The following is a 72089-nucleotide window of genomic DNA, read 5'->3' on the forward strand; positions in this document are numbered from 1 at the left end:
TTTGGAACATGGAACATGGAGCATGGAACATTGAAGATAGAACATGGAACATGGAACATAGAGAATGGAACATAGAACATGTAACATGGAACATGGAACATGGAACATGGAACATGGAACATGGAACATGGAACATAGAGAATGGAACATAGAACATGGAACATAGAACATGGAACATGGAAAATGGAACATAGTACATGAAACATGGAACATAGAACATGGAACATGGAACATGGAACGTGGAACAAGGAACATGAAACATGGAACATTGAACATGGCACATGGAACATGGAAAAAGGAACATGGAACATGGAACATGGAACATGGAACGAAGAGCATGGAACATTGAACATGGAACATGGAACGTGGAACAAGGAACATGAAACATGGAACATGGAACATAAAAACATAGAGCATGGAACATAGAACATGGTAAATAGAACATAGAGCATGGAACATAGGACATGGAACATGAAACATGGAACATGGAACATGGAACATGGAACATGGAACATGGAACATGGAACATGGAGCATGGAACATGCAACAAGGAACATAGAACATGGAACATAGAACATGGAACATGGAACATAAAACATGGACCATGGAACATGAAACATGGAACAAGGAACATGGAACATGGAACATGGAAAATGGAACAAGGAACATGGAACATGGAACATAGAGCATGGAACATATGACATGGAACATAGACCATGGAACATAGAACATAGAGCATGGAACATAGGACATGGAACATGGAACATAAAACATGGACCATGGAACATGAAACATGGAACAAGGAACATAGAACATGGAACATAGAACATGGAACATGGAACATAGAGAATGGAACATAGAACATGGAACATAGAACATGGAACATGGAACATGGAACATGGAACATAGTACATGAAACATGGAACATAGAACATGGAACATGGAACGTGGAACAAGGAACATGAAACATGTGACCATTTTATATTTTATAAAACTATTTTAAAAAATTTCACATTTCAGCTCTTCAATATTTCAGTTTAAAAGGAAGTGAATTTCCGAGCATCTATTGTCTACAGTTGGACTGTGTACTCAACCATCCTTATCTCTACATTCCATTCCTGAATTCCTAAAATTTCCTGTCTGCCAACTTGAACTAACCATTACAGAGCGTCACTTGGGAATTGACTACTGCTGAAGCAGGATTTAATGTGTTCTATGTTGAGTTAAATAATTTTTGTAGCCTTTTGTTGGGATATTAAAACTCAAGAATACATACCTATTTCTCAAGTGAAAATGAAATGTTAACTACCTGTAAATATGTGCAAATAAGGAAATTTTGTCTATTTATGATTAATGTATTTAAGGAATTTTTATCTGTGAAAACTTGTCTTCAAAAGCCCATAGGGTGAGTACATTTGTCTATGTTTAATTTAATTTCATTTCAAACTGTATTACTATGAAGGAAACCTGATGAAAAAAATCCATTCTCTTGTAAATATTGGGAAAAATGTATTGTGTTTTAAATAATCAATTTTTATCCAGAAAGTAATATCATTCAACTCAGGATTTCACATGTGTATCTCAAAACTTTTCCTGCAAGTCTTATGTAACTAAATATGGAATCTTATGGTAATTTTTTGAATATTTTATCCTCTCATTACAGGTAATAGTTGTTTGTATAAATTAATTGTTTCACCTTCTTTAATTTGTAAATGTATTGACATGTTAGTTTTGTAGTAAAGAAATAATTTCTTATTTACAATCGTTTACCGTTGCAGTAACGGTAATGCCAATAATTTATGAAAATTAAAGTTACATGTTAAAATTTGTTCAGTTTTGTGATTAATCAATTATTATGTGAATCTCACTGTTTAACCTTGCAAAAATAATTTTATTTCATATACAAAGATTATTATTAATGTTGATTTATGAGTACAATAATTGAGATATTTTACTACAGTAGTATATGATTGCTGAAGGAAAGGTACTTATTGAATTTGTAATATTAACTCTTTTAATTTGTTCTACTTACAAATAATTAATATTATTAATGATGTTGCAATTTAATGTTTGATGAATTACCAAGATAAATTTATATTGTTTCTGTTCCATACACATTGTATATGTAAATGAATATTTCCTGAATATGTATGAATATGAATCAGTATCCTGATTCACAGAACTATACTTTTATGACACTGTTTAATGCTAGGTATACTACATTTTCAGGCTTTTTTGAGTATACCCTGTTGAGATTATCACTTATTGAGGAAACTTCTAGAAGGTTGTAATTTGAGACCAACAATAATCTACCTGGACCTTAGGATATATTATTGATAACTTGTGGTGACTACGCTTCAACACTTAAGGTCAGACACTTATGTTTTTCCAATTTTCTTGTGCTGTGATTCTCTGGGACAGTTTTTCCAGCTGAGTAACCGATCATCGAACCTATGAACTGTGTCGTGCTACTGCACAGTTATTTAATGGCTTTAAGCCTAAGTAATTCTTGACTTTTATTCTTAACTTGTTCTATATTGGTGTATTGTGTATATATAATAATTATTTGTTCTCTTATCTACTTAAAACAAAAAAAAAAGGGTTTCTGATCTAAATATATAGTAGACGGACGTCCGAAATATTTTGTAATTTAGGTATTTACTTGGAATTGTATTATAATTGTTGTATTCTGAAGCAAGTCATAAGCTTAGGGGTTTGGAAATATTTTTGAGTAACAAAATACTTTGTAACTTTTATGAGCTCTGAATTAACGGTTCACATTTATAAAAAAATTGTGTTTTGTGATTTATTGATTGAGTAAATTGATATGTATTCGAATTTAAAAGGGGGTTTCTTGTTTTCACCTTAATCTTTAAAAAAACAAGTGGCGCTTTTTCCTGACCTAGTCTTAGAAATTCAACTCCTAACCTAACCCACTCACCCACTGAGTATAGCTGAGGTATAAATATAATTTTGGAAGGTAACAATAAAATGGCGCGGCCAACGTGGTAGGCCTAGGTTGGATTTCTACTCAACATATAGGTTGGTTTTATGGACTTGATTTTTTTAAGAATTTTTATCGATACAGTCAACTTATACAAAACTCTTGATTGAACTTGGAGATTTTAGGGCACACATTATCGAAGTTTTGTTACAATGTGTTGTGTCTACACTTAGAAGAATAACAAACTTATATGAACCCTGATTATTATTGAACTTATTTGAATATTTTGGTCCAGTTTTTGTAGCTTGGAGAAATATTGTACAGTTCTTTGTAGAGGTTATTTGTTGTTTATCACCTCTAAAATTGTTGATTATTGATTGTGTCGTACATTATACCTTGAATAATTTGTTGCGTTGAATTTATTCTGAATCTTTGGGTTTATCTTTGGATATTAGCCTTGAAACTTTGAATTTATTTTGGGAGGAAAATGATGTACAAGTCGTCACACATTAACCATCTAGACAGGAATGAACTTGAACATGAGTTAGATGTTCGGAGCTTTAAGGACTATTCCTCGATTAGGATGGAAGATTTAAGGAAGAAGTTGAGAAAGTTTTTGAGGCAAGAACAGTCTGGGTCAATACCAATACCTATTGCGTACGATGACGAAAATGAGGTTGACATCTGCAAAGATAAAATAAGTAAACTCTTGGAAATGTTTAATCTCGTCGTTTTACCTTTGGAAACCACTGACGTACCAAAATTGAAGCGGAGAGTGGAAGCATTGATCTTTCATACTTATCAGAGAATTGGAAGATTAGGTGGCCGTTATGAAGCTGATAGACAAAAACTTGGTCAAGAAATAAAAGATATCGTGGGACGCTATGAGAAACTGATTGGTCAATCACTCCGTGATATGAATGGTGACTCTGATAAGATGGATTCTCCCAGCGACAGTGAAGATAAGGAACTTATGGGCCAAAATAAAGTAGATGAATCTACAAAAACAGTTAATGCTCAACCTCCTACTTCGTCTAGTGAAGAACATGGGGCAGGTCTCCCTAAGCAACTAGCATCAAAAGTAATAAGGCCAAATGAGAGAAGAAATAAAGACTTTCTGGATGACTTGAAGATGAGAAGAAAGAATATGGACCAGCTGATTTTGTCAGATTCTGAGACCAGCGCTGAAGAGGGTGTAGATAGGAAGCTGCGGAAGGAAAAAAATAAGAAGAGTAAGAAGAAGAAGAAGACTCGTCATTTTAAAGAAGAATTGTCTATGTCGTCATCTTCTACTCTATCTTCAGATGAAAACCACGGACGTAACTCCAGAAGGATTATGCTGAAGAGGACCCCGGTGAGATTATGGAACTTGAAATTTTCTGGAGATGACAACACAAGTGTTGGGGCATTCCTAGCCGACGTTGAAGATAGACGTGTCGCAAATCATATGACCTTCCGAGAGTTATTCCATGCTGCTGGTGAACTCTTCACTGGCTCCGCCTTAGTAGTTTACAGGTCCTGCCGTGGAAGAATAAAGGACTGGCAAGGACTCGAGACAAAATTGCTCTACGCCTTTCAAGATCCCGACTACGATCGAAGACTTATGAGAGAAATTGAGAACCGAAAACAAGGTGCCGAAGAAACCGTCACAGTGTATATTGCAAAAATGAGGAGTTTATTTAGTCGCTTGACTAGGCCAAAATCTGAAGAAGATATGCTCGATATCATTGAGGAAAATGTACTTCCGGAATACCAGTCAGCACTCTGCCTCCAAGATTTCAGGAATGTTGATGAGCTTGAAGTAATCTTACGTAGCCTAGAGAAAGGTCGTCTCAGAGCTCAACGTTATGACACAAAACCCCAAAGAAGCCTTCTCGAGCCTGATCTCGCTTATAAACCTCGTATTAAGAAGGACAACATTAAAATATCAACTGTAGAGTCTTCTAACACATCACTTAACAGAAGTAATCATCAAAGATCCAAAAATTCATTTACCTGTTGGAATTGTCACAAACCCGGTCATGTTTTCTCAGATTGTTTTAAGCCTAAGACAATGTTCTGCTATGGGTGTGGCAAGGAAAACACAACCAAGTTAAAATGTCCCTCGTGCAGTTCCAAGACTACTAATAATTTGGGAAACTCTCCGGCGGAACGCCAGACATCCGGCTCCCGTTCCGCTCCAGTCAAAACCAAAATGGATTAAGTCCGGATAGCTTTGTTGTAAATAATTCTGTAAATATTACCTCTTTGTTAACCTTCAAGGAAGGAGATGTTAGGCCATATCTTAATGTAAATATTGGTGGCTCTGAAATTACAGGTTTATTAGATTCTGGAGCAAATAGAACAATAATAGGAGACAAGACTCGAAGAATGCTAGAGCTTTTAGGACATCGAATCAGGTCTTCAAACATAACCCAAGCTACTACTGCAGATGGATCAAAATGTTCTATTGGAGGGGCGGTGGACGTTCCAATTGAAGTATCTGGGAGAACTATTGTAATGGAAGTTTTGTATTTACCTCACACTACAGTGTCATTGATTCTTGGTGCCGACTTTCAAAGACTTTTCGGCATTATGCTGGATTTATCTAGGGGTAGGTGGTATTTTTCTGACCAACTCCACTTCAAGGAACCAATTGATTGTACTATAGCTAGCTGTGCTACGGGTGGATTTCAAAGTAATTCCCGAGCAATATGTGCTAGAGAACACTTAACTACAGAGCAGAAGGAGCAATTAACTGAGCTAACTAACAAATATTACCCGCAAATGACAACAAAATATGGTTGTACTTCTCTTGTAGAGCATCGGATTGACACAGGTGATGCTGCACCAGTCAAGCAACGCTACTATCCTGTCTCGCCAAATGTTCAACGACACATAGACAAGGAATTGGATGAAATGCTACAGCATGACATAATAGAAACTAGTACCAGTGCGTGGTCGTCACCCGTGGTTTTAGTCAGAAAACCTGATAATACTTATCGCTTCTGCGTTGACTACCGGCGCTTGAACGCATTAACCAAAAAGGATGCATATCCCATCCCATATGTCAACCAAATATTAAATCAGCTGCGTGATGCAAGATATTTGAGCAGTATTGATATTAAATCAGCATACTGGCAAATTAAGATAGCTGAAGAATCAAGAGAGAAGACTGCATTCACCATACCAGGCCGTGGACTTTTTCAATTTAAACGGATGCCATTTGGTCTCACCAATGCTCCGGCTACCTGGCAAAGGTTAATCGATCAGATCTTAGGACCAAAATTAGAGCCTTCAGTTTTCGTCTTTCTGGATGATATCATCATTGTCACTTCAACTTTTCCTGAACATGTCAAAGTTCTTTCTGAAGTTTTTGAACGTCTCATCTCAGCTGGCTTAACCATAAACAAAGAGAAAACCCAACTATGTCGATCAGAATTAAAATATTTAGGATACAAGGTCAACTTCAGAGGTCTTCATGTTGACCCGGATAAAGTTTCAGCCTTAGAGAACATTCCGTCACCTACTTCAAAAAAGGCTGTTAGGAGTTTTATCGGAGCAACATCTTGGTATAGGAGATTTATACCTGATTATGCTACAAAGATAGCCCCATTGACTAAACTTTTACACAAGAATACTGTGTTCAAATGGAGTGAAGAAGCTGAACAATCGTTTCAGAAAATCAAGCAACTTCTTATTGATGCCCCAATTTTATCTTGTCCCAAATTTGACTTACCCTTTGAACTACACTGTGATGCCTCTGACGAAGGAATTGGTTGCGTACTTACACAGAACTATGAAGATGGCGAACATGTTATTTCTTATGCAAGTCGCACACTCAACCGAGCTGAAAAACATTACAGCACAACTGAAAAGGAATGCTTGGCTGTAATTTGGGGAATTGAGCATTACAGATCCTATCTTGAGGGAGCCAAATTCACCGTCTATACCGACCACCATAGCCTTATATGGTTAGCAAACCTTAAAGATCCTAGAGGACGTTTAGCAAGGTGGGCAGTTCGTCTCCAAGCCTTTAACTTCGAATTGAAGCACCGCAAAGGGAAGGATAATGCGGTAGCAGACCTACTTTCAAGAACAGCAACAAAAGAAGCACAGCAAGAAGAAATTGATTTGGCTTTGATTGAAGTGAAACAAGGTGTCAAAGATGGTTGGTTTCAGGCAGTGTATGATAATGTTCTAAACCATCCAGAGAATTATCCTTCGTGGCAGATTAAAGGAAATACTCTGTACAAATATATTAGGCCAAGACAACCAGAAATTGACCACCGCTTTGAATGGAAACTTGTAGTTCCTAAAGATTATAGAGAGCAAGTTTATCGTGAATGTCATGATGATCCTAAGTCAGGCCATTTAGGATTTTACAAGACCTACCATAGAATTCTTCAACTGTATTATTGGCCCAAAATGAAATTTGATATCGCTAACTATGTTCGAAGATGCACCATTTGTCAAGCGGCAAAGCCAGAACAGAAGTGTCCCGCAGGAATGATGGGTGAAAATCGCTCTGTATCGCAACCTTTTGAAATAATAGCAGCTGATGTGATTGGTCCACTTCCTAGGATTCCTAGGGGATTCAAGTATATTCTGGTCGTCACTGACCTGTTTTCTAAATACACTTTGCTTTTTCCTCTCCGGTCTCTATCATCAAAGCTCATTGCTCAACACTTGGAAGAGAGAGTTTTCCTTATATACGGTTCACCACGTGCTCTTATTTCCGATAATGGACCAGAATTCATAGGAAAGGAAACAAGAAATCTGTGTGCCTCTTATGGAATCAAAATGTTTTTCAACGCTCGCAGACATGCGCAAGCTAATCCAACCGAGAGGTATAATCGTACAATAATAACTATGATTAGGTCTTATGTTGGTGATTATCATCATAAGTGGGATGAATGCCTTCCTAAACTTGGTTTTGCCTTGCGGACTGCAAAGAGTGAGGTGACTGGATACACCCCTGCAAGTCTAGTGTTTGGAAGAGAGATAACCCGGATGGAGAATATTGACGGAAACTGCAATTCAGGAATTGGTCGAGAGGTCTCTCCTTACCGCTCTCACAATTCCAAGCTTAAGAAGATCTATGAAGATGTTGAAAAGCGTCTGGCTCTTGCTCACATCAGAAGCGCACGGCAATACAACCTCAGGAGAAGAAACATGGAATTCTATGAAGGAGATCATGTATGGAAGAGGAACTTCGTCCAGTCTAGCAAGGAGAAGAATGTGATCTCAAAATTTGCACCTGCTTTTGTTGGACCTTACACAATTTCAAGAAAGGTGTCACCCCTCATTTACGAACTTGAAGACAATGTTGGTCGAATGGTTGGAAGATGGCACATTGAGGACTTGAAACCATACACATCGTCACACGAGGAACTGATTCCAGACTAAGAAGATTTCTGAAGATCACAAGCACTTCAAGTGAATGGATTTTTTTCTTTTGAAGAAAGGGTGGAGTGTGACCATTTTATATTTTATAAAACTATTTTAAAAAATTTCACATTTCAGCTCTTCAATATTTCAGTTTAAAAGGAAGTGAATTTCCGAGCATCTATTGTCTACAGTTGGACTGTGTACTCAACCATCCTTATCTCTACATTCCATTCCTGAATTCCTAAAATTTCCTGTCTGCCAACTTGAACTAACCATTACAGAGCGTCACTTGGGAATTGACTACTGCTGAAGCAGGATTTAATGTGTTCTATGTTGAGTTAAATAATTTTTGTAGCCTTTTGTTGGGATATTAAAACTCAAGAATACATACCTATTTCTCAAGTGAAAATGAAATGTTAACTACCTGTAAATATGTGCAAATAAGGAAATTTTGTCTATTTATGATTAATGTATTTAAGGAATTTTTATCTGTGAAAACTTGTCTTCAAAAGCCCATAGGGTGAGTACATTTGTCTATGTTTAATTTAATTTCATTTCAAACTGTATTACTATGAAGGAAACCTGATGAAAAAAATCCATTCTCTTGTAAATATTGGGAAAAATGTATTGTGTTTTAAATAATCAATTTTTATCCAGAAAGTAATATCATTCAACTCAGGATTTCACATGTGTATCTCAAAACTTTTCCTGCAAGTCTTATGTAACTAAATATGGAATCTTATGGTAATTTTTTGAATATTTTATCCTCTCATTACAGGTAATAGTTGTTTGTATAAATTAATTGTTTCACCTTCTTTAATTTGTAAATGTATTGACATGTTAGTTTTGTAGTAAAGAAATAATTTCTTATTTACAATCGTTTACCGTTGCAGTAACGGTAATGCCAATAATTTATGAAAATTAAAGTTACATGTTAAAATTTGTTCAGTTTTGTGATTAATCAATTATTATGTGAATCTCACTGTTTAACCTTGCAAAAATAATTTTATTTCATATACAAAGATTATTATTAATGTTGATTTATGAGTACAATAATTGAGATATTTTACTACAGTAGTATATGATTGCTGAAGGAAAGGTACTTATTGAATTTGTAATATTAACTCTTTTAATTTGTTCTACTTACAAATAATTAATATTATTAATGATGTTGCAATTTAATGTTTGATGAATTACCAAGATAAATTTATATTGTTTCTGTTCCATACACATTGTATATGTAAATGAATATTTCCTGAATATGTATGAATATGAATCAGTATCCTGATTCACAGAACTATACTTTTATGACACTGTTTAATGCTAGGTATACTACATTTTCAGGCTTTTTTGAGTATACCCTGTTGAGATTATCACTTATTGAGGAAACTTCTAGAAGGTTGTAATTTGAGACCAACAATAATCTACCTGGACCTTAGGATATATTATTGATAACTTGTGGTGACTACGCTTCAACACTTAAGGTCAGACACTTATGTTTTTCCAATTTTCTTGTGCTGTGATTCTCTGGGACAGTTTTTCCAGCTGAGTAACCGATCATCGAACCTATGAACTGTGTCGTGCTACTGCACAGTTATTTAATGGCTTTAAGCCTAAGTAATTCTTGACTTTTATTCTTAACTTGTTCTATATTGGTGTATTGTGTATATATAATAATTATTTGTTCTCTTATCTACTTAAAACAAAAAAAAAAGGGTTTCTGATCTAAATATATAGTAGACGGACGTCCGAAATATTTTGTAATTTAGGTATTTACTTGGAATTGTATTATAATTGTTGTATTCTGAAGCAAGTCATAAGCTTAGGGGTTTGGAAATATTTTTGAGTAACAAAATACTTTGTAACTTTTATGAGCTCTGAATTAACGGTTCACATTTATAAAAAAATTGTGTTTTGTGATTTATTGATTGAGTAAATTGATATGTATTCGAATTTAAAAGGGGGTTTCTTGTTTTCACCTTAATCTTTAAAAAAACAAGTGGCGCTTTTTCCTGACCTAGTCTTAGAAATTCAACTCCTAACCTAACCCACTCACCCACTGAGTATAGCTGAGGTATAAATATAATTTTGGAAGGTAACAATAAAATGGCGCGGCCAACGTGGTAGGCCTAGGTTGGATTTCTACTCAACATATAGGTTGGTTTTATGGACTTGATTTTTTTAAGAATTTTTATCGATACAGTCAACTTATACAAAACTCTTGATTGAACTTGGAGATTTTAGGGCACACATTATCGAAGTTTTGTTACAATGTGTTGTGTCTACACTTAGAAGAATAACAAACTTATATGAACCCTGATTATTATTGAACTTATTTGAATATTTTGGTCCAGTTTTTGTAGCTTGGAGAAATATTGTACAGTTCTTTGTAGAGGTTATTTGTTGTTTATCACCTCTAAAATTGTTGATTATTGATTGTGTCGTACATTATACCTTGAATAATTTGTTGCGTTGAATTTATTCTGAATCTTTGGGTTTATCTTTGGATATTAGCCTTGAAACTTTGAATTTATTTTGGGAGGAAAATGATGTACAAGTCGTCACACATTAACCATCTAGACAGGAATGAACTTGAACATGAGTTAGATGTTCGGAGCTTTAAGGACTATTCCTCGATTAGGATGGAAGATTTAAGGAAGAAGTTGAGAAAGTTTTTGAGGCAAGAACAGTCTGGGTCAATACCAATACCTATTGCGTACGATGACGAAAATGAGGTTGACATCTGCAAAGATAAAATAAGTAAACTCTTGGAAATGTTTAATCTCGTCGTTTTACCTTTGGAAACCACTGACGTACCAAAATTGAAGCGGAGAGTGGAAGCATTGATCTTTCATACTTATCAGAGAATTGGAAGATTAGGTGGCCGTTATGAAGCTGATAGACAAAAACTTGGTCAAGAAATAAAAGATATCGTGAGACGCTATGAGAAACTGATTGGTCAATCACTCCGTGATATGAATGGTGACTCTGATAAGATGGATTCTCCCAGCGACAGTGAAGATAAGGAACTTATGGGCCAAAATAAAGTAGATGAATCTACAAAAACAGTTAATGCTCAACCTCCTACTTCGTCTAGTGAAGAACATGGGGCAGGTCTCCCTAAGCAACTAGCATCAAAAGTAATAAGGCCAAATGAGAGAAGAAATAAAGACTTTCTGGATGACTTGAAGATGAGAAGAAAGAATATGGACCAGCTGATTTTGTCAGATTCTGAGACCAGCGCTGAAGAGGGTGTAGATAGGAAGCTGCGGAAGAAAAAAAATAAGAAGAGTAAGAAGAAGAAGAAGACTCGTCATTTTAAAGAAGAATTGTCTATGTCGTCATCTTCTACTCTATCTTCAGATGAAAACCACGGACGTAACTCCAGAAGGATTATGCTGAAGAGGACCCCGGTGAGATTATGGAACTTGAAATTTTCTGGAGATGACAACACAAGTGTTGGGGCATTCCTAGCCGACGTTGAAGATAGACGTGTCGCAAATCATATGACCTTCCGAGAGTTATTCCATGCTGCTGGTGAACTCTTCACTGGCTCCGCCTTAGTAGTTTACAGGTCCTGCCGTGGAAGAATAAAGGACTGGCAAGGACTCGAGACAAAATTGCTCTACGCCTTTCAAGATCCCGACTACGATCGAAGACTTATGAGAGAAATTGAGAACCGAAAACAAGGTGCCGAAGAAACCGTCACAGTGTATATTGCAAAAATGAGGAGTTTATTTAGTCGCTTGACTAGGCCAAAATCTGAAGAAGATATGCTCGATATCATTGAGGAAAATGTACTTCCGGAATACCAGTCAGCACTCTGCCTCCAAGATTTCAGGAATGTTGATGAGCTTGAAGTAATCTTACGTAGCCTAGAGAAAGGTCGTCTCAGAGCTCAACGTTATGACACAAAACCCCAAAGAAGCCTTCTCGAGCCTGATCTCGCTTATAAACCTCGTATTAAGAAGGACAACATTAAAATATCAACTGTAGAGTCTTCTAACACATCACTTAACAGAAGTAATCATCAAAGATCCAAAAATTCATTTACCTGTTGGAATTGTCACAAACCCGGTCATGTTTTCTCAGATTGTTTTAAGCCTAAGACAATGTTCTGCTATGGGTGTGTTTGGAAGAGAGATAACCCGGATGGAGAATATTGACGGAAACTGCAATTCAGGAATTGGTCGAGAGGTCTCTCCTTACCGCTCTCACAATTCCAAGCTTAAGAAGATCTATGAAGATGTTGAAAAGCGTCTGGCTCTTGCTCACATCAGAAGCGCACGGCAATACAACCTCAGGAGAAGAAACATGGAATTCTATGAAGGAGATCATGTATGGAAGAGGAACTTCGTCCAGTCTAGCAAGGAGAAGAATGTGATCTCAAAATTTGCACCTGCTTTTGTTGGACCTTACACAATTTCAAGAAAGGTGTCACCCCTCATTTACGAACTTGAAGACAATGTTGGTCGAATGGTTGGAAGATGGCACATTGAGGACTTGAAACCATACACATCGTCACACGAGGAACTGATTCCAGACTAAGAAGATTTCTGAAGATCACAAGCACTTCAAGTGAATGGATTTTTTTCTTTTGAAGAAAGGGTGGAGTGTGACCATTTTATATTTTATAAAACTATTTTAAAAAATTTCACATTTCAGCTCTTCAATATTTCAGTTTAAAAGGAAGTGAATTTCCGAGCATCTATTGTCTACAGTTGGACTGTGTACTCAACCATCCTTATCTCTACATTCCATTCCTGAATTCCTAAAATTTCCTGTCTGCCAACTTGAACTAACCATTACAGAGCGTCACTTGGGAATTGACTACTGCTGAAGCAGGATTTAATGTGTTCTATGTTGAGTTAAATAATTTTTGTAGCCTTTTGTTGGGATATTAAAACTCAAGAATACATACCTATTTCTCAAGTGAAAATGAAATGTTAACTACCTGTAAATATGTGCAAATAAGGAAATTTTGTCTATTTATGATTAATGTATTTAAGGAATTTTTATCTGTGAAAACTTGTCTTCAAAAGCCCATAGGGTGAGTACATTTGTCTATGTTTAATTTAATTTCATTTCAAACTGTATTACTATGAAGGAAACCTGATGAAAAAAATCCATTCTCTTGTAAATATTGGGAAAAATGTATTGTGTTTTAAATAATCAATTTTTATCCAGAAAGTAATATCATTCAACTCAGGATTTCACATGTGTATCTCAAAACTTTTCCTGCAAGTCTTATGTAACTAAATATGGAATCTTATGGTAATTTTTTGAATATTTTATCCTCTCATTACAGGTAATAGTTGTTTGTATAAATTAATTGTTTCACCTTCTTTAATTTGTAAATGTATTGACATGTTAGTTTTGTAGTAAAGAAATAATTTCTTATTTACAATCGTTTACCGTTGCAGTAACGGTAATGCCAATAATTTATGAAAATTAAAGTTACATGTTAAAATTTGTTCAGTTTTGTGATTAATCAATTATTATGTGAATCTCACTGTTTAACCTTGCAAAAATAATTTTATTTCATATACAAAGATTATTATTAATGTTGATTTATGAGTACAATAATTGAGATATTTTACTACAGTAGTATATGATTGCTGAAGGAAAGGTACTTATTGAATTTGTAATATTAACTCTTTTAATTTGTTCTACTTACAAATAATTAATATTATTAATGATGTTGCAATTTAATGTTTGATGAATTACCAAGATAAATTTATATTGTTTCTGTTCCATACACATTGTATATGTAAATGAATATTTCAGGATTCACAGAACTATACTTTTATGACACTGTTTAATGCTAGGTATACTACATTTTCAGGCTTTTTTGAGTATACCCTGTTGAGATTATCACTTATTGAGGAAACTTCTAGAAGGTTGTAATTTGAGACCAACAATAATCTACCTGGACCTTAGGATATATTATTGATAACTTGTGGTGACTACGCTTCAACACTTAAGGTCAGACACTTATGTTTTTCCAATTTTCTTGTGCTGTGATTCTCTGGGACAGTTTTTCCAGCTGAGTAACCGATCATCGAACCTATGAACTGTGTCGTGCTACTGCACAGTTATTTAATGGCTTTAAGCCTAAGTAATTCTTGACTTTTATTCTTAACTTGTTCTATATTGGTGTATTGTGTATATATAATAATTATTTGTTCTCTTATCTACTTAAAACAAAAAAAAAAGGGTTTCTGATCTAAATATATAGTAGACGGACGTCCGAAATATTTTGTAATTTAGGTATTTACTTGGAATTGTATTATAATTGTTGTATTCTGAAGCAAGTCATAAGCTTAGGGGTTTGGAAATATTTTTGAGTAACAAAATACTTTGTAACTTTTATGAGCTCTGAATTAACGGTTCACATTTATAAAAAAATTGTGTTTTGTGATTTATTGATTGAGTAAATTGATATGTATTCGAATTTAAAAGGGGGTTTCTTGTTTTCACCTTAATCTTTAAAAAAACAAGTGGCGCTTTTTCCTGACCTAGTCTTAGAAATTCAACTCCTAACCTAACCCACTCACCCACTGAGTATAGCTGAGGTATAAATATAATTTTGGAAGGTAACAAACATGGAACATTGAACATGGCACATGGAACATGGAAAAAGGAACATGGAACATGGAACATGGAACAAAGAGCATGGAACATAGAACATGGAACATGGAACGTGGAACAAGGAACATGGAACATGGAACATAGAGAATGGAACATAGAACATGGAACATAGAACATGGAACATGGAACATGGAACATGGAACATAGAGAATGGAACATAGAACATGGAACATAGAACATGGAACATGGAACATGGAACATAGTACATGAAACATGGAACATAGAACATGGAACATGGAACATGGAACATGGAACAAGGAACATGGAACATAGAACATGGAACATGGAACTTAGAGCATGGAACATGGAACATAGAACATGGAACATGAACATAGAGAATGGAAAATTGAACATCAAACATGGAACATGATACATGGAACATGGGACATGGAACATGATACATGGAACATGGAACAAGGAACAAGGAACATGGAACATTGAACATGGAACATGGAACATGGAACATGGAACATGCAACAAGGAACATGGAATTTGAACATGGAACATGGAGCATGGAACATTGAAGATAGAACATGGAACATAGAGAATGGAACATAGAACATGGAACATGGAACATGGAACATGGAACATGGAACATAGAGAATGGAACATAGAACATGGAACATAGAACATGGAACATGGAACATGGAACATAGAGAATGGAACATAGAACATGGAACATAGAACATGGAACATGGAACATGGAACATAGTACATGAAACATGGAACATAGAACATGGAACATGGAACATGGAACGTGGAACAAGGAACATGAAACATGGAACATTGAACATGGCACATGGAACATGAAAAAAGGAACATGGAACATAGAACATGGAACAAAGAGCATGGAACATAGAACATGGAACATGGAACGTGGAACAAGGAACATGGAACATAGAGAATGGAACATAGAACATGGAACATAGAACATGGAACATGGAACATAGTACATGAAACATGGAACATAGAACATGGAACATGGAACATGGAACGTGGAACAAGGAACATGAAACATGGAACATTGAACATGGCACATGGAACATGGAAAAAGGAACATGGAACATGGAACATGGAACAAAGAGCATGGAACATAGAGCATGGAACATAGAACATGGAACATAGAACATATAGCATGGAACAAAGGACATGGAACCTGAAACATGGAAATTGGACCATGGAACATGGAACAAGGAACAAGGAACATGGAACATTGAACATGGAACATGGAACATGGAACATGGAACATGCAACAAGAAACATGGAATTTGGAACATGGAACATGGAGCATGGAACATTGAAGATAGAACATGGAACATGGAACATTGAGAATGGAACATAGAACATGTAACATGGAACATGGAATATAGAGAATGGAACATAGAACATGGAACATAGAACATGGAACATGGAACATGGAACATAGTACATGAAACATGGAACATAGAACATGGAACATTGAACATTGAACGTGGAACAAGGAACATGAAACATGGAACATTGAACATGGCACATGGAACATGGAAAAAGGAACATGGAACATGAACATGGAACAAAGAGCATGGAACATAGAACATGGAACATGGAACGTGGAACAAGGAACATGAAACATGGAACATGGAACATAAAAATATAGAGCATGGAACATAGAACATGGTAAATAGAACATAGAGCATGGAACATAGGACATGGAACATGAAACATGGAACATGGAACATGGAACATGGAACATGGAACATGGAACATAGAGCATGGAACATGCAACAAGGAACATAGAACAAGGAACATAGAACATGGAACATGGAACATAAAACATGGACCATGGAACATGAAACATGGAACAAGGAACATGGAACATGGAAAATGGAAAAAGGAACATGGAACATGGAACATAGAGCATGGAACATAGAACATAGAGCATGGAACATATGACATGGAACATAGACCATGGAACATAGAACATAGAGCATGGAACATAGGACATGGAACATGGAACATGGAACATGAAACATGGAACATGGAACATGGAACATGGACCATGGAACATGGAACATGGACCATGGAACATAGATCATGGAACATGGAACATGAAACATGGAACAAGGAACATGGAACATGGGACATGTAACATGGAACATGGAACATGGAACATGGAACATTGAACATGGAACATGGAACATGGAACATTGAACATGGAACATGGAACATGGAACATAGAGCATGGAACATAGAACATGGAACAAGGAACATGGAACATGGAGCATGGAACATGGAACATAGAACATGGAACATGGAACATGGAACATGGGACATATAACATGGAACATAGAGCATGGAACATAGAGCATGGAACATAGAACATGGAACATAGAACATATAGCATGGAACAAAGGACATGGAACCCGAAACATGGAAATTAGACCATGGAACATGGACCAAGGAACATGGAACATGGAACATGGAACATGGAAAATGGAACATTGAACATGGAACATGGAACAAGGAACAAGGAACATGGAACATGGAACATAGAACATGGAACATAATACATCGAACATAGAACAAGGAACAAGGAACATGGAACATTGAACATGGAACATGGAACATGGAACATGGAACATAGAACATGCAACAAGGAACAGTGAACATGGAAATTGGACCATGGAAAATGGAATAAGAAACATGGAATTTGGAACATGGAAAATGGAACATGGAACATGGATCATGGAACATAGGACATGGAACATGGAACATGGAACATAGAGAATGGAACATATGACATGGAACATAGACCATGGAACATAGAACATAGAGCATGGAACATAGAGCATGGAACATAGAACATGGAACATAGAACATATAGCATGGAACAAAGGACATGGAACCTGAAACATGGAAATTGGACCATGGAAAATGGAACAAGGAACAAGGAACATGGAACATTGAACATGGAACATGGAACATGGAACATGGAACATGCAACAAGGAACATGGAATTTGGAACATGGAACATGGAACATGGAACATTGAAGATAGAACATGGAACATGGAACATAGAGAATGGAACATAGAACATGTAACATGGAACATGGAACATGGAACATGGAACATGGAACATGGAACATGGAACATGGAACATAGAGAATGGAACATAGAACATGGAACATAGAACATGGAACATGGAAAATGGAACATAGTACATGAAACATGGAACATAGAACATGGAACATGGAACATGGAACGTGGAACAAGGAACATGAAACATGGAACATTGAACATGGCACATGGAACATGGAAAAAGGAACATGGAACATGGAACATGGAACATGGAACGAAGAGCATGGAACATTGAACATGGAACATGGAACGTGGAACAAGGAACATGAAACATGGAACATGGAACATAAAAACATAGAGCATGGAACATAGAACATGGTAAATAGAACATAGAGCATGGAACATAGGACATGGAACATGAAACATGGAACATGGAACATGGAACATGGAACATGGAACATGGAACATGGAACATGGAGCATGGAACATGCAACAAGGAACATAGAACATGGAACATAGAACATGGAACATGGAACATAAAACATGGACCATGGAACATGAAACATGGAACAAGGAACATGGAACATGGAACATGGAAAATGGAAAATGGAACAAGGAACATGGAACATGGAACATAGAGCATGGAACATAGAACATAGAGCATGGAACATATGACATGGAACATAGACCATGGAACATAGAACATAGAGCATGGAACATAGGACATGGAACATGGAACATGGAACAATGAGCATGGAACAAGGAACATGGAACATGGAACATGCAACAAGGAACATAGAACATGAAACAAGGAACATGGAACATGGAACAAGGAACATGGAACATAGAACATGGAACATGGAACATAGAACATAGAACATGGAACAAGGAACATGGAACATGGGACCAGAAACATGGAACATAGAACATGGAACATGGAATTTAGAGCATGGAACATGGAACATAGAACATGGAAATGAAACATGGAACAAGGAACAAGGAACATGGAACATTGAACATGGAACATGGAACATGGAACATGGAACATGGAACATGAAACATGAAACATGGAACAAAAAACAGGGAACATAGAACATAGAGCATGGAACATAGGACATGGAACATGGAACATGGAACATGGAACATGGAACATGGACCATGGAACATGGAACATGGACCATGGAACATAGATCATGGAACATGGAACATGAAACATGGAACAAGGAACATGGAACATGGGACATGTAACAGGGAACATGGAACATGGAACATGGATCATTGAACATGGAACATGGAACATAGAGCATGGAACATAGAACATGGAACAAGGAACATGGAACATGGAGCATGGAACATGGAACATAGAACATGGAACATGGAACATGGAACATGGGACATAGAACATGAAACATAGAGCATGGAACATAGAGCATGGAACATAGAACATGGAACATAGAACATATAGCATGGAACAAAGGACATGGAACCCGAAACATGGAAATTGGACCATGGAACATGGACCAAGGAACATGGAACATGGAACATGGAACATGGAACATTGAACATGGAACATGGAACATGGAACATGGAACAAGGAACAAGGAACATGGAACATGGAACATAGAACATGGAACATAATACATCGAACATAGAACAAGGAACAAGGAACATGGAACATTGAACATGGAACATGGAACATGGAACATAGAACATGCAACAAGGAACAGAGAACATGGAACAAGGAACATGGAACATGGAACAAGAAACATGGAATTTGGAACATGGAAAATGGAACATGGAACAAAGAGCGTGGAACAAGGAACATGGAACATGGAACATGAAACATGCAACAAGGAACATAGAACATGGAACAAGGAACATGGAACATGGAACATGGAACATAGAACATGGAACATGGAACATGGAACATAGAACATGCAACAAGGAACAGAGAACATGGAACAGAGAACATGGAACATGGAACAAAGATCATGGAACAAGGAACATGGATCATGGAACATGGAACAAAGAGCGTGGAACAAGGAACATGGAACATGGAACATGAAACATGCAACAAGGAACATAGAACATGGAACAAGGAACATGGAACATGGAACATGGAACAAGGAACATGGAACATAGAACATGGAACATGGAACTTAGAGCATGGAACATGGAACATAGAACATGGAACATGAACATAGAGAATGGAAAATTGAACATCAAACATGGAACATGATACATGGAACATGGAACATGATACATGGAACATGGAACAAGGAACAAGGAACATGGAACATTGAACATGGAACATGGAACATGGAACATGGAACATGGAACATGCAACAAGGAACATGGAATTTGAACATGGAACATGGAGCATGGAACATTGAAGATAGAACATGGAACATAGAGAATGGAACATAGAACATGGAACATGGAACATGGAACATGGAACATAGAGAATGGAACATAGAACATGGAACATAGAACATGGAACATGGAACATAGAGAATGGAACATAGAACATGGAACATGGAACATAGAACATGGAACATGGAACATGGAACATAGTACATGACACATGGAACATAGAACATGGAACATGGAACATGGAACGTGGAACAAGGAACATGAAACATGGAACATTGAACATGGCACATGGAACATGGAAAAAGGAACATGGAACATGGAACATGGAACAAAGAGCATGGAACATAGAACATGGAACATGGAACGTGGAACAAGGAACATGGAACATGGAACATAGAGAATGGAACATAGAACATGGAACATAGAACATGGAACATGGAACATGGAACATGGAACATAGAGAATGGAACATAGAACATGGAACATAGAACATGGAACATGGAACATGGAACATAGTACATGAAACATGGAACATAGAACATGGAACATGGAACATGGAACGTGGAACAAGGAACATGAAACATGGAACATTGAACATGGCACATGGAACATGGAAAAAGGAACATGGAACATGGAATATGGAACAAAGAGCATGGAACATAGAGCATGGAACATGGAACATGGAACATAGAACATATAGCATGGAACAAAGGACATGGAACCTGAAACATGGAAATTGGACCATGGAACATGGAACAAGGAACAAGGAACATGGAACATTGAACATGGAACATGGAACATGGAACATGGAACATGCAACAAGGAACATGGGATTTGGAACTTGGAACATGGAGCATGGAACATTGAAGATAGAACATGGAACATGGAACATAGAGAATGGAACATAGAACATGTAACATGGAACATGGAATATAGAGAATGGAACATAGAACATGGAACATAGAACATGGAACATGGAACATGGAACATAGTACATGAAACATGGAACATAGAACATGAAACATGGAACATGGAACGTGGAACAAGGAACATGAAACATGGAACATTGAACATGGCACATGGAACATGGAAAAAGGAACATGGAACATGAACATGGAACAAAGAGCATGGAACATAGAACATGGAACATGGAACGTGGAACAATGAACATGAAACATGGAACATGGAACATAAAAATATAGAGCATGGAACATAGAACATGGTAAATAGAACATAGAGCATGGAACATAGGACATGGAACATGAAACATGGAACATGGAACATGGAACATGGAACATGGAACATGGAACATGGTACATGGAGCATGGAACATGCAACAAGGAACATAGAACATGGAACATAGAACATGGAACATGGAACATAAAACATGGACCATGGAACATGAAACATGGAACAAGGAACATGGAACATGGAACATGGAACATGGAAAATGGAAAAAGGAACATGGAACATGGAACATAGAGCATGGAACATAGAACATAGAGCATGGAACATATGACATGGAACATAGACCATGGAACATAGAACATGGAACATGGAACATGAAACATGGAACAAGAAACATGGAACATGGGACATGTAACATGGAACATGGAACATGGAACATGGAACATTGAACATGGAACATGGAACATTGAACATGGAACATGGAACATGGAACATTGAACATGGAACATGGAACATGGAACATAGAGCATGGAACATAGAACATGGAACAAGGAACATGGAACATGGAACATGGAACATTGAACATGGAACATGGAACAAGGAACAAGGAACATGGAACATGGAACATAGAACATGGAACATAATACATCGAACATAGAACAAGGAACAAGGAACATGGAACATTGAACATGGAACATGGAACATGGAACATAGAACATGCAACAAGGAACAGAGAACATGGAACAAGGAACATGGAACATGGAACAAGAAACATGGAATTTGGAACATGGAAAATGGAACATGGAACATGGATCATGGAACATAGGACATGGAACATGGAACATGGAACATAGAGAATGGAACATAGAACATGGAACATGGGACATAGGACATGGAACATGGAACATGGAACATGGAACATGGAACATGGAACATGGACCATGGAACATGGAACATGGACCATGGAACATAGATCATGGAACATGGAACATATGACATGGAACATAGACCATGGAACATAGAACATGGAACATGGAACATGGACCATGGAACATGGAACATGGACCATGGAACATAGATCATGGAACATGGAACATATGACATGGAACATAGACCATGGAACATAGAACATGGAACATGGAACATGAAACATGGAACAAGGAACATGGAACATGGGACATGTAACATGGATCATGGAACATAGGACATGGAACATGGAACATGGAACATAGAGAATGGAACATAGAACATAGAGCATGGAACATAGGACATGGAACATGGAACATGGAACATGGAACATGGAACATGGAACATGGACCATGGAACATGGAACATGGACCATGGAACATAGATCATGGAACATGGAACATATGACATGGAACATAGACCATGGAACATAGAACATGGAACATGGAACATGAAACATGGAACAAGGAACATGGAACATGGGACATGTAACATGGAACATGGAACATGGAACATGGAACATTGAACATGGAACATGGAACATGGAACATTGAACATGGAACATGGAACATGGAACATAGAGCATGGAACATAGAACATGGAACAAGGAACATGGAACATAGAGCATGGAACATAGAGCATGGAACATAGAACATGGAACATAGAACATATAGCATGGAACAAAGGACATGGAACCCGAAACATGGAAATTGGACCATGGAAAATGGACCAAGGAACATGGAACATGGAACATGTAACATGGAACATGGAACATTGAACATGGAACATGGAACAAGGAACAAGGAACATGGAACATGGAACATAGAACATGGAACATAATACATCGAACATAGAACAAGGAACAAGGAACATGGAACATTGAACATGGAACATGGAACATGGAACATAGAACGTGCAACAAGGAACAGAGAACATGGAACAAGGAACATGGAACATGGAACAAGAAACATGGAATTTGGAACATGGAAAATGGAACATGGAACATGGATCATGGAACATAGGACATGGAACATGGAACATGGAACATAGAGAATGGAACATATGACATGGAACATAGACCATGGAACATAGAACATAGAGCATGGAACATAGGACATGGAACATGGAACATGGAACAAAGAGCATGGAACAAGGAACATGGAACAAGGAACATGGAACATGGAACAAGGAACATGGAACATAGAACATGGAACATGGAACATGGAACATAAAACATGGACCATGGAACATGAAACATGGAACAAGGAACATGGAACATGGAAAATGGAACAAGGAACATGGAACATGGAACATAGAGCATGGAACATATGACATGGAACATAGACCATGGAACATAGAACATAGAGCATGGAACATAGGACATGGAACATGGAACAAAGAGCATGGAACAAGGAACATGGAACATGGAACATGCAACAAGGAACATAGAACATGAAACAAGGAACATGGAACATGGAACAAGGAACATGGAACATAGAACATGGAACATGGAACGTAGAACATAGAACATGGAACAAGGAACATGGAACATGGAACAAGGAACATGGAACATAGAACATGGAACATGGAATTTAGAGCATGGAACATGGAACATAGAACATGGAAATGAAACATGGAACAAGGAACAAGGAACATGGAACATTGAACATGGAACATGGAACATGGAACATGGAACATGGAACATGAAACATGAAACATGGAACAAAAAACAGGGAACATAGAACATAGAGCATGGAACATAGGACATGGAACATGGAACATGGAACATGGAACATGGAACATGGAACATGGACCATGGAACATGGAACATGGACCATGGAACATAGATCATGGAACATAGAACATGAAACATGGAACAAGGAACATGGAACATGGGACATGTAACATGGAACATGGAACATGGAACATGGAACATTGAACATGGAACATGGAACATGGAACATTGAACATGGAACATGGAACATGGAACATAGAGCATGGAACATAGAACATGGAACAAGGAACATGGAACATGGAGCATGGAACATGGAACATAGAACATGGAACATGGAACATGGAACATGGGACATAGAACATGGAACATAGATCATGGAACATAGGGCATGGAACATAGAACATGGAACATGGAACATTGAGAATGGAACATAGAACATGTAACATGGAACATGGAATATAGAGAATGGAACATAGAACATGGAACATGGAACATGGAACGTGGAACAAGGAACATGAAACATGGAACATGGAACATGAACATGGAACAAAGAGCATGGAACATAGAACATGGAACATGGAACGTGGAACAAGGAACATGAAACATGGAACATGGAACATAAAAATATAGAGCATGGAACATAGAACATGGTAAATAGAACATAGAGCATGGAACATAGGACATGGAACATGAAACATGGAACATGGAACATGGAACATGGAACATGGAACATGGAACATGGAACATAGAGCATGGAACATGCAACAAGGAACATAGAACAAGGAACATAGAACATGGAACATGGAACATAAAACATGGACCATGGAACATGAAACATGGAACAAGGAACATGGAACATGGAACATGGAACATGGAAAATGGAAAAAGGAACATGGAACATGGAACATAGAGCATGGAACATAGAACATAGAGCATGGAACATATGACATGGAACATAGACCATGGAACATAGAACATAGAGCATGGAACATAGGACATGGAACATGGAACATGGAACATGGAACATGGAACATGAAACATGGAACATGGAACATGGACCATGGAACATGGAACATGGACCATGGAACATAGATCATGGAACATGGAACATGAAACATGGAACAAGGAACATGGAACATGGGACATGTAACATGGAACATGGAACATGGAACATGGAACATTGAACATGGAACATGGAACATTGAACATGGAACATGGAACATGGAACATAGAGCATGGAACATAGAACATGGAACAAGGAACATGGAACATGGAGCATGGAACATGGAACATAGAACATGGAACATGGAACATGGAACATGGGACATAGAACATGGAACATAGAGCATGGAACATAGAGCATGGAACATAGAACATGGAACATAGAACATATAGCATGGAACAAAGGACATGGAACCCGAAACATGGAAATTAGACCATGGAACATGGACCAAGGAACATGGAACATGGAACATGGAACATGGAACATGGAACATTGAACATGGAACATGGAACAAGGAACAAGGAACATGGAACATGGAACATAGAACATGGAACATAATACATCGAACATAGAACAAGGAACAAGGAACATGGAACATTGAACATGGAACATGGAACATGGAACATAGAACATGCAACAAGGAACAGTGAACATGGAAATTGGACCATGGAAAATGGAACAAGAAACATGGAATTTGGAACATGGAAAATGGAACATGGAACATGGATCATGGAACATAGGACATGGAACATGGAACATGGAACATAGAGAATGGAACATATGACATGGAACATAGACCATGGAACATAGAACATAGAGCATGGAACATAGAGCATGGAACATAGAACATGGAACATAGAACATATAGCATGGAACAAAGGACATGGAACCCGAAACATGGAAATTAGACCATGGAACATGGACCAAGGAACATGGAACATGGAACATGGAACATGGAACATGGAACATTGAACATGGAACATGGAACAAGGAACAAGGAACATGGAACATGGAACATAGAACATGGAACATAATACATCGAACATAGAACAAGGAACAAGGAACATGGAACATTGAACATGGAACATGGAACATGGAACATAGAACATGCAACAAGGAACAGTGAACATGGAAATTGGACCATGGAAAATGGAACAAGAAACATGGAATTTGGAACATGGAAAATGGAACAAGGAACAAGGAACATAGAACATTGAACATGGAACATGGAACATGGAACATGGAACATGGAACATGCAACAAGGAACATGGAATTTGGAACATGGAACATGGAGCATGGAACATTGAAGATAGAACATGGAACATGGAACATAGAGAATGGAACATAGAACATGTAACATGGAACATGGAACATGGAACATGGAACATGGAACATGGAACATGGAACATAGAGAATGGAACATAGAACATGGAACATAGAACATGGAACATGGAAAATGGAACATAGTACATGAAACATGGAACATAGAACATGGAACATGGAACATGGAACGTGGAACAAGGAACATGAAACATGGAACATTGAACATGGCACATAGAACATGGAAAAAGGAACATGGAACATGGAACATGGAACATGGAACGAAGAGCATGGAACATTGAACATGGAACATGGAACGTGGAACAAGGAACATGAAACATGGAACATGGAACATAAAAACATAGAGCATGGAACATAGAACATGGTAAATAGAACATAGAGCATGGAACATAGGACATGGAACATGAAACATGGAACATGGAACATGGAACATGGAACATGGAACATGGAACATGGAACATGGAACATGGAGCATGGAACATGCAACAAGGAACATAGAACATGGAACATAGAACATGGAACATGGAACATAAAACATGGACCATGGAACATGAAACATGGAACAAGGAACATGGAACATGGAACATGGAACATGGAAAATGGAACAAGGAACATGGAACATGGAACATAGAGCATGGAACATAGAACATAGAGCATGGAACATATGACATGGAACATAGACCATGGAACATAGAACATAGAGCATGGAACATAGGACATGGAACATGGAACATGGAACAATGAGCATGGAACAAGGAACTTGGAACATGGAACATGCAACAAGGAACATAGAATATGAAACAAGGAACATGGAACATGGAACAAGGAACATGGAACATAGAACATGGAACATGGAACATAGAACATAGAACATGGAACAAGGAACATGGAACATTGGACAAGAAACATGGAACATAGAACATGGAACATGGAATTTAGAGCATGGAACATGGAACATAGAACATGGAAATGAAACATGGAACAAGGAACAAGGAACATGGAACATTGAACATGGAACATGGAACATGGAACATGGAACATGGAACATGAAACATGAAACATGGAACAAAAAACAGGGAACATAGAACATAGAGCATGGAACATAGGACATGGAACATGGAACATGGAACATGGAACATGGAACATGGACCATGGAACATGGAACATGGACCATGGAACATAGATCATGGAACATGGAACATGAAACATGGAACAAGGAACATGGAACATGGGACATGTAACAGGGAACATGGAACATGGAACATGGATCATTGAACATGGAACATGGAACATAGAGCATGGAACATAGAACATGGAACAAGGAACATGGAACATGGAGCATGGAACATGGAACATAGAACATGGAACATGGAACATGGAACATGGGACATAGAACATGAAACATAGAGCATGGAACATAGAGCATGGAACATAGAACATGGAACATAGAACATATAGCATGGAACAAAGGACATGGAACCCGAAACATGGAAATTGGACCATGGAACATGGACCAAGGAACATGGAACATGGAACATGGAACATGGAACATTGAACATGGAACATGGAACATGGAACATGGAACAAGGAACAAGGAACATGGAACATGGAACATAGAACATGGAACATAATACATCGAACATAGAACAAGGAACAAGGAACATGGAACATTGAACATGGAACATGGAACATGGAACATAGAACATGCAACAAGGAACAGAGAACATGGAACAAGGAACATGGAACATGGAACAAGAAACATGGAATTTGGAACATGGAAAATGGAACATGGATCATGGAACATAGGACATGGAACATGGAACATGGAACAAAGAGAATGGAACATAGAACATGGAACATGGGACATGTAACATGGAACATGGAACATAAACATTGAACATGGAACATAGAACATGGAACATGGAACATAGAGCATGGGACATAGGACATGGAACATGGAATATAGAACATGGAACAAGTAAAAGGAACATGAAACATGGAACATCGAACATGGAACATGAAAAAAGGAACATAGAACATGGAACAAGGAACATAGAACATGGAACATGGAACATGCAACAAGGAACATAGAACTAGGAACAAGGAACATGGAACATGGAACATGGAACATGGAAAATGGAACAAGGAACATGGAACATGGAACATAGAGCATGGAACATGGAACATAGAGCATTAAACATATGACATGGAACATGGAACATGGAACAAAGATCATGGAACAAGGAACATGGATCATAGAACATGGAACAAAGAGCGTGGAACAAGGAACATGGAACATGGAACATGAAACATGCAACAAGGAACATAGAACATGGAACAAGGAACATGGAACATGGAACATGGAACAAGGAACATGGAACATAGAACATGGAACATGGAACTTAGAGCATGGAACATGGAACATAGAACATGGAAATGAAACATGGAACAAGGAACAAGGAACATGGAACATTGAACATGGAACATGATACATGGAACATGGAACATGGAACATGATACATGGAACATGGAACAAGGAACAAGGAACATGGAACATTGAACATGGAACATGGAACATGGAACATGGAACATGGAACATGCAACAAGGAACATGGAATTTGAACATGGAACATGGAGCATGGAACATTGAACATTGGAACATGGAACATAGAGAATGGAACATAGAACATGGAACATGGAACATGGAACATGGAACATAGAGAATGGAACATAGAACATGGAACATAGAACATGGAACATGGAACATAGAGAATGGAACATAGAACATGGAACATAGAACATGGAACATGGAACATGGAACATAGTACATGAAACATGGAACATAGAACATGGAACATGGAACATGGAACGTGGAACAAGGAACATGAAACATGGAACATGGAACATTGAACATGGCACATGGAACATGGAAAAAGGAACATGGAACATGGAACATGGAACAAAGAGCATGGAACATAGAACATGGAACATGGAACCTGGAACAAGGAACATGGAACATGGAACATAGAGAATGGAACATAGAACATGGAACATAGAAAATGGAACATGGAACATGGAACATGGAACATAGAGAATGGAACATAGAACATGGAACATAGAACATGGAACATGGAACATGGAACATAGTACATGAAACATGGAACATAGAACATGGAACATGGAACATGGAACGTGGAACAAGGAACATGAAACATGGAACATTGAACATGGCACATGGAACATGGAAAAAGGAACATGGAACATGGAATATGGAACAAAGAGCATGGAACATAGAGCATGGAACATAGAACATGGACATAGAACATATAGCATGGAACAAAGGACATGGAACCTGAAACATGGAAATTGGACCATGGAACATGGAACAAGGAACAAGGAACATGGAACATTGAACATGGAACATGGAACATGGAACATGCAACAAGGAACATGGAATTTGGAACATGGAACATGGAGCATGGAACATTGAAGATAGAACATGGAACATGGAACATAGAGAATGGAACATAGAACATGTAACATGGAACATGGAATATAGAGAATGGAACATAGAACATGGAACATAGAACATGGAACATGGAACATGGAACATAGTACATGAAACATGGAACATAGAACATGAAACATGGAACATGGAACGTGGAACAAGGAACATGAAACATGGAACATTGAACATGGCACATGGAACATGGAAAAAGGAACATGGAACATGAACATGGAACAAAGAGCATGGAACATAGAACATGGAACATGGAACGTGGAACAATGAACATGAAACATGGAACATGGAACATAAAAATATAGAGCATGGAACATAGAACATGGTAAATAGAACATAGAGCATGGAACATAGGACATGGAACATGAAACATGGAACATGGAACATGGAACATGGAACATGGAACATGGAACATGGAGCATGGAACATGCAACAAGGAACATAGAACATGGAACATAGAACATGGAACATGGAACATAAAACATGGACCATGGAACATGAAACATGGAACAAGGAACATGGAACATGGAACATGGAACATGGAAAATGGAAAAAGGAACATGGAACATGGAACATAGAGCATGGAACATAGAACATAGAGCATGGAACATATGACATGGAACATAGACCATGGAACATAGAACATGGAACATGGAACATGAAACATGGAACAAGGAACATGGAACATGGGACATGTAACATGGAACATGGAACATGGAACATGGAACATTGAACATGGAACATGGAACATTGAACATGGAACATGGAACATGGAACATTGAACATGGAACATGGAACATGGAACATAGAGCATGGAACATAGAACATGGAACAAGGAACATGGAACATAGATTATGGAACATAGAGCATGGAATATAGAACATGGAACATGGAACATGGAACGTGGAACAAGGAACATGAAACATGGAACATTGAACATGGCACATGGAACATGGAAAAAGGAACATGGAACATGAACATGGAACAAAGAGCATGGAACATAGAACATGGAACATGGAACGTGGAACAATGAACATGAAACATGGAACATGGAACATAAAAATATAGAGCATGGAACATAGAACATGGTAAATAGAACATAGAGCATGGAACATAGGACATGGAACATGAAACATGGAACATGGAACATGGAACATGGAACATGGAACATGGAACATGGAGCATGGAACATGCAACAAGGAACATAGAACATGGAACATAGAACATGGAACATGGAACATAAAACATGGACCATGGAACATGAAACATGGAACAAGGAACATGGAACATGGAACATGGAACATGGAAAATGGAAAAAGGAACATGGAACATGGAACATAGAGCATGGAACATAGAACATAGAGCATGGAACATATGACATGGAACATAGACCATGGAACATAGAACATGGAACATGGAACATGAAACATGGAACAAGGAACATGGAACATGGGACATGTAACATGGAACATGGAACATGGAACATGGAACATTGAACATGGAACATGGAACATTGAACATGGAACATGGAACATGGAACATTGAACATGGAACATGGAACATGGAACATAGAGCATGGAACATAGAACATGGAACAAGGAACATGGAACATAGATTATGGAACATAGAGCATGGAATATAGAACATGGAACATAGAACATATAGCATGGAACAAAGGACATGGAACCCGAAACATGGAAATTGGACCATGGAACATGGACCAAGGAACATGGAACATGGAACATGGAACATGGAACATGGAACATTGAACATGGAACATGGAACAAGGAACAAGGAACATGGAACATGGAACATAGAACATGGAACATAATACATCGAACATAGAACAAGGAACAAGGAACATGGAACATTGAACATGGAACATGGAACATGGAACATAGAACATGCAACAAGGAACAGAGAACATGGAACAAGGAACATGGAACATGGAACAAGAAACATGGAATTTGGAACATGGAAAATGGAACATGGAACATGGATCATGGAACATAGGACATGGAACATGGAACATGGAACATAGAGAATGGAACATATGACATGGAACATAGACCATGGAACATAGAACATAGAGCATGGAACATAGGACATGGAACATGGAACATGGAACAAAGAGCATGGAACAAGGAACATGGAACAAGGAACATGGAACATGGAACAAGGAACATGGAACATAGAACATGGAACATGGAACATGGAACATAAAACATGGACCATGGAACATGAAACATGGAACAAGGAACATGGAACATGGAAAATGGAACAAGGAACATGGAACATGGAACATAGAGCATGGAACATATGACATGGAACATAGACCATGGAACATAGAACATAGAGCATGGAACATAGGACATGGAACATGGAACAAAGAGCATGGAACAAGGAACATGGAACATGGAACATGCAACAAGGAACATAGAACATGAAACAAGGAACATGGAACATGGAACAAGGAACATGGAACATAGAACATGGAACATGGAACGTAGAACATGGAACATGGAACAAGGAACATGGAACATAGAACATGGAACATGGAATTTAGAGCATGGAACATGGAACATAGAACATGGAAATGAAACATGGAACAAGGAACAAGGAACATGGAACATTGAACATGGAACATGGAACATGGAACATGGAACATGGAACATGAAACATGAAACATGGAACAAAAAACAGGGAACATAGAACATAGAGCATGGAACATAGGACATGGAACATGGAACATGGAACATGGAACATGGAACATGGAACATGGACCATGGAACATGGAACATGGACCATGGAACATAGATCATGGAACATGGAACATGAAACATGGAACAAGGAACATGGAACATGGGACATGTAACATGGAACATGGAACATGGAACATGGAACATTGAACATGGAACATGGAACATGGAACATTGAACATGGAACATGGAACATGGAACATAGAGCATGGAACATGGAACATAGAACATGGAACATGGAACATGGAACATGGGACATAGAACATGGAACATAGATCATGGAACATAGGGCATAGAACATAGAACATGGAACATAGAACATATAGCATGGAACAAAGGACATGGAACCCGAAACATGGAAATTGGACCATGGAACATGGACCAAGGAACATGGAACATGGAACATGGAACATTGAACATGGAACATGGAACAAGGAACAAGGAACATGGAACATGGAACATAGAACATGGAACATAATACATCGAACATAGAACAAGGAACAAGGAACATGGAACATTGAACATGGAACATGGAACATAGAACATGCAACAAGGAACAGAGAACATGGAACAAGGAACATGGAACATGGAACAAGAAACATGGAATTTGGAACATGGAAAAAGGAACATGGAACATGGATCATGGAACATAGGACATGGAACATGGAACATGGAACATAGAGAATGGAACATAGAACATGGAACATGGGACATAGGACATGGAACATGGAACATGGAACATGGAACATGGAACATGGAACATGGACCATGGAACATGGAACATGGACCATGGAACATAGATCATGGAACATGGAACATATGACATGGAACATAGACCATGGAACATAGAACATGGAACATGGAACATGGACCATGGAACATGGAACATGGACCATGGAACATAGATCATGGAACATGGAACATATGACATGGAACATAGACCATGGAACATAGAACATGGAACATGGAACATGAAACATGGAACAAGGAACATGGAACATGGGACATGTAACATGGATCATGGAACATAGGACATGGAACATGGAACATGGAACATAGAGAATGGAACATAGAACATAGAGCATGGAACATAGGACATGGAACATGGAACATAGATCATGGAACATGGAACATGGAACATGGACCATGGAACATGGAACATGGACCATGGAACATAGATCATGGAACATGGAACATATGACATGGAACATAGACCATGGAACATAGGACATGGAACATGGAACATGGAACATAGAGAATGGAACATAGAACATAGAGCATGGAACATAGGACATGGAACATGGAACATGGAACATGGAACATGGAACATGGAACATAGGACATGGAACATGGAACATGGAACAAAGAGCATGGAACAAGGAACATGGAACAAGGAACATGGAATTTGGAACATGGAAAATGGAACATGGATCATGGAACATAGGACATGGAACATGGAACATGGAACATAGAGAATGGAACATAGAACATGGAACATGGGACATAGGACATGGAACATGGAACATGGAACATGGAACATGGAACATGGAACATGGACCATGGAACATGGAACATGGACCATGGAACATAGATCATGGAACATGGAACATATGACATGGAACATAGACCATGGAACATAGAACATGGAACATGGAACATGGACCATGGAACATGGAACATGGACCATGGAACATAGATCATGGAACATGGAACATATGACATGGAACATAGACCATGGAACATAGAACATGGAACATGGAACATGAAACATGGAACAAGGAACATGGAACATGGGACATGTAACATGGATCATGGAACATAGGACATGGAACATGGAACATGGAACATAGAGAATGGAACATAGAACATAGAGCATGGAACATAGGACATGGAACATGGAACATAGATCATGGAACATGGAACATGGAACATGGACCATGGAACATGGAACATGGACCATGGAACATAGATCATGGAACATGGAACATATGACATGGAACATAGACCATGGAACATAGGACATGGAACATGGAACATGGAACATAGAGAATGGAACATAGAACATAGAGCATGGAACATAGGACATGGAACATGGAACATGGAACATGGAACATGGAACATGGAACATAGGACATGGAACATGGAACATGGAACAAAGAGCATGGAACAAGGAACATGGAACAAGGAACATGGAATTTGGAACATGGAAAATGGAACATGGAACATGGATCATGGAACATAGAACATGGAACATAATACATCGAACATAGAACAAGGAACAAGGAACATGGAACATTGAACATGGAACATGGAACATAGAACATGCAACAAGGAACAGAGAACATGGAACAAGAAACATGGAACATGGAACAAGAAACATGGAATTTGGAACATGGAAAATGGAACATGGACCATGGAACATGGAACAAGGAACATGGAACATGGGACATGTAACATGGATCATGGAACATAGGACATGGAACATGGAACATGGAACATAGAGAATGGAACATAGAACATAGAGCATGGAACATAGGACATGGAACATGGAACATGGAACATGGAACATGGAACATAGAACATGGAACATAATACATCGAACATAGAACAAGGAACAAGGAACATGGAACATTGAACATGGAACATGGAACATGGAACATAGAACATGCAACAAGGAACAGAGAACATGGAACAAGGAACATGGAACATGGAACAAGAAACATGGAATTTGGAACATGGAAAATGGAACATGGAACATGGATCATGGAACATAGGACATGGAACATGGAACATGGAACATAGAGAATGGAACATATGACATGGAACATAGACCATGGAACATAGAACATAGAGCATGGAACATAGGACATGGAACATGGAACATGGAACAAAGAGCATGGAACAAGGAACATGGAACAAGGAACATGAAACATGGAACAAGGAACATGGAACATAGAACATGGAACATGAAACATGGAACAAGGAACATGGAACATGGGACATGTAACATGGAACATGGAACATGGAACATGGAACATTGAACATGGAACATGGAACATGGAACATTGAACATGGAACATGGAACATGGAACATAGAGCATGGAACATAGAACATGGAACAAGGAACATGGAACATGGAGCATGGAACATGGAACATAGAACATGGAACATGGAACATGGAACATGGGACATAGAACATGGAACATAGATCATGGAACATAGGGCATAGAACATAGAACATGGAACATAGAACATATAGCATGGAACAAAGGACATGGAACCCGAAACATGGAAATTGGACCATGGAACATGGACCAAGGAACATGGAACATGGAACATGGAACATGGAACATTGAACATGGAACATGGAACAAGGATCAAGGAACATGGAACATGGAACATAGAACATGGAACATAATACATCGAACATAGAACAAGGAACAAGGAACATGGAACATTGACATGGAACATGGAACATGGAACATAGAACATGCAACAAGGAACAGAGAACATGGAACAAGGAACATGGAACATGGAACAAGAAACATGGAATTTGGAACATGGAAAATGGAACATGGAACATGGATCATGGAACATAGGACATGGAACATGGAACATGGAACATAGAGAATGGAACATAGAACATGGAACATGGGACATAGGACATGGAACATGGAACATGGAACATGGAACATGGAACATGGAACATGGACCATGGAACATGGAACATGGACCATGGAACATAGATCATGGAACATGGAACATATGACATGGAACATAGACCATGGAACATAGAACATGGAACATGGAACATGGACCATGGAACATGGAACATGGACCATGGAACATAGATCATGGAACATGGAACATGGACCATGGAACATAGATCATGGAACATGGAACATATGACATGGAACATAGACCATGGAACATAGAACATGGAACATAAAACATGAAACATGGAACAAGGAACATGGAACATGGGACATGTAACATGGATCATGGAACATAGGACATGGAACATGGAACATGGAACATAGAGAATGGAACATAGAACATAGAGCATGGAACATAGGACATGGAACATGGAACATGGAACATGGAACATGGAACATGGAACATGGACCATGGAACATGGAACATGGACCATGGAACATAGATCATGGAACATAGATCATGGAACATGGAACATATGACATGGAACATAGACCATGGAACATAGAACATGGAACATGGAACATGAAACATGGAACAAGAAACATGGAACAAGGAACAAGGAACATGGAACATTGAACATGGAACATGGAACATGGAACATGGAACATGGAACATGAAACATGAAACATGGAACAAAAAACAGGGAACATAGAACATAGAGCATGGAACATAGGACATGGAACATGGAACATGGAACATGGAACATGGAACATGGAACATGGACCATGGAACATGGAACATGGACCATGGAACATAGATCATGGAACATGGAACATGAAACATGGAACAAGGAACATGGAACATGGGACATGTAACAGGGAACATGGAACATGGAACATGGATCATTGAACATGGAACATGGAACATAGAGCATGGTACATAGAACATGGAACAAGGAACATGGAACATGGAGCATGGAACATGGAACATAGAACATGGAACATGGAACATGGAACATGGGACATAGAACATGAAACATAGAGCATGGAACATAGAGCATGGAACATAGAACATGGAACATAGAACATATAGCATGGAACAAAGGACATGGAACCCGAAACATGGAAATTGGACCATGGAACATGGACCAAGGAACATGGAACATGGAACATGGAACATGGAACATTGAACATGGAACATGGAACATGGAACATGGAACAAGGAACAAGGAACATGGAACATGGAACATAGAACATGGAGCATAATACATCGAACATAGAACAAGGAACAAGGAACATGGAACATTGAACATGGAACATGGAACATGGAACATAGAACATGCAACAAGGAACAGAGAACATGGAACAAGGAACATGGAACGTGGAACAAGAAACATGGAATTTGGAACATGGAAAATGGAACATGGATCATGGAACATAGGACATGGAACATGGAACATGGAACAAAGAGAATGGAACATAGAACATGGAACATGGGACATGTAACATGGAACATGGAACATAAACATTGAACATGGAACATAGAACATGGAACATGGAACATAGAGCATGGGACATAGGACATGGAACATGGAATATAGAACATGGAACAAGTAAAAGGAACATGAAACATGGAACATCGAACATGGAACATGAAAAAGGAACATAGAACATGGAACAAGGAACATAGAACATGGAACATGGAACATGCAACAAGGAACATAGAACTAGGAACAAGGAACATGGAACATGGAACATGGAACATGGAAAATGGAACAAGGAACATGGAACATGGAACATAGAGCATGGAACATGGAACATAGAGCATTAAACATATGACATGGAACATGGAACATGGAACAAAGATCATGGAACAAGGAACATGGATCATAGAACATGGAACAAAGAGCGTGGAACAAGGAACATGGAACATGGAACATGAAACATGCAACAAGGAACATAGAACATGGAACAAGGAACATGGAACATGGAACATGGAACAAGGAACATGGAACATAGAACATGGAACATGGAACTTAGAGCATGGAACATGGAACATAGAACATGGAACATGAACATAGAGAATGGAAAATTGAACATCAAACATGGAACATGATACATGGAACATGGAACATGGAACATGATACATGGAACATGGAACAAGGAACAAGGAACATGGAACATTGAACATGGAACATGGAACATGGAACATGGAACATGGAACATGCAACAAGGAACATGGAATTTGAACATGGAACATGGAGCATGGAACATTGAACATTGGAACATGGAACATAGAGAATGGAACATAGAACATGGAACATGGAACATGGAACATGGAACATAGAGAATGGAACATAGAACATGGAACATAGAACATGGAACATGGAACATAGAGAATGGAACATAGAACATGGAACATAGAACATGGAACATGGAACATGGAACATAGTACATGAAACATGGAACATAGAACATGGAACATGGAACATGGAACGTGGAACAAGGAACATGAAACATGGAACATTGAACATGGCACATGGAACATGGAAAAAGGAACATGGAACATGGAACATGGAACAAAGAGCATAGAACATAGAACATGGAACATGGAACGTGGAACAAGGAACATGGAACATGGAACATAGAGAATGGAACATAGAACATGGAACATAGAACATGGAACATGGAACATGGAACATGGAACATAGAGAATGGAACATAGAACATGGAACATAGAACATGGAACATGGAACATGGAACATAGTACATGAAACATGGAACATAGAACATGGAACATGGAACATGGAACGTGGAACAAGGAACATGAAACATGGAACATTGAAAATGGCACATGGAACATGGAAAAAGGAACATGGAACATGGAATATGGAACAAAGAGCATGGAACATAGAGCATGGAACATAGAACATGGAACATAGAACATATAGCATGGAACAAAGGACATGGAACCTGAAACATGGAAATTGGACCATGGAACATGGAACAAGGAACAAGGAACATGGAACATTGAACATGGAACATGGAACATGGAACATGCAACAAGGAACATGGAATTTGGAACATGGAACATGGAGCATGGAACATTGAAGATAGAACATGGAACATGGAACATAGAGAATGGAACATAGAACATGTAACATGGAACATGGAATATAGAGAATGGAACATAGAACATGGAACATAGAACTTGGAACATGGAACATGGAACATAGTACATGAAACATGGAACATAGAACATGAAACATGGAACATGGAACGTGGAACAAGGAACATGAAACATGGAACATTGAACATGGCACATGGAACTTGGAAAAAGGAACATGGAACATGAACATGGAACAAAGAGCATGGAACATAGAACTTGGAACATGGAACGTGGAACAATGAACATGAAACATGGAACATGGAACATAAAAATATAGAGCATGGAACATAGAACATGGTAAATAGAACATAGAGCATGGAACATAGGACATGGAACATGAAACATGGAACATGGAACATGGAACATGGAACATGGAACATGGAACATGGAGCATGGAACATGCAACAAGGAACATAGAACATGGAACATAGAACATGGAACATGGAACATAAAACATGGACCATGGAACATGAAACATGGAACAAGGAACATGGAACATGGAACATGGAACATGGAAAATGGAAAAAGGAACATGGAACATGGAACATAGAGCATGGAACATAGAACATAGAGCATGGAACATATGACATGGAACATAGACCATGGAACATAGAACATGGAACATGGAACATGAAACATGGAACAAGGAACATGGAACATGGGACATGTAACATGGAACATGGAACATGGAACATGGAACATTGAACATGGAACATGGAACATTGAACATGGAACATGGAACATGGAACATTGAACATGGAACATGGAACATGGAACATAGAGCATGGAACATAGAACATGGAACAAGGAACATGGAACATAGATTATGGAACATAGAGCATGGAACATAGAACATGGAACATAGAACATATAGCATGGAACAAAGGACATGGAACCCGAAACATGGAAATTGGACCATGGAACATGGACCAAGGAACATGGAACATGGAACATGGAACATGGAACATGGAACATTGAACATGGAACATGGAACAAGGAACAAGGAACATGGAACATGGAACATAGAACATGGAACATAATACATCGAACATAGAACATGGAACAAGGAACATGGAACATTGAACATGGAACATGGAACATGGAACATAGAACATGCAACAAGGAACAGAGGACATGGAACAAGGAACATGGAACATGGAACAAGAAACATGGAATTTGGAACATGGAAAATGGAACATGGAACATGGATCATGGAACATAGGACATGGAACATGGAACATGGAACATAGAGAATGGAACATATGACATGGAACATAGACCATGGAACATAGAACATAGAGCATGGAACATAGGACATGGAACATAGAACATGGAACAAAGAGCATGGAACAAGGAACATGGAACAAGGAACATGGAACATGGAACAAGGAACATGGAACATAGAACATGGAACATGGAACATGGAACATAAAACATGGACCATGGAACATGAAACATGGAACAAGGAACATGGAACATGGAAAATGGAACAAGGAACATGGAACATGGAACATAGAGCATGGAACATATGACATGGAACATAGACCATGGAACATAGAACATAGAGCATGGAACATAGGACATGGAACATGGAACAAAGAGCATGGAACAAGGAACATGGAACATGGAACATGCAACAAGGAACATAGAACATGAAACAAGGAACATGGAACATGGAACAAGGAACATGGAACATAGAACATGGAACATGGAACGTAGAACATGGAACATGGAACAAGGAACATGGAACATAGAACATGGAACATGGAATTTAGAGCATGGAACATGGAACATAGAACATGGAAATGAAACATGGAACAAGGAACAAGGAACATGGAACATTGAACATGGAACATGGAACATGGAACATGGAACATGGAACATGAAACATGAAACATGGAACAAAAAACAGGGAACATAGAACATAGAGCATGGAACATAGGACATGGAACATGGAACATGGAACATGGAACATGGAACATGGAACATGGACCATGGAACATGGAACATGGACCATGGAACATAGATCATGGAACATGGAACATGAAACATGGAACAAGGAACATGGAACATGGGACATGTAACATGGAACATGGAACATGGAACATGGAACATTGAACATGGAACATGGAACATGGAACATTGAACATGGAACATGGAACATGGAACATAGAGCATGGAACATGGAACATAGAACATGGAACATGGAACATGGAACATGGGACATAGAACATGGAACATAGATCATGGAACATAGGGCATAGAACATAGAACATGGAACATAGAACATATAGCATGGAACAAAGGACATGGAACCCGAAACATGGAAATTGGCCATGGAACATGGACCAAGGAACATGGAACATGGAACATGGAACATTGAACATGGAACATGGAACAAGGAACAAGGAACATGGAACATGGAACATAGAACATGGAACATAATACATCGAACATAGAACAAGGAACAAGGAACATGGAACATTGAACATGGAACATGGAACATAGAACATGCAACAAGGAACAGAGAACATGGAACAAGGAACATGGAACATGGAACAAAAAACATGGAATTTGGAACATGGAAAAAGGAACATGGAACATGGATCATGGAACATAGGACATGGAACATGGAACATGGAACATAGAGAATGGAACATAGAACATGGAACATGGGACATAGGACATGGAACATGGAACATGGAACATGGAACATGGAACATGGAACATGGAACATGGACCATGGAACATGGAACATGGACCATGGAACATAGATCATGGAACATGGAACATATGACATGGAACATAGACCATGGAACATAGAACATGGAACATGGAACATGGACCATGGAACATGGAACATGGACCATGGAACATAGATCATGGAACATGGAACATATGACATGGAACATAGACCATGGAACATAGAACATGGAACATGGAACATGAAACATGGAACAAGGAACATGGAACATGGGACATGTAACATGGATCATGGAACATAGGACATGGAACATGGAACATGGAACATAGAGAATGGAACATAGAACATAGAGCATGGAACATAGGACATGGAACATGGAACATAGATCATGGAACATGGAACATGGAACATGGACCATGGAACATGGAACATGGACCATGGAACATAGATCATGGAACATGGAACATATGACATGGAACATAGACCATGGAACATAGGACATGGAACATGGAACATGGAACATAGAGAATGGAACATAGAACATAGAGCATGGAACATAGGACATGGAACATGGAACATGGAACATGGAACATGGAACATGGAACATAGGACATGGAACATGGAACATGGAACAAAGAGCATGGAACAAGGAACATGGAACAAGGAACATGGAATTTGGAACATGGAAAATGGAACATGGAACATGGATCATGGAACATAGAACATGGAACATAATACATCGAACATAGAACAAGGAACAAGGAACATGGAACATTGAACATGGAACATGGAACATAGAACATGCAAAAAGGAACAGAGAACATGGAACAAGGAACATGGAACATGGAACAAGAAACATGGAATTTGGAACATGGAAAATGGAACATGGACCATGGAACATGGAACAAGGAACATGGAACATGGGACATGTAACATGGATCATGGAACATAGGACATGGAACATGGAACATGGAACATAGAGAATGGAACATAGAACATAGAGCATGGAACATAGGACATGGAACATGGAACATGGAACATGGAACATGGAACATGGAACATAGAACATGGAACATAATACATCGAACATAGAACAAGGAACAAGGAACATGGAACATTGAACATGGAACATGGAACATGGAACATAGAACATGCAACAAGGAACAGAGAACATGGAACAAGGAACATGGAACATGGAACAAGAAACATGGAATTTGGAACATGGAAAATGGAACATGGAACATGGATCATGGAACATAGGACATGGAACATGGAACATGGAACATAGAGAATGGAACATATGACATGGAACATAGACCATGGAACATAGAACATAGAGCATGGAACATAGGACATGGAACATGGAACATGGAACAAAGAGCATGGAACAAGGAACATGGAACAAGGAACATGGAACATGGAACAAGGAACATGGAACATAGAACATGGAACATGAAACATGGAACAAGGAACATGGAACATGGGACATGTAACATGGAACATGGAACATGGAACATGGAACATTGAACATGGAACATGGAACATGGAACATAGAACATGGAACATGGAACATGGAACATAGAGCATGGAACATAGAACATGGAACAAGGAACATGGAACATGGAGCATGGAACATGGAACATAGAACATGGAACATGGAACATGGAACATGGGACATAGAACATGGAACATAGATCATGGAACATAGGGCATAGAACATAGAACATGGAACATAGAACATATAGCATGGAACAAAGGACATGGAACCCGAAACATGGAAATTGGACCATGGAACATGGACCAAGGAACATGGAACATGGAACATGGAACATGGAACATTGAACATGGAACATGGAACAAGGAACAAGGAACATGGAACATGGAACATAGAACATGGAACATAATACATCGAACATAGAACAAGGAACAAGGAACATGGAACATTGAACATGGAACATGGAACATAGAACATGCAACAAGGAACAGAGAACATGGAACAAGGAACATGGAACATGGAACAAGAAACATGGAATTTGGAACATGGAAAATGGAACATGGAACATGGATCATGGAACATAGGACATGGAACATGGAACATGGAACATAGAGAATGGAACATAGAACATGGAACATGGGACATAGGACATGGAACATGGAACATGGAACATGGAACATGGAACATGGAACATGGACCATGGAACATGGAACATGGACCATGGAACATAGATCATGGAACATGGAACATATGACATGGAACATAGACCATGGAACATAGAACATGGAACATGGAACATGGACCATGGAACATGGAACATGGACCATGGAACATAGATCATGGAACATGGAACATGGACCATGGAACATAGATCATGGAACATGGAACATATGACATGGAACATAGACCATGGAACATAGAACATGGAACATGGAACATGAAACATGGAACAAGGAACATGGAACATGGGACATGTAACATGGATCATGGAACATAGGACATGGAACATGGAACATGGAACATAGAGAATGGAACATAGAACATAGAGCATGGAACATAGGACATGGAACATGGAACATATGACATGGAACATAGACCATGGAACATAGAACATGGAACATGGAACATGAAACATGGAACAAGGAACATGGAACATGGGACATGTAACATGGATCATGGAACATAGGACATGGAACATGGAACATGGAACATAGAGAATGGAACATAGAACATAGAGCATGGAACATAGGACATGGAACATGGAACATGGAACATGGAACATGGAACATGGAACATGGACCATGGAACATGGAACATGGACCATGGAACATAGATCATGGAACATAGATCATGGAACATGGAACATATGACATGGAACATAGACCATGGAACATAGAACATGGAACATGGAACATGAAACATGGAACAAGGAACATGGAACATGGGACATGTAACATGGAACATGGAACATGGAACATGGAACATTGAACATGGAACATGGAACATTGAACATGGAACATGGAACATGGAACATTGAACATGGAACATGGAACATGGAACATAGAGCATGGAACATAGAACATGGAACAAGGAACATGGAACATAGAGCATGGAACATAGAGCATGGAACATAGAACATGGAACATAGAACATATAGCATGGAACAAAGGACATGGAACCCGAAACATGGAAATTGGACCATGGAACATGGACCAAGGAACATGGAACATGGAACATGGAACATGGAACATGGAACATTGAACATGGAACATGGAACATGGAACATGGAACATTGAACATGGAACATGGAACAAGGAACAAGGAACATGGAACATGGAACATTGAACATGGAACATGGAACATGGAACATTGAACATGGAACATGGAACATGGAACATAGAGCATGGAACATAGAACATGGAACAAGGAACATGGAACATAGAGCATGGAACATAGAGCATGGAACATAGAACATGGAACATAGAACATATAGCATGGAACAAAGGACATGGAACCCGAAACATGGAAATTGGACCATGGAACATGGACCAAGGAACAAGGAACATGGAACATTGAACATGGAACATGGAACATGGAACATAGAACATGCAACAAGGAACAGAGAACATGGAACAAGGAACATGGAACATGGAACAAGAAACATGGAATTTGGAACATGGAAAATGGAACATGGAACATGGATCATGGAACATAGGACATGGAACATGGAACATGGAACATAGAGAATGGAACATATGACATGGAACATAGACCATGGAACATAGAACATAGAGCATGGAACATAGGACATGGAACATGGAACATGGAACAAAGAGCATGGAACAAGGAACATGGAACAAGGAACATGGAACATGGAACAAGGAACATGGAACATAGAACATGGAACATGGAACATGGAACATAAAACATGGACCATGGAACATGAAACATGGAACAAGGAACATGGAACATGGAAAATGGAACAAGGAACATGGAACATGGAACATAGAGCATGGAACATATGACATGGAACATAGACCATGGAACATAGAACATAGAGCATGGAACATAGGACATGGAACATGGAACAAAGAGCATGGAACAAGGAACATGGAACATGGAACATGCAACAAGGAACATAGAACATGAAACAAGGAACATGGAACATGGAACAAGGAACATGGAACATAGAACATGGAACATGGAACGTAGAACATAGAACATGGAACAAGGAACATGGAACATGGAACAAGGAACATGGAACATAGAACATGGAACATGGAATTTAGAGCATGGAACATGGAACATAGAACATGGAAATGAAACATGGAACAAGGAACAAGGAACATGGAACATTGAACATGGAACATGGAACATGGAACATGGAACATTGAACATGGAACATGGAACAAGGAACAAGGAACATGGAACATGGAACATTGAACATGGAACATGGAACATGGAACATTGAACATGGAACATGGAACATGGAACATAGAGCATGGAACATAGAACATGGAACAAGGAACATGGAACATAGAGCATGGAACATAGAGCATGGAACATAGAACATGGAACATAGAACATATAGCATGGAACAAAGGACATGGAACCCGAAACATGGAAATTGGACCATGGAACATGGACCAAGGAACAAGGAACATGGAACATTGAACATGGAACATGGAACATGGAACATAGAACATGCAACAAGGAACAGAGAACATGGAACAAGGAACATGGAACATGGAACAAGAAACATGGAATTTGGAACATGGAAAATGGAACATGGAACATGGATCATGGAACATAGGACATGGAACATGGAACATGGAACATAGAGAATGGAACATATGACATGGAACATAGACCATGGAACATAGAACATAGAGCATGGAACATAGGACATGGAACATGGAACATGGAACAAAGAGCATGGAACAAGGAACATGGAACAAGGAACATGGAACATGGAACAAGGAACATGGAACATAGAACATGGAACATGGAACATGGAACATAAAACATGGACCATGGAACATGAAACATGGAACAAGGAACATGGAACATGGAAAATGGAACAAGGAACATGGAACATGGAACATAGAGCATGGAACATATGACATGGAACATAGACCATGGAACATAGAACATAGAGCATGGAACATAGGACATGGAACATGGAACAAAGAGCATGGAACAAGGAACATGGAACATGGAACATGCAACAAGGAACATAGAACATGAAACAAGGAACATGGAACATGGAACAAGGAACATGGAACATAGAACATGGAACATGGAACGTAGAACATAGAACATGGAACAAGGAACATGGAACATGGAACAAGGAACATGGAACATAGAACATGGAACATGGAATTTAGAGCATGGAACATGGAACATAGAACATGGAAATGAAACATGGAACAAGGAACAAGGAACATGGAACATTGAACATGGAACATGAAACATGGAACATGGAACATGGAACATGAAACATGAAACATGGAACAAAAAACAGGGAACATAGAACATAGAGCATGGAACATGGACCATGGAACATAGATCATGGAACATGGAACATGAAACATGGAACAAGGAACATGGAACATGGGACATGTAACATGGAACATGGAACATGGAACATGGAACATTGAACATGGAACATGGAACATGGAACATTGAACATGGAACATGGAACATAGAGCATGGAACATAGAACATGGAACAAGGAACATGGAACATGGAGCATGGAACATGGAATTTAGAGCATGGAACATGGAACATAGAACATGGAAATGAAACATGGAACAAGGAACAAGGAACATGGAACATTGAACATGGAACATGGAACATGGAACATGGAACATGGAACATGAAACATGAAACATGGAACAAAAAACAGGGAACATAGAACATAGAGCATGGAACATGGACCATGGAACATAGATCATGGAACATGGAACATGAAACATGGAACAAGGAACATGGAACATGGGACATGTAACATGGAACATGGAACATGGAACATTAAACATGGAACATGGGACATAGAACATGGAACATAGATCATGGAACATAGGGCATGGAACATAGAACATGGAACATAGAACATATAGCATGGAACAAAGGACATGGAACCCGAAACATGGAAATTGGACCATGGAACATGGACCAAGGAACATGGAACATGGAACATGGAACATGGGACATGGAACATTGAACATGGAACATAATACATCGAACATAGAACAAGGAACAAGGAACATGGAACATTGAACATGGAACATGGAACATGGAACATAGAACATGCAACAAGGAACAGAGATCATGGAACAAGGAACATGGAACATGGAACATAGAGCATGGGACATAGGACATGGAACATGGAATATAGAACATGGAACAAGGAACATGGAACATGAAACATGGAACATCGAACATGGAACATGAAAAAAGGAACATAGAACATGGAACAAGGAACATAGAACATGGAACATGGAACATGCAACAAGGAACATAGAACTAGGAACAAGGAACATGGAACATGGAAAATGGAACAAGGAACATGGAACATGGAACATAGAGCATGGAACATGGAACATAGAGCATGGAACATGAACATAGAGAATGGAAAATTGAACATCAAACATGGAACATGATACATGGAACATGGAACATGGAACATGATACATGGAACATGGAACAAGGAACAAGGAACATGGAACATTGAACATGGAACATGGAACATGGAACATGCAACAAGGAACATGGAATTTGAACATGGAACATGGAGCATGGAACATTGAAGATAGAACATGGAACATAGAGAACGGAACATAGAACATGGAACATGGAACATAGAACATGGAACATAGAGAATGGAACATAGAACATGGAACATAGAACATGGAACATGGAACATGGAACATAGAGAATGGAACATAGAACATGGAACATAGAACATGGAACATGGAACATGGAACATAGTACATGAAACATGGAACATAGAACATGGAACATGGAACATGGAACGTGGAAAAAGGAACATGGAACATGGAACATGGAACAAAGAGCATGGAACATAGAACATGGAACATGGAACGTGGAACAAGGAACATGGAACATGGAACATGGAACATAGAGAATGGAACATAGAACATGGAACTTAGAACATGGAACATGGAACATGGAACATAGAGAATGGAACATAGAACATGGAACATAGAACATGGAACATGAAACATGGAACATAGTACATGAAACATGGAACATAGAACATGGAACATGGAACATGGAACGTGGAACAAGAAACATGAAACATGGAACATTGAACATGGCACATGGAACATGGAAAAAGGAACATGGAACATGGAACATGGAACAAAGAGCATGGAACATAGAGCATGGAACATAGAACATGGAACATAGAACATATAGCATGGAACAAAGGACATGGAACCTGAAACATGGAAATTGGACCATGGAACATGGAACAAGGAACAAGGAACAAGGAACATGGAACATTGAACATGGAACATGGAACATGGAACATGGAACATGCAACAAGGAACATGGAATTTGGAACATGGAACGTGGAGCATGGAACATTGAAGATAGAACATGGAACATGGAACATAGAGAATGGAACATAGAACATGTAACATGGAACATGGAAGATAGAGAATGGAACATAGAACATGGAACATAGAACATGGAACATGGAACATAGTACATGAAACATGGAACATAGAACATGGAACATGGAACGTGGAACAAGGAACATGAAACATGGAACATTGAACATGGCACATGGAACATGAAAAAAGGAACATGGAACATGAACATGGAACAAAGAGCATGGAACATAGAACATGGAACATGGAACGTGGAACAAGGAAAATGAAACATGGAACATGGAACATAAAAATATAGAGCATGGAACATAGAACATGGTAAATAGAACATAGAGCATGGAACATAGGACATGGAACATGAAACATGGAACATGGAACATGGAACATGGAACATGGAACATGGAACATGGAACATGGAGCATGGAACATGCAACAAGGAACATAGAACATGGAACATAGAACATGGAACATGGAACATAAAACATGGACCATGGAACATGAAACATGGAACAAGGAACATGGAACATGGAACATGGAACATGGAAAATGGAAAAAGGAACATGGAACATGGAACATAGAGCATGGAACATAGAACATAGAGCATGGAACATATGACATGGAACATAGACCATGGAACATAGAACATAGAGCATGGAACATAGGACATGGAACATGGAACATGGAACATGGAACATGGAACATGGAACATGGAACATGGAACATGGAACATGAAACATGGAACATGGAACATGGACCATGGAACATAGAACATAGAGCATGGAACATAGGACATGGAACATGGAACATGGAACAAAGAGCATGGAACAAGGAACATGGAACAAGGAACATGGAACATGGAACAAGGAACATGGAACATAGAACATGGAACATGGAACATGGAACATAAAACATGGACCATGGAACATGAAACATGGAACAAGGAACATGGAACATGGAAAATGGAACAAGGAACATGGAACATGGAACATAGAGCATGGAACATATGACATGGAACATAGTGTGACCATTTTATATTTTATAAAACTATTTTTAAAAATTTCACATTTCAGCTCTTCAATATTTCAGTTTAAAAGGAAGTGAATTTCCGAGCATCTATTGTCTACAGTTGGACTGTGTACTCAACCATCCTTATCTCTACATTCCATTCCTGAATTCCTAAAATTTCCTGTCTGCCAACTTGAACTAACCATTACAGAGCGTCACTTGGGAATTGACTACTGCTGAAGCAGGATTTAATGTGTTCTATGTTGAGTTAAATAATTTTTGTAGCCTTTTGTTGGGATATTAAAACTCAAGAATACATACCTATTTCTCAAGTGAAAATGAAATGTTAACTACCTGTAAATATGTGCAAATAAGGAAATTTTGTCTATTTATGATTAATGTATTTAAGGAATTTTTATCTGTGAAAACTTGTCTTCAAAAGCCCATAGGGTGAGTACATTTGTCTATGTTTAATTTAATTTCATTTCAAACTGTATTACTATGAAGGAAACCTGATGAAAAAAATCCATTCTCTTGTAAATATTGGGAAAAATGTATTGTGTTTTAAATAATCAATTTTTATCCAGAAAGTAATATCATTCAACTCAGGATTTCACATGTGTATCTCAAAACTTTTCCTGCAAGTCTTATGTAACTAAATATGGAATCTTATGGTAATTTTTTGAATATTTTATCCTCTCATTACAGGTAATAGTTGTTTGTATAAATTAATTGTTTCACCTTCTTTAATTTGTAAATGTATTGACATGTTAGTTTTGTAGTAAAGAAATAATTTCTTATTTACAATCGTTTACCGTTGCAGTAACGGTAATGCCAATAATTTATGAAAATTAAAGTTACATGTTAAAATTTGTTCAGTTTTGTGATTAATCAATTATTATGTGAATCTCACTGTTTAACCTTGCAAAAATAATTTTATTTCATATACAAAGATTATTATTAATGTTGATTTATGAGTACAATAATTGAGATATTTTACTACAGTAGTATATGATTGCTGAAGGAAAGGTACTTATTGAATTTGTAATATTAACTCTTTTAATTTGTTCTACTTACAAATAATTAATATTATTAATGATGTTGCAATTTAATGTTTGATGAATTACCAAGATAAATTTATATTGTTTCTGTTCCATACACATTGTATATGTAAATGAATATTTCAGGATTCACAGAACTATACTTTTATGACACTGTTTAATGCTAGGTATACTACATTTTCAGGCTTTTTTGAGTATACCCTGTTGAGATTATCACTTATTGAGGAAACTTCTAGAAGGTTGTAATTTGAGACCAACAATAATCTACCTGGACCTTAGGATATATTATTGATAACTTGTGGTGACTACGCTTCAACACTTAAGGTCAGACACTTATGTTTTTCCAATTTTCTTGTGCTGTGATTCTCTGGGACAGTTTTTCCAGCTGAGTAACCGATCATCGAACCTATGAACTGTGTCGTGCTACTGCACAGTTATTTAATGGCTTTAAGCCTAAGTAATTCTTGACTTTTATTCTTAACTTGTTCTATATTGGTGTATTGTGTATATATAATAATTATTTGTTCTCTTATCTACTTAAAACAAAAAAAAAAGGGTTTCTGATCTAAATATATAGTAGACGGACGTCCGAAATATTTTGTAATTTAGGTATTTACTTGGAATTGTATTATAATTGTTGTATTCTGAAGCAAGTCATAAGCTTAGGGGTTTGGAAATATTTTTGAGTAACAAAATACTTTGTAACTTTTATGAGCTCTGAATTAACGGTTCACATTTATAAAAAAATTGTGTTTTGTGATTTATTGATTGAGTAAATTGATATGTATTCGAATTTAAAAGGGGGTTTCTTGTTTTCACCTTAATCTTTAAAAAAACAAGTGGCGCTTTTTCCTGACCTAGTCTTAGAAATTCAACTCCTAACCTAACCCACTCACCCACTGAGTATAGCTGAGGTATAAATATAATTTTGGAAGGTAACAATAAAATGGCGCGGCCAACGTGGTAGGCCTAGGTTGGATTTCTACTCAACATATAGGTTGGTTTTATGGACTTGATTTTTTTAAGAATTTTTATCGATACAGTCAACTTATACAAAACTCTTGATTGAACTTGGAGATTTTAGGGCACACATTATCGAAGTTTTGTTACAATGTGTTGTGTCTACACTTAGAAGAATAACAAACTTATATGAACCCTGATTATTATTGAACTTATTTGAATATTTTGGTCCAGTTTTTGTAGCTTGGAGAAATATTGTACAGTTCTTTGTAGAGGTTATTTGTTGTTTATCACCTCTAAAATTGTTGATTATTGATTGTGTCGTACATTATACCTTGAATAATTTGTTGCGTTGAATTTATTCTGAATCTTTGGGTTTATCTTTGGATATTAGCCTTGAAACTTTGAATTTATTTTGGGAGGAAAATGATGTACAAGTCGTCACACATTAACCATCTAGACAGGAATGAACTTGAACATGAGTTAGATGTTCGGAGCTTTAAGGACTATTCCTCGATTAGGATGGAAGATTTAAGGAAGAAGTTGAGAAAGTTTTTGAGGCAAGAACAGTCTGGGTCAATACCAATACCTATTGCGTACGATGACGAAAATGAGGTTGACATCTGCAAAGATAAAATAAGTAAACTCTTGGAAATGTTTAATCTCGTCGTTTTACCTTTGGAAACCACTGACGTACCAAAATTGAAGCGGAGAGTGGAAGCATTGATCTTTCATACTTATCAGAGAATTGGAAGATTAGGTGGCCGTTATGAAGCTGATAGACAAAAACTTGGTCAAGAAATAAAAGATATCGTGAGACGCTATGAGAAACTGATTGGTCAATCACTCCGTGATATGAATGGTGACTCTGATAAGATGGATTCTCCCAGCGACAGTGAAGATAAGGAACTTATGGGCCAAAATAAAGTAGATGAATCTACAAAAACAGTTAATGCTCAACCTCCTACTTCGTCTAGTGAAGAACATGGGGCAGGTCTCCCTAAGCAACTAGCATCAAAAGTAATAAGGCCAAATGAGAGAAGAAATAAAGACTTTCTGGATGACTTGAAGATGAGAAGAAAGAATATGGACCAGCTGATTTTGTCAGATTCTGAGACCAGCGCTGAAGAGGGTGTAGATAGGAAGCTGCGGAAGAAAAAAAATAAGAAGAGTAAGAAGAAGAAGAAGACTCGTCATTTTAAAGAAGAATTGTCTATGTCGTCATCTTCTACTCTATCTTCAGATGAAAACCACGGACGTAACTCCAGAAGGATTATGCTGAAGAGGACCCCGGTGAGATTATGGAACTTGAAATTTTCTGGAGATGACAACACAAGTGTTGGGGCATTCCTAGCCGACGTTGAAGATAGACGTGTCGCAAATCATATGACCTTCCGAGAGTTATTCCATGCTGCTGGTGAACTCTTCACTGGCTCCGCCTTAGTAGTTTACAGGTCCTGCCGTGGAAGAATAAAGGACTGGCAAGGACTCGAGACAAAATTGCTCTACGCCTTTCAAGATCCCGACTACGATCGAAGACTTATGAGAGAAATTGAGAACCGAAAACAAGGTGCCGAAGAAACCGTCACAGTGTATATTGCAAAAATGAGGAGTTTATTTAGTCGCTTGACTAGGCCAAAATCTGAAGAAGATATGCTCGATATCATTGAGGAAAATGTACTTCCGGAATACCAGTCAGCACTCTGCCTCCAAGATTTCAGGAATGTTGATGAGCTTGAAGTAATCTTACGTAGCCTAGAGAAAGGTCGTCTCAGAGCTCAACGTTATGACACAAAACCCCAAAGAAGCCTTCTCGAGCCTGATCTCGCTTATAAACCTCGTATTAAGAAGGACAACATTAAAATATCAACTGTAGAGTCTTCTAACACATCACTTAACAGAAGTAATCATCAAAGATCCAAAAATTCATTTACCTGTTGGAATTGTCACAAACCCGGTCATGTTTTCTCAGATTGTTTTAAGCCTAAGACAATGTTCTGCTATGGGTGTGGCAAGGAAAACACAACCAAGTTAAAATGTCCCTCGTGCAGTTCCAAGACTACTAATAATTTGGGAAACTCTCCGGCGGAACGCCAGACATCCGGCTCCCGTTCCGCTCCAGTCAAAACCAAAATGGATTAAGTCCGGATAGCTTTGTTGTAAATAATTCTGTAAATATTACCTCTTTGTTAACCTTCAAGGAAGGAGATGTTAGGCCATATCTTAATGTAAATATTGGTGGCTCTGAAATTACAGGTTTATTAGATTCTGGAGCAAATAGAACAATAATAGGAGACAAGACTCGAAGAATGCTAGAGCTTTTAGGACATCGAATCAGGTCTTCAAACATAACCCAAGCTACTACTGCAGATGGATCAAAATGTTCTATTGGAGGGGCGGTGGACGTTCCAATTGAAGTATCTGGGAGAACTATTGTAATGGAAGTTTTGTATTTACCTCACACTACAGTGTCATTGATTCTTGGTGCCGACTTTCAAAGACTTTTCGGCATTATGCTGGATTTATCTAGGGGTAGGTGGTATTTTTCTGACCAACTCCACTTCAAGGAACCAATTGATTGTACTATAGCTAGCTGTGCTACGGGTGGATTTCAAAGTAATTCCCGAGCAATATGTGCTAGAGAACACTTAACTACAGAGCAGAAGGAGCAATTAACTGAGCTAACTAACAAATATTACCCGCAAATGACAACAAAATATGGTTGTACTTCTCTTGTAGAGCATCGGATTGACACAGGTGATGCTGCACCAGTCAAGCAACGCTACTATCCTGTCTCGCCAAATGTTCAACGACACATAGACAAGGAATTGGATGAAATGCTACAGCATGACATAATAGAAACTAGTACCAGTGCGTGGTCGTCACCCGTGGTTTTAGTCAGAAAACCTGATAATACTTATCGCTTCTGCGTTGACTACCGGCGCTTGAACGCATTAACCAAAAAGGATGCATATCCCATCCCATATGTCAACCAAATATTAAATCAGCTGCGTGATGCAAGATATTTGAGCAGTATTGATATTAAATCAGCATACTGGCAAATTAAGATAGCTGAAGAATCAAGAGAGAAGACTGCATTCACCATACCAGGCCGTGGACTTTTTCAATTTAAACGGATGCCATTTGGTCTCACCAATGCTCCGGCTACCTGGCAAAGGTTAATCGATCAGATCTTAGGACCAAAATTAGAGCCTTCAGTTTTCGTCTTTCTGGATGATATCATCATTGTCACTTCAACTTTTCCTGAACATGTCAAAGTTCTTTCTGAAGTTTTTGAACGTCTCATCTCAGCTGGCTTAACCATAAACAAAGAGAAAACCCAACTATGTCGATCAGAATTAAAATATTTAGGATACAAGGTCAACTTCAGAGGTCTTCATGTTGACCCGGATAAAGTTTCAGCCTTAGAGAACATTCCGTCACCTACTTCAAAAAAGGCTGTTAGGAGTTTTATCGGAGCAACATCTTGGTATAGGAGATTTATACCTGATTATGCTACAAAGATAGCCCCATTGACTAAACTTTTACACAAGAATACTGTGTTCAAATGGAGTGAAGAAGCTGAACAATCGTTTCAGAAAATCAAGCAACTTCTTATTGATGCCCCAATTTTATCTTGTCCCAAATTTGACTTACCCTTTGAACTACACTGTGATGCCTCTGACGAAGGAATTGGTTGCGTACTTACACAGAACTATGAAGATGGCGAACATGTTATTTCTTATGCAGTCGCACACTCAACCGAGCTGAAAAACATACAGCACAACTGAAAAGGAATGCTTGCTGTAATTTGGGGAATTGAGCATTACAGATCCTATCTTGAGGGAGCCAAATTCACCGTCTATACCGACCACCATAGCCTTATATGGTTAGCAAACCTTAAAGATCCTAGAGGACGTTTAGCAAGGTGGGCAGTTCGTCTCAAGCCTTTAACTTCGAATTGAAGCACCGCAAAGGGAAGGATAATGCGGTAGCAGACCTACTTTCAGAACAGCAACAAAAGAAGCACAGCAAGAAGAAATTGATTTGGCTTTGATTGAAGTGAAACAAGGTGTCAAAAGATGGTTGGTTTCAGGCAGTGTATGATAATGTTCTAAACCATCCAGAGAATTATCCTTCGTGGCAGATTAAAGGAAATACTCTGTACAAATATATTAGGCCAAGACAACCAGAATTGACCACCGCTTTGAATGGAAACTTGTAGTTCCTAAAGATTATAGAGAGCAAGTTTATCGTGAATGTCATGATGATCCTAAGTCAGGCCATTTAGGATTTTACAAGACCTACCATAGAATTCTTCAACTGTATTATTGGCCCAAAATGAAATTTGATATCGCTAACTATGTTCGAAGATGCACCATTTGTCAAGCGGCAAAGCCAGAACAGAAGCGTCCCGCAGGAAGATGGGTGAAAATCGCTCTGTATCGCAACCTTTTGAAATAATAGCAGCTGATGTGATTGGTCCACTTCCTAGGACTCCTAGGGGATTCAAGTATATTCTGGTCGTCACTGACCTGTTTTCTAAATACACTTTGCTTTTTCCTCTCCGGTCTCTATCATCAAAGCTCATTGCTCAACACTTGGAAGAGAGAGTTTTCCTTATATACGGTTCACCACGTGCTCTTATTTCCGATAATGGACCAGAATTCATAGGAAAGGAAACAAGAAATCTGTGTGCCTCTTATGGAATCAAATGTTTTTCAACGCTCGCAGACATGCGCAAGCTAATCCAACCGAGAGGTATAATCGTACAATAATAACTATGATTAGGTCTTATGTTGGTGATTATCATCATAAGTGGGATGAATGCCTTCCTAAACTTGGTTTTGCTTGCGGACTGCAAAGAGTGAGGTGACTGGATACACCCCTGCAAGTCTAGTGTTTGGAAGAGAGATAACCCGGATGGAGAATATTGACGGAAACTGCAATTCAGGAATTGGTCGAGAGGTCTCTCCTTACCGCTCTCACAATTCCAAGCTTAAGAAGATCTATGAAGATGTTGAAAAGCGTCTGGCTCTTGCTCACATCAGAAGCGCACGGCAATACAACCTCAGGAGAAGAAACATGGAATTCTATGAAGGAGATCATGTATGGAAGAGGAACTTCGTCCAGTCTAGCAAGGAGAAGAATGTGATCTCAAAATTTGCACCTGCTTTTGTTGGACCTTACACAATTTCAAGAAAGGTGTCACCCCTCATTTACGAACTTGAAGACAATGTTGGTCGAATGGTTGGAAGATGGCACATTGAGGACTTGAAACCATACACATCGTCACACGAGGAACTGATTCCAGACTAAGAAGATTTCTGAAGATCACAAGCACTTCAAGTGAATGGATTTTTTTCTTTTGAAGAAAGGGTGGAGTGTGACCATTTTATATTTTATAAAACTATTTTAAAAAATTTCACATTTCAGCTCTTCAATATTTCAGTTTAAAAGGAAGTGAATTTCCGAGCATCTATTGTCTACAGTTGGACTGTGTACTCAACCATCCTTATCTCTACATTCCATTCCTGAATTCCTAAAATTTCCTGTCTGCCAACTTGAACTAACCATTACAGAGCGTCACTTGGGAATTGACTACTGCTGAAGCAGGATTTAATGTGTTCTATGTTGAGTTAAATAATTTTTGTAGCCTTTTGTTGGGATATTAAAACTCAAGAATACATACCTATTTCTCAAGTGAAAATGAAATGTTAACTACCTGTAAATATGTGCAAATAAGGAAATTTTGTCTATTTATGATTAATGTATTTAAGGAATTTTTATCTGTGAAAACTTGTCTTCAAAAGCCCATAGGGTGAGTACATTTGTCTATGTTTAATTTAATTTCATTTCAAACTGTATTACTATGAAGGAAACCTGATGAAAAAAATCCATTCTCTTGTAAATATTGGGAAAAATGTATTGTGTTTTAAATAATCAATTTTTATCCAGAAAGTAATATCATTCAACTCAGGATTTCACATGTGTATCTCAAAACTTTTCCTGCAAGTCTTATGTAACTAAATATGGAATCTTATGGTAATTTTTTGAATATTTTATCCTCTCATTACAGGTAATAGTTGTTTGTATAAATTAATTGTTTCACCTTCTTTAATTTGTAAATGTATTGACATGTTAGTTTTGTAGTAAAGAAATAATTTCTTATTTACAATCGTTTACCGTTGCAGTAACGGTAATGCCAATAATTTATGAAAATTAAAGTTACATGTTAAAATTTGTTCAGTTTTGTGATTAATCAATTATTATGTGAATCTCACTGTTTAACCTTGCAAAAATAATTTTATTTCATATACAAAGATTATTATTAATGTTGATTTATGAGTACAATAATTGAGATATTTTACTACAGTAGTATATGATTGCTGAAGGAAAGGTACTTATTGAATTTGTAATATTAACTCTTTTAATTTGTTCTACTTACAAATAATTAATATTATTAATGATGTTGCAATTTAATGTTTGATGAATTACCAAGATAAATTTATATTGTTTCTGTTCCATACACATTGTATATGTAAATGAATATTTCAGGATTCACAGAACTATACTTTTATGACACTGTTTAATGCTAGGTATACTACATTTTCAGGCTTTTTTGAGTATACCCTGTTGAGATTATCACTTATTGAGGAAACTTCTAGAAGGTTGTAATTTGAGACCAACAATAATCTACCTGGACCTTAGGATATATTATTGATAACTTGTGGTGACTACGCTTCAACACTTAAGGTCAGACACTTATGTTTTTCCAATTTTCTTGTGCTGTGATTCTCTGGGACAGTTTTTCCAGCTGAGTAACCGATCATCGAACCTATGAACTGTGTCGTGCTACTGCACAGTTATTTAATGGCTTTAAGCCTAAGTAATTCTTGACTTTTATTCTTAACTTGTTCTATATTGGTGTATTGTGTATATATAATAATTATTTGTTCTCTTATCTACTTAAAACAAAAAAAAAAGGGTTTCTGATCTAAATATATAGTAGACGGACGTCCGAAATATTTTGTAATTTAGGTATTTACTTGGAATTGTATTATAATTGTTGTATTCTGAAGCAAGTCATAAGCTTAGGGGTTTGGAAATATTTTTGAGTAACAAAATACTTTGTAACTTTTATGAGCTCTGAATTAACGGTTCACATTTATAAAAAAATTGTGTTTTGTGATTTATTGATTGAGTAAATTGATATGTATTCGAATTTAAAAGGGGGTTTCTTGTTTTCACCTTAATCTTTAAAAAAACAAGTGGCGCTTTTTCCTGACCTAGTCTTAGAAATTCAACTCCTAACCTAACCCACTCACCCACTGAGTATAGCTGAGGTATAAATATAATTTTGGAAGGTAACAATAGACCATGGAACATAGAACATAGAGCATGGAACATAGGACATGGAACATGGAACAAAGAGCATGGAACAAGGAACATGGAACATGGAACATGCAACAAGGAACATAGAACATGAAACAAGGAACATGGAACATGGAACAAGGAACATGGAACATAGAACATGGAACATGGAACGTAGAACATAGAACATGGAACAAGGAACATGGAACATGGAACAAGGAACATGGAACATAGAACATGGAACATGGAATTTAGAGCATGGAACATGGAACATAGAACATGGAAATGAAACATGGAACAAGGAACAAGGAACATGGAACATTGAACATGGAACATGGAACATGGAACATGGAACATTGAACATGGAACATGGAACAAGGAACAAGGAACATGGAACATGGAACATTGAACATGGAACATGGAACATGGAACATTGAACATGGAACATGGAACATGGAACATAGAGCATGGAACATAGAACATGGAACAAGGAACATGGAACATAGAGCATGGAACATAGAGCATGGAACATAGAACATGGAACATAGAACATATAGCATGGAACAAAGGACATGGAACCCGAAACATGGAAATTGGACCATGGAACATGGACCAAGGAACAAGGAACATGGAACATTGAACATGGAACATGGAACATGGAACATAGAACATGCAACAAGGAACAGAGAACATGGAACAAGGAACATGGAACATGGAACAAGAAACATGGAATTTGGAACATGGAAAATGGAACATGGAACATGGATCATGGAACATAGGACATGGAACATGGAACATGGAACATAGAGAATGGAACATATGACATGGAACATAGACCATGGAACATAGAACATAGAGCATGGAACATAGGACATGGAACATGGAACATGGAACAAAGAGCATGGAACAAGGAACATGGAACAAGGAACATGGAACATGGAACAAGGAACATGGAACATAGAACATGGAACATGGAACATGGAACATAAAACATGGACCATGGAACATGAAACATGGAACAAGGAACATGGAACATGGAAAATGGAACAAGGAACATGGAACATGGAACATAGAGCATGGAACATATGACATGGAACATAGACCATGGAACATAGAACATAGAGCATGGAACATAGGACATGGAACATGGAACAAAGAGCATGGAACAAGGAACATGGAACATGGAACATGCAACAAGGAACATAGAACATGAAACAAGGAACATGGAACATGGAACAAGGAACATGGAACATAGAACATGGAACATGGAACGTAGAACATAGAACATGGAACAAGGAACATGGAACATGGAACAAGGAACATGGAACATAGAACATGGAACATGGAATTTAGAGCATGGAACATGGAACATAGAACATGGAAATGAAACATGGAACAAGGAACAAGGAACATGGAACATTGAACATGGAACATGAAACATGGAACATGGAACATGGAACATGAAACATGAAACATGGAACAAAAAACAGGGAACATAGAACATAGAGCATGGAACATGGACCATGGAACATAGATCATGGAACATGGAACATGAAACATGGAACAAGGAACATGGAACATGGGACATGTAACATGGAACATGGAACATGGAACATGGAACATTGAACATGGAACATGGAACATGGAACATTGAACATGGAACATGGAACATAGAGCATGGAACATAGAACATGGAACAAGGAACATGGAACATGGAGCATGGAACATGGAATTTAGAGCATGGAACATGGAACATAGAACATGGAAATGAAACATGGAACAAGGAACAAGGATAATGGAACATTGAACATGGAACATGGAACATGGAACATGGAACATGGAACATGAAACATGAAACATGGAACAAAAAACAGGGAACATAGAACATAGAGCATGGAACATGGACCATGGAACATAGATCATGGAACATGGAACATGAAACATGGAACAAGGAACATGGAACATGGGACATGTAACATGGAACATGGAACATGGAACATTAAACATGGAACATGGGACATAGAACATGGAACATAGATCATGGAACATAGGGCATGGAACATAGAACATGGAACATAGAACATATAGCATGGAACAAAGGACATGGAACCCGAAACATGGAAATTGGACCATGGAACATGGACCAAGGAACATGGAACATGGAACATGGAACATGGGACATGGAACATTGAACATGGAACATGGAACAAGGAACAAGGAACATGGAACATGGAACATAGAACATGGAACATAATACATCGAACATAGAACAAGGAACAAGGAACATGGAACATTGAACATGGAACATGGAACATGGAACATAGAACATGCAACAAGGAACAGAGATCATGGAACAAGGAACATGGAACATGGAACATAGAGCATGGGACATAGGACATGGAACATGGAATATAGAACATGGAACAAGGAACATGGAACATGAAACATGGAACATCGAACATGGAACATGAAAAAAGGAACATAGAACATGGAACAAGGAACATAGAACATGGAACATGGAACATGCAACAAGGAACATAGAACTAGGAACAAGGAACATGGAACATGGAAAATGGAACAAGGAACATGGAACATGGAACATAGAGCATGGAACATGGAACATAGAGCATGGAACATGAACATAGAGAATGGAAAATTGAACATCAAACATGGAACATGATACATGGAACATGGAACATGGAACATGATACATGGAACATGGAACAAGGAACAAGGAACATGGAACATTGAACATGGAACATGGAACATGGAACATGCAACAAGGAACATGGAATTTGAACATGGAACATGGAGCATGGAACATTGAAGATAGAACATGGAACATAGAGAACGGAACATAGAACATGGAACATGGAACATAGAACATGGAACATAGAGAATGGAACATAGAACATGGAACATAGAACATGGAACATGGAACATGGAACATAGAGAATGGAACATAGAACATGGAACATAGAACATGGAACATGGAACATGGAACATAGTACATGAAACATGGAACATAGAACATGGAACATGGAACATGGAACGTGGAAAAAGGAACATGGAACATGGAACATGGAACAAAGAGCATGGAACATAGAACATGGAACATGGAACGTGGAACAAGGAACATGGAACATGGAACATGGAACATAGAGAATGGAACATAGAACATGGAACATAGAACATGGAACATGGAACATGGAACATAGAGAATGGAACATAGAACATGGAACATAGAACATGGAACATGGAACATGGAACATAGTACATGAAACATGGAACATAGAACATGGAACATGGAACATGGAACGTGGAACAAGAATCATGAAACATGGAACATTGAACATGGCACATGGAACATGGAAAAAGGAACATGGAACATGGAACATGGAACAAAGAGCATGGAACATAGAGCATGGAACATAGAACATGGAACATAGAACATATAGCATGGAACAAAGGACATGGAACCTGAAACATGGAAATTGGACCATGGAACATGGAACAAGGAACAAGGAACAAGGAACATGGAACATTGAACATGGAACATGGAACATGGAACATGGAACATGCAACAAGGAACATAGAACATGGAACATAGAACATGGAACATGGAACATAGTACATGAAACATGGAACATAGAACATGGAACATGGAACGTGGAACAAGGAACATGAAACATGGAACATTGAACATGGCACATGGAACATGAAAAAAGGAACATGGAACATGAACATGGAACAAAGAGCATGGAACATAGAACATGGAACATGGAACGTGGAACAAGGAAAATGAAACATGGAACATGGAACATAAAAATATAGAGCATGGAACATAGAACATGGTAAATAGAACATAGAGCATGGAACATAGGACATGGAACATGAAACATGGAACATGGAACATGGAACATGGAACATGGAACATGGAACATGGAACATGGAGCATGGAACATGCAACAAGGAACATAGAACATGGAACATAGAACATGGAACATGGAACATATAACATGGACCATGGAACATGAAACATGGAACAAGGAACATGGAACATGGAACATGGAACATGGAAAATGGAAAAAGGAACATGGAACATGGAACATAGAGCATGGAACATAGAACATAGAGCATGGAACATATGACATGGAACATAGACCATGGAACATAGAACATAGAGCATGGAACATAGGACATGGAACATGGAACATGGAACATGGAACATGGAACATGGAACATGGAACATGGAACATGGAACATGGAACATGGAACATGGACCATGGAACATAGAACATAGAGCATGGAACATAGGACATGGAACATGGAACATGGAACATGGAAAATGGAACAAGGAACATGGAACATGGAACATAGAGCATGGAACATATGACATGGAACATAGACCATGGAACATAGAACATAGAGCATGGAACATAGGACATGGAACATGGAACAAAGAGCATGGAACAAGGAACATGGAACATGGAACATGCAACAAGGAACATAGAACATGAAACAAGGAACATGGAACATGGAACAAGGAACATGGAACATAGAACATGGAACATGGAACGTAGAACATAGAACATGGAACAAGGAACATGGAACATGGAACAAGGAACATGGAACATAGAACATGGAACATGGAATTTAGAGCATGGAACATGGAACATAGAACATGGAAATGAAACATGGAACAAGGAACAAGGAACATGGAACATTGAACATGGAACATGGAACATGGAACATGGAACATGGAACATGAAACATGAAACATGGAACAAAAAACAGGGAACATAGAACATAGAGCATGGAACATAGGACATGGAACATGGAACATGGAACATGGAACATGGAACATGGAACATGGACCATGGAACATGGAACATTGACCATGGAACATAGATCATGGAACATGGAACATGAAACATGGAACAAGGAACATGGAACATGGGACATGTAACATGGAACATGGAACATGGAACATGGAACATTGAACATGGAACATGGAACATGGAACATTGAACATGGAACATGGAACATGGAACATAGAGCATGGAACATAGAACATGGAACAAGGAACATGGAACATGGAGCATGGAACATGGAACATAGAACATGGAACATGGAACATGGAACATTGAACATGGAACATGGAACAAGGAACAAGGAACATGGAACATGGAACATAGAACATGGAACATAATACATCGAACATAGAACAAGGAACAAGGAACATGGAACATTGAACATGGAACATGGAACATAGAACATGCAACAAGGAACAGAGAACATGGAACAAGGAACATGGAACATGGAACAAGAAACATGGAATTTGGAACATGGAAAATGGAACATGGAACATGGATCATGGAACATAGGACATGGAACATGGAACATGGAACATAGAGAATGGAACATAGAACATGGAACATGGGACATAGGACATGGAACATGGAACATGGAACATGGAACATGGAACATGGAACATGGACCATGGAACATGGAACATGGACCATGGAACATAGATCATGGAACATGGAACATATGACATGGAACATAGACCATGGAACATAGAACATGGAACATGGAACATGGACCATGGAACATGGAACATGGAACATGGACCATGGAACATAGATCATGGAACATGGAACATATGACATGGAACATAGACCATGGAACATAGAACATGGAACATGGAACATGAAACATGGAACAAGGAACATGGAACATGGGACATGTAACATGGATCATGGAACATAGGACATGGAACATGGAACATGGAACATAGAGAATGGAACATAGAACATAGAGCATGGAACATAGGACATGGAACATGGAACATAGATCATGGAACATGGAACATGGAACATGGACCATGGAACATGGAACATGGACCATGGAACATAGATCATGGAACATGGAACATATGACATGGAACATAGACCATGGAACATAGGACATGGAACATGGAACATGGAACATAGAGAATGGAACATAGAACATAGAGCATGGAACATAGGACATGGAACATGGAACATGGAACATGGAACATGGAACATGGAACATAGGACATGGAACATGGAACATGGAACAAAGAGCATGGAACAAGGAACATGGAACAAGGAACATGGAATTTGGAACATGGAAAATGGAACATGGAACATGGATCATGGAACATAGAACATGGAACATAATACATCGAACATAGAACAAGGAACAAGGAACATGGAACATTGAACATGGAACATGGAACATAGAACATGCAACAAGGAACAGAGAACATGGAACAAGGAACATGGAACATGGAACAAGAAACATGGAATTTGGAACATGGAAAATGGAACATGGACCATGGAACATGGAACAAGGAACATGGAACATGGGACATGTAACATGGATCATGGAACATAGGACATGGAACATGGAACATGGAACATAGAGAATGGAACATAGAACATAGAGCATGGAACATAGGACATGGAACATGGAACATGGAACATGGAACATGGAACATGGAACATAGAACATGGAACATAATACATCGAACATAGAACAAGGAACAAGGAACATGGAACATTGAACATGGAACATGGAACATGGAACATAGAACATGCAACAAGGAACAGAGAACATGGAACAAGGAACATGGAACATGGAACAAGAAACATGGAATTTGGAACATGGAAAATGGAACATGGAACATGGATCATGGAACATAGGACATGGAACATGGAACATGGAACATAGAGAATGGAACATATGACATGGAACATAGACCATGGAACATAGAACATAGAGCATGGAACATAGGACATGGAACATGGAACATGGAACAAAGAGCATGGAACAAGGAACATGGAACAAGGAACATGGAACATGGAACAAGGAACATGGAACATAGAACATGGAACATGAAACATGGAACAAGGAACATGGAACATGGGACATGTAACATGGAACATGGAACATGGAACATGGAACATTGAACATGGAACATGGAACATGGAACATTGAACATGGAACATGGAACATGGAACATAGAGCATGGAACATAGAACATGGAACAAGGAACATGGAACATGGAGCATGGAACATGGAACATAGAACATGGAACATGGAACATGGAACATGGGACATAGAACATGGAACATAGTTCATGGAACATAGGGCATAGAACATAGAACATGGAACATAGAACATATAGCATGGAACAAAGGACATGGAACCCGAAACATGGAAATTGGACCATGGAACATGGACCAAGGAACATGGAACATGGAACATGGAACATTGAACATGGAACATGGAACAAGGAACAAGGAACATGGAACATGGAACATAGAACATGGAACATAATACATCGAACATAGAACAAGGAACAAGGAACATGGAACATTGAACATGGAACATGGAACATGGAACATAGAACATGCAACAAGGAACAGAGAACATGGAACAAGGAACATGGAACATGGAACAAGAAACATGGAATTTGGAACATGGAAAATGGAACATGGAACATGGATCATGGAACATGGAACATGGAACATGGAACATGGAACATGGAACATGGAACATGGAACATGGAACATGGAACATGGAACATGGACCATGGAACATAGAACATAGAGCATGGAACATAGGACATGGAACATGGAACATGGAACATGGAAAATGGAACAAGGAACATGGAACATGGAACATAGAGCATGGAACATATGACATGGAACATAGACCATGGAACATAGAACATAGAGCATGGAACATAGGACATGGAACATGGAACAAAGAGCATGGAACAAGGAACATGGAACATGGAACATGCAACAAGGAACATAGAACATGAAACAAGGAACATGGAACATGGAACAAGGAACATGGAACATAGAACATGGAACATGGAACGTAGAACATAGAACATGGAACAAGGAACATGGAACATGGAACAAGGAACATGGAACATAGAACATGGAACATGGAATTTAGAGCATGGAACATGGAACATAGAACATGGAAATGAAACATGGAACAAGGAACAAGGAACATGGAACATTGAACATGGAACATGGAACATGGAACATGGAACATGGAACATGAAACATGAAACATGGAACAAAAAACAGGGAACATAGAACATAGAGCATGGAACATAGGACATGGAACATGGAACATGGAACATGGAACATGGAACATGGAACATGGACCATGGAACATGGAACATTGACCATGGAACATAGATAATGGAACATGGAACATGAAACATGGAACAAGGAACATGGAACATGGGACATGTAACATGGAACATGGAACATGGAACATGGAACATTGAACATGGAACATGGAACATGGAACATTGAACATGGAACATGGAACATAGAGCATGGAACATAGAACATGGAACAAGGAACATGGAACATGGAGCATGGAACATGGAACATAGAACATGGAACATGGAACATGGAACATGGGACATAGAACTTGGAACATAGATCATGGAACATAGGGCATAGAACATAGAACATGGAACATAGAACATATAGCATGGAACAAAGGACATGGAACCCGAAACATGGAAATTGGACCATGGAACATGGACCAAGGAACATGGAACATGGAACATGGAACATTGAACATGGAACATGGAACAAGGAACAAGGAACATGGAACATGGAACATAGAACATGGAACATAATACATCGAACATAGAACAAGGAACAAGGAACATGGAAAATGGAACATGGAACATGGATCATGGAACATAGGACATGGAACATGGAACATGGAACATAGAGAATGGAACATAGAACATGGAAAATGGGACATAGGACATGGAACATGGAACATGGAACATGGAACATGGACCATGGAACATGGAACATGGACCATGGAACATAGATCATGGAACATGGAACATATGACATGGAACATAGACCATGGAACATAGAACATGGAACATGGAACATGGACCATGGAACATGGAACATTGAGCATGGACCATGGAACATAGATCATGGAACATGGCACATATGACATGGAACATAGACCATGGAACATAGAACATGGAACATGGAACATGAAACATGGAACAAGGAACATGGAACATGGGACATGTAACATGGATCATGGAACATAGGACATGGAACATGGAACATGGAACATAGAGAATGGAACATAGAACATAGAGCATGGAACATAGGACATGGAACATGGAACATAGATCATGGAACATGGAACATGGAACATGGACCATGGAACATGGAATATGGACCATGGAACATAGATCATGGAACATGGAACATATGACATGGAACATAGACCATGGAACATAGGACATGGAACATGGAACATGGAACATAGAGAATGGAACATAGAACATAGAGCATGGAACATAGGACATGGAACATGGAACATGGAACATGGAACATGGAACATGGAACATAGGACATGGAACATGGAACATGGAACAAAGAGCATGGAACAAGGAACATGGAACAAGGAACATGGAATTTGGAACATGGAAAATGGAACATGGAACATGGATCATGGAACATAGAACATGGAACATAATACATCGAACATAGAACAAGGAACAAGGAACATGGAACATTGAACATGGAACATGGAACATAGAACATGCAACAAGGAACAGAGAACATGGAACAAGGAACATGGAACATGGAACAAGAAACATGGAATTTGGAACATGGAAAATGGAACATGGACCATGGAACATGGAACAAGGAACATGGAACATGGGACATGTAACATGGATCATGGAACATAGGACATGGAACATGGAACATGGAACATAGAGAATGGAACATAGAACATAGAGCATGGAACATAGGACATGGAACATGGAACATGGAACATGGAACATGGAACATGGAACATAGAACATGGAACATAATACATCGAACATAGAACAAGGAACAAGGAACATGGAACATTGAACATGGAACATGGAACATGGAACATAGAACATGCAACAAGGAACAGAGAACATGGAACAAGGAACATGGAACATGGAACAAGAAACATGGAATTTGGAACATGGAAAATGGAACATGGAACATGGATCATGGAACATAGGACATGGAACATGGAACATGGAACATAGAGAATGGAACATATGACATGGAACATAGACCATGGAACATAGAACATAGAGCATGGAACATAGGACATGGAACATGGAACATGGAACAAAGAGCATGGAACAAGGAACATGGAACAAGGAACATGGAACATGGAACAAGGAACATGGAACATAGAACATGGAACATGAAACATGGAACAAGGAACATGGAACATGGGACATGTAACATGGAACATGGAACATGGAACATGGAACATTGAACATGGAACATGGAACATGGAACATTGAACATGGAACATGGAACATGGAACATAGAGCATGGAACATAGAACATGGAACAAGGAACATGGAACATGGAGCATGGAACATGGAACATAGAACATGGAACATGGAAAATGGAACATGGGACATAGAACATGGAACATAGTTCATGGAACATAGGGCATAGAACATAGAACATGGAACATAGAACATATAGCATGGAACAAAGGACATGGAACCCGAAACATGGAAATTGGACCATGGAACATGGACCAAGGAACATGGAACATGGAACATGGAACATTGAACGTGGAACATGGAACAAGGAACAAGGAACATGGAACATGGAACATAGAACATGGAACATAATACATCGAACATAGAACAAGGAACAAGGAACATGGAACATTGAACATGGAACATGGAACATGGAACATAGAACATGCAACAAGGAACAGAGAACATGGAACAAGGAACATGGAACATGGAACAAGAAACATGGAATTTGGAACATGGAAAATGGAACATGGAACATGGATCATGGAACATAGGACATGGAACATGGAACATGGAACATAGAGAATGGAACATAGAACATGGAACATGGGACATAGGACATGGAACATGGAACATGGACAATGGAACATGGAACATGGAACATGGACCATGGAACATGGAACATGGACCATGGAACATAGATCATGGAACATGGAACATATGACATGGAACATAGACCATGGAACATAGAACATGGAACATGGAACATGGACCATGGAACATGGAACATGGACCATGGAACATAGATCATGGAACATGGAACATATGACATGGAACATAGAACATGGAACATGGAACATGAAACATGGAACAAGGAACATGGAACATGGGACATGTAACATGGATCATGGAACATAGGACATGGAACATGGAACATGGAACATAGAGAATGGAACATAGAACATAGAGCATAGAACATAGGACATGGAACATGGAACATGGAACATGGAACATGGAACATGGAACATGGACCATGGAACATGGAACATGGACCATGGAACATAGATCATGGAACATAGATCATGGAACATGGAACATATGACATGGAACATAGACCATGGAACATAGAACATGGAACATGGAACATGAAACATGGAACAAGGAACATGGAACATGGGACATGTAACATGGAACATGGAACATGGAACATGGAACATTGAACATGGAACATTGAACATTGAACATGGA

The sequence above is a fragment of the Macrosteles quadrilineatus genome, unplaced genomic scaffold, assembly GCF_028750875.1.
Source record: "Macrosteles quadrilineatus isolate MER2022 unplaced genomic scaffold, UCM_ALF_1.0 Scaffold_2__2_contigs__length_208266976, whole genome shotgun sequence".
In the NCBI taxonomy this organism is placed as follows: Eukaryota; Metazoa; Arthropoda; class Insecta; order Hemiptera; family Cicadellidae; genus Macrosteles; species Macrosteles quadrilineatus.